Source organism: Ruditapes philippinarum, unplaced genomic scaffold (genome assembly GCF_026571515.1).
Source record: "Ruditapes philippinarum isolate M1 unplaced genomic scaffold, ASM2657151v2 ctg3345_1_1_1_1, whole genome shotgun sequence".
In the NCBI taxonomy this organism is placed as follows: domain Eukaryota; kingdom Metazoa; phylum Mollusca; class Bivalvia; order Venerida; family Veneridae; genus Ruditapes; species Ruditapes philippinarum.
The window spans coordinates 1-62292 of record NW_026855583.1 but is presented as its reverse complement, the minus strand read 5'-3'; the positions used below and the strand labels follow the sequence as shown (position 1 = coordinate 62292).

The window sequence follows — 62292 nt, the reverse complement described above, 5'->3', positions numbered from 1 at the left end:
AATAATGAATTAAAATATATCTGAAATAGTATGATTTCGCTTGGATTATTACCTTAAGTTTCATAAACATTAATAGCGACTGTTTTTTTTTTAATCATATAAATATATAAATGTATATTTCTTTCCATTAATTTATAGTATTTGTTCTGTGTAGTTAGTTATTATTTATAGTAGGATATAATTTTATGATTAGTATGATATTTTATCGTGTTATTATAAATGTTTTACTAGTCTCTTATAATTCAATGATTGAATGGTCATGTACTTTTCTGTGTTTTATGTTTGCTTATGAATTTTATTTGTGTATGTGCATGAATGAGACTTAAATAAATAGATATTATTATACATTGTAGAAATACTCAAAAAAAATGTTTAAACAGTATGACAGTCAATTTAATTAATTAATTCTAAATAAATTCATTCATTCATTCATTCATTCATTCATTCATTCATTCATTCAATTAATTATAAATATATAAATAAATAGAAAAATAAATAATTAAATAAAGAAATCAATAAATAAATAAATAGATTGATGAATTAATAAATAAATATTTTTTTTAATAAATTGATTAAATAAATAAATTAATTAATTGTATGACAGTCAACTGTACATTAAATTCGGGCGGTGTGTGATCAGTGCAGTTCTAATTAGCAACGAGATCAATTATCTTTTATTACCCTTCATGATGGGGCTTTTTCTTAACAGCATAATTATAAGAGACACACACACACACACAAAAAGAAAAAAACACGGTTTAAAAGAATAATGAAAAATAAAAAAGAAGAAAAAATGGATGTTGATCATTTGAAAATGAATAGTTCATATATAATAATGTAAGTTAACAAATTATATATACATGTACGCCGTAAATTGAATAGTTTGTAACAGAAATTAGAGTGTTTAGGATGTTTTTCGTCTGCTTCATTGATCTCTTTCTTTCTTTGTTTACAATCCAGTTGAATAATTGAATGGCTATTTGTGCTAAAAACGGCGTATTTGAAAATCGTGTAGGCACGTTCATTTAGAGCACTTAAATAACAAAAGCATTTTTGTTTACATACATATAACTTGTACAACACGCCAAATGAAACAAAACAGCATATATTTTGATGTATTAAAGAGGAAAAGAAATACACATAAGTATAACTGACATGAAGGTTAACAAAGTAATATCCCACGTCATCAATTAGAATGGCAAAAGAAATTACCGATTATTTATATTTATTTATTTATTTATTTATTTATGTATCAATAAGTTTTTTTATTAGTTCTAAATAAATAAATAAATAAATAAATAAATAAATAAATTTATTCATTCATTCATTCATTCATTCATTCAATTAATTATAAATATATAGATAGATAGAAAAATAAATAATTGAATTAATATATTGATAAATCAATAAATTGATAATCTAATAAATTAATTAACTTATAAATTAATTAAATAAATAAATTTATAAATCAATTAATATATAAATAAACCAATAAGTTAATAAATTGATTAAATAAATAAAGTAATTAATTAATTTATAAATTAATAATTTAATTCATTCATTAAAGTAACCAATGTCCAATTAGTCTGATATTGATTTAGAATAGATCTGAAATATTATGATTTCGATTGGATGATTACCGTAAGTTTCATAAACAGTATGACAGTCACCTGTACATTAAATTTGGGCGGGGTGTGGTCATTGCAGTTCTAATTACCAATGAAAACAAAGGAATTATCTTTCGGATAATAACTTGATTGGATAGCAACATAAATGACTGTCAGGTCTGATTGCCCCCCTAAAAGAATGTTGACACCACTTGAACGTGTGAAAAACATAACCATCGAAGGTCATAAATTACGTATCATATTACACATCCTTTGATTCCCACAGATCAATTAAGTTTTATTACCCTTCATGATGGGGCTTTTTCATAATAGCATAGACACACACACACAAAACACACAGAAAAAACACGGTTTAAAAGAATGATAAAAAAAGAAAGAAGAAAATGAAGATGTTGATCATTTGAAAATGAATAGTTCATATATAATAATGTATATTTACAAATTATATATACATGTACGCCGTAAATTGCATAGTTTGTAACAGAAATTAGAGCGTTTAGGATGTTTTTTGTCTGCTTCATTGATCTCTTTCTTTCTTTGTTTACAATCCAGTTGAATAATTGAATGGCTATTTGTGCTAAAAACGGCGTATTTGAAAATCGTGTAGGCACGTTCATTTAGAGCACTTGAATAACAAAAGCATTTTTGTTTACATAAATATAACTTGTACAACACGCCAAATTAAAATACATTGTACAAAATATATACATCACTTTCGTTAATAACGCATAGTTACAATATCATAGTACCCACTAATTCTTATTTCAGTACAAACAAATACCGGCAATATGTATTTGATTAAGTTACTGTGAAACAAAATCATTTCTAATACATTTCTCATGCAAATAACTTTTTTCGAAAACAACCACTTACGTTTTGATAATACATATTTATTCTAGTCTTTTGCAAGAAACTTGTTCGATGAGAGTTCTGTTTTAAGTGAGTATATTTTTATTACTCTTTTGGTTAATTCTTCTGAAGAATCATAACTTTAAATGCATACAAAAAGATAGCGCACTCATTAAACAAACGGTGTTTAAGCTTAGCCTGGGTTATTTATACCCTTTCATTTACAATGGGTCGGTGAATTTTGTCATAAAAGCAAGTTTTTGGGTCTGGGGTTTTTTAAATGAAGCAGGATTTTTTTTAATTAAAAAACAAAAAAGCCTTTTGCCATGTTGTTTCATTTGTCTATGATACTAGCTGATTTTATAATGATTAACGTTTAATACTTTTCGAAACTATTTCCATAAAATAATATTCAAAAGATAGCGAGAAATCAAATTTAATTGCTGAGTGTAATGATATGTTTCTCATGCGTGAGCGTACCAAAGAAGTATGTCAATGTTTGTTCCTAGTCTATTATGCATAAATAATGAAAACGTCGTTAGAAATAAAATCTATTTACATAACCGTAATTGGTCTTATGAAATATTCATGCAAAAAATCAATATTGCTTTCATCTTATAATATTGATTTATAACTATCAAAATGCACAGCAATCAAAACATTGTATTTCCACGGTAATAAACGAAAGTCCGGTAGGGCCATTTTAACTTCATGAATTCCAGATTTCATCTTCATGAATTCACAATTTAAATTCGTGAATTCCCGTTTTCAAAATACGGAATTCATGAATTCATGATTCAGCTTCATGAAATCACGACTTCAACTTCGTGAATTCACGATTTCAACTTCATGAATTCACGATTTCAACTTCATGAATTCACGATTTCAATTTCACGAATTCACGATTTCAACTTCACGAATTCAACTTCGTGAATTCACGAATTCAACTTCACGAATTCACGATTTCAATTTCATGAATTCACGATTTCAACTTCATGAATTTGTTTACGGAGTTGAACTACAAAGAGAGCGTCTATTTAGTTCTACATCATCATCTATTTGTCTTCTTTTACACACTGTTAATCAGTCTGAGCATAACATCTTTTCGAAGAAAATTAAGTTGAATGAGTTGTATATTTCTTGTTAGGGCGGTAATTCCGTCCTGTAATTATCACCAAAAGATTTAAAACTCATTTGAGTTATCGGCCTGTGAAAAAAAAATCAATGTAAAAATCAAATAGAAGGAAAAATAATGATAAAATTCCATTGTTTTGTTCACTTACCTTTTTCTCTTTCAGTTTATCATATATTTAGAGAAACACTTTTTCATTTTGCCCATATGTCTCTCTAAAAACTGCAACAAACACCATTAAATGAAGAAACTTACCTTGAATAATTTAATAAATTTCCATGCATTAACACAACATTTTCGAATTTAATTGTTTTTGTTTAAAAAAAAACCTTCAAACTAAATCGCTTTTTGATTGAGGCATATATTCTCTGTTCAATATCTAAAAAGTTCTGTTGCAGGTATTTCTCCTAAGCCAATGAAACAAATTTGAAAAACAAACCTTTATAGGCATTTAACCTTTAAAAGAACTACGAAGCCTTACATTGAATATAAAGACACGTTCACTAGTTTAGTACGGTTTCTAAAAATTGTTTTTTTCCGCGTTGTTGATTTTGGCATCCTGTCAACGACAGCATCGTTCCTGTTGACGGCAGTTTTGATAAATTTATCAAACATATTCATATTGTGAGACCTTTTAACTTTCTAATTTCCTTAGATTTTGACATGTCAACATGACCAACATGTCATAGGATATATATATTTATTACTTTGTACTGGCGAATGTTTATTAACCTATACTTAACCTATACTTCCAATGAAATATCCTAGATTATATCATTTTAAATACACACACATAACACACATAGCAAATTATATCAGTTTTTAAATGGTACTCTTACAGGGTGTCCCCATATGCAGTTTGTTGGTATTACAAACTCCTTTTCGTTGAATTCGATTTACTTTTTTGCCACGGGTCAAATAACCAATCATAACTCCTTACGCCTTTCTCCGCCATTATTCAAAAAAAATAGCAAAGCCATTTGTGCTATAAAATATATCTACATTTCTGTATTTTTATTCATTTATATAATTACAGGTATTAAAAGTATTTTTGTATTTATCAATATATACTCTAATGAATAATGTATGTCAGTAATTGTAATATTGTGTATTTAATTAAAATAATGACTTTTGGTATATGTACCATAAATTGCATGTTTATATAATTTCAGGATTGTATCTTTTGCTGCGTTCATTTCACTTCCAACCCCAAATTGTCCAATTGATACTGCCTACCTGGTTTTTGAATTGACCCACGACAAAAACCATTAAAATATCACGTGTTTTTTTACATGGGAACCTGACAAAGTATAATTGTATATTTTAACGACAAACTTTAGAATATGCCTATTTAAAAACACTAAAATAATTCTAACGATAATTTTAAAATTAAAATATTGAGAAATAATTACCACCTTTTTGAAACAAATAACAATTATTTGCAAAAAAACAAATTCAAAACACACATTTCCAACTGGTATAAATTATAACAATTATTAAATCAGAGAATTGTGATCAACTGTCTAGTTTTGCAAACATTTCAAAAAATATGGTCATACATTTAGTATCAAGATGGAATAAAAATAGTTTCTTTTTCTTAATATTTTTATTTTTGATTCAGAAAAAACATGAAACAATTATCACACAAAAAACAAGAGAAACCTTTAAAATTCATTAACAGATAGAAAAGTTGTCTTCTATTTTCATGAACGAAAATAGACTAATATCATACTTAAGATAAATTCCCTCTTAAGGGTTATAAAATTGTCTGTGTTTGTTTACCTAAATTTCACAATTTGTACACGAGTTTATTCAACTAGATATAATAAATATAGCGCCTTACTGTTGTTAACATGGTAATTGTACTCTTCAAATAGAATTAATGTATTTCACTTCTTCTGGCGAGCTGCATATGCAAATGTAAAACGATTACTTCAAAAACGCTTGCATTACGATTTTTTCTATAAGCTTTAGTAGAACCATGTCTGTGTAATGTAAATAATTGCATAATTGTCATTCCGGTTTGCTTTGCCTTTATAAAAATTAATCCATTTTCTTATAAAAAAAATTGTCAAAGATTTTTATAAAAATATTTTCTGTCAATAGATACAGATTGTTATTCGCAAACATATTCATTTAATACTCATCATTTTTAAAACAAACGTTAAACGGATTCAAAATAATTTTACGTGCATCCTTTGGCTTCTTTACCCGACATACTTTTCAATATGAACCCGTTATATTGAAAGCAATGTTGATATAAGTATATCACTATGTTCATAACTAGAATGTGATAAAAAACATAATTATCTGCATATAAGATGTATCAAATTTTACCTTTTGATATTCCTTTGAAATGACAATTTTTGTTACGAATTTTTCGCAAGGAAAATAAGCTTTTCGCTTTAAATTTTGTTTCTTTACTAATTAATATTATTTCACGATAATTTTCAAAATGACTCGTTTATAGTTATTTGGAACTAGAAGTATCAAAAACGAATGCTCCTGGGAAATAAAATTTGCTCGTTACATTGTTATAAATGGTGAATGCAAAATAACAAAAATGAAATTGTTATTCACACGTCCTTTATTAGTATTGTTTTAGGCACAGGAGTATCAATAAAATAAGACAAAGACCAAAGAATTAGAAAAACTATAGAAACAAGTCATTAAAATTGAGGATTAACGATTTTTATTACTTACACACATAATCAAAATTAAAAAACAATTGACATGAGATAGATATTAGAGAATATTAGAGAATATAAGTGGAATGGAAGTAGAATTTAAAGACACATTTTGCCTCAGACATGCTATCACTTATTTTATTAAAATGTTTTTAATTTTGGTTTCCATTTTCCAGAAAAAATACTTATTAATCATATATATCTCGTAGATGAACTAGATATAATTCCTTTTGTTTGCTCCAATAGAATTCGCTATAATCAAAAATTAAGTAGAATTTTTTTAGGGAAGTCAAGATACTACTTTGTTTACATTTTGATACATTTAAGACACACTTCCTTACTTTCAGTGCTTCTTTCTTCAATTGTTAATCATTTAACATTCTCTGAATCCATTATTGAAACATTATTAAAAGACTTGTTTGACATTTCTGATACATTAAAAAGATATGAATTCATAACGCATAATGTGCCTTTGAGACTGTCCACAGAATCCTTATGATATTTGACTTGTCATTCAACGCATAGTAAATATAGAAGCCTTTGCAATCTTCAGCAATGTTTTTCATTTTATAACAAGCACCATATATTCTAAATACAAAGATCACCTGATGGCATGAGGTAAAGTTTTAGAATTAAATACTGCAAAATCAGTCAAAAAATCGCACATAAAATGGAACCTTTTTACTTTTCTTAAAATCTCAGTAACTTTTTTCTGAAGCTTCTTAAACTATTTTGGTTTATTTTGGAGGCATGAACCTTTAGCTAACAAATGTATACCACTATTGTATACTCATTATTCGTTGCTTATGTAAGTTAATCTAAATTTGATATTTTCGGCTCTGTTCGGTTATTCAACCCAAAAATTACTTTTTACACTTAAAATGATTGGCTCTGTCCTAATTAAATATTAATAATTAAATACAGCAAATGTATGTTATCCAGTGTTATTAGATCATTGAATTGTATTTCTTTATTGTGTGTATTCTATTCATGATTTATGTAGATGTTTATCAAAGTCTGTTTATCATTCTGTATTCAAAGTTTTTGTAATGCGTTAGTAAATGAAAGGACGATTTTAGAGAAAATAGACATGTTTGTAATTTTATTTTATTCAATATGTTGCACATATAAATCATGAGATATTGCCCACAACTCGTAAGGAGCTCATTCATCACATCTACAAAAAACAAACACCTGGAAAACATTATTGATACTTGTAATAAGGTCATGACCACTTGCCATCACTCTGAACAAAGTATTAAATAGTCTTGATGTTTTATGCGTTATTCGTTGTATAAAAATTTTCTTTCACATCTAAATAACTACTCCTCTAACTATATTGTTATTATAATTATTATATCGAGTAATATATTATGCATATTTTTCAGAAGCGTCAATAAGTAGTTTAAAGCTTAAGTTAAGTTGTCTCTCCATCAAAGCCCTATAGATATTTGTAAATATAATAATATAGTATTATAATAAACTTAATATTATCTTCATTTAAAACAAAGTTAAAAGAAATAATTATCATCACATTATTACTAAGTGATATCATCTAGTGTTAGTTTGATGTGTTTTTATTAAAGTTATTCTGTATGTAATGGCACATTTTAACGCTCGCCATTCATTTAGGGTAATGTCACCTGCTATTGAACCAATAAGTTAAAATTGAGTTGATTTTTATCAATTCTATATGTGTCCTATGATTATAAAGCTTTTTTCAAAGATTACAAGGTAGAGACAAATGTTAAAAAAGTTAATATTATTTATACCTATATCAACGATTATTTTTCATTGCTTTATAACCATACGAAAATTCCGCTGTCCACAATGTATAGATATTTTCATACAGATTGTAAAAAAATGAGAAGCCATTGACTTTCATTATACTTATATGAAAGCGTTCTTATTTTGACTTAATTGTTATAATACACTTACTATCTTGAATATAATTCATTTTCTTATTATGTTTTACTAAAAATAAATTACAATATTACTATGAAACATTCATCATATTTACATACAAGGCAATATATACTTTAATCATTAAACTAACTTTCCACTCAAACATCAATCATATAATCGTCATGAATGGGAGTTTAGTTCCTGCACTTTTATTGTAACAAAATGCCGATATCATTCATACTTGGAGAGCATACAATTTTAATCTCAATCACACTGAAACACACTCCAATATTTTACAGCTGGTAACTGGGGAGTTTCTGCTTAACAATATTTGTTTATGCAGAGTCATATTTGCAATAATTAACGTTCATTATACCAAGAGAATTCCATTGAGACCCGACAATGTCAATTATTAAGGTTTGGACGAAGTGTTAATTCTCGTACGGTAAGAAATTTATAACAAATTTAATATTACTCCCAAAAATATTTTTAAATTAAAGATAAGGTCATTTTTCTTTATGTTAAGTTTAAAGATCCTGTAACACAATTTTTTCATGGTTTTATTCCATAAATATAATGCTCAAATTAAGATTTGTCAATATTGTAAGTTCCAATAAGCATTATTTATAAAGATATTACCGAATTAAACATTTCATGTAAATAAAGGGAGGTAATTAGAAATTTATTTTCTATAAATTGTATAAATTCTATAAATTTTCCAATAAGAAATGAATGCATATAATTTATTGATTAAATATAATGTGCACACATATTTGCAGTACACATTTTACATATTCTTATTTTTTTTAAAAATTGTTTTATTTGCATAATTATATACATATATAATTTTTTGCAAGTGTGGTACACACACAGTAACAATATCAATCACAAAACATACAGGATCTTTAAACTTCTTAATTCAAAGCTTAAAATGAAACATTTTTTTTCAGTCGTAGGATATTCGATTAAAAAATTACCGACGGATGGAAAAATAACAAAAAAAACAAACAAACAAACAAGAAAAGAAATTCTCTCTCAGTATGTATTTGGAAAGGGGATCTGTGTATTCATTGCTTTTGTCAAAATGATATGTTTGATTCTCCTTAGAATTGAATAATCCGAAAACAGTAAGCCTCTCAATTCATATCTGAATTAGCTCGACATTTATATGCCGTACTTGCAATAAGATATGTGTTAGACATTGGATTACTACTGATTATTATTTTCATATTTTATAACTGTAATTGAGCACTGTTATGGAAAAATGTCAAGGTTAATTTATTTTACCTTCTCTTTAACATCAATTAAGTAAATAAAAATTAAAGTGCCTGAAGCTGACAGAAAACCACCTTGTCTAATAATAATATGCTGCAAAATATTGTATTTTGAAATTTCTGTTATTTAAAATTTTTAAAAAAATCCTTGTTGCTGTTTTACTCTATCTTAATGGTCCTTATTTTAGAAAACAACTACATTTTAATTAAACAAACTCAAGTGAAAGACAATGGAATCAAGCCAAATATTCAAGGTTTATATTTAAGTAAAGTTTATGCAGTCATATATAAGATCATTTGTAACAGTTAGAGAAAATACCATTATCGTGTTAATCTATGATCATTTATATTGCCTGTGTTGAACATCATTGATACTTTTCGAATTATTCCAGATGTATCGGCTCATTTAGAACATGTGTTATAATCATTAACAACTAATGTAAAGACTTTATTTTAATGCATAAATTATTACATAACAAAACATTGCAATATCGTATCACTTAAGGGACCATACATCTTTGCAATTATTTCCACTCTTATTATAATACTGAACAGATTAGAATTGTAGCTGGCAAAGGATTTTACACTTAGCGTCTATTAAATTCTAAATCATCATCCATTTTTATTTTATCACACACTTTTATACTAATAAAAATCAATTTTAACATGAAATCTTCTCGAAGAAAATTAAATTGAATGATTTATTGCTCTCTCTCTTTATGGTATTTATTCTGTACAGTGATTATCACTCAAATTGATAACCAAAATATTTTATAGAGTCATGTGTGTTATCGGCCTGTGAAATAACATAGAACCAACGTAAAAATCAAATTGAGGGGGAGATCATTAAAAACTCAATTTCTTTCTTTATTATTTGTTTTTCTTTTTCTATTAATCATATTTTTATCTTTGAAAAAATTGTTCATTTTGCATTATGAATTTCTAAAAACTGCATCAAACGGCATTAGATGAAGAAATTTACCTTAAATAATATAATAAATTTACATATAAACACAACGAATTCGAATTAAATTGTTTAAATTTTCAAAAAACAAAAACAAACATTCAAACTGTATTGCTTTTTAACTGAAATATATTCTCGGTTCAATATCTAAAAATTACATTACATAAGCTCAGTTACAGCTGTTCCTCCAATTAAATGAAACACATTTGAAAAAGATCCTTTATACCTACAAAAGAGGGGCATAATAACCATTAAAATAACCAGGAAGCCGTATATTGAATATAAAGACACTGTCACTAGTTAAATATGGTTTCTGATAATTGTTGTTTTTTCGGGTTGTTGATATTAATATTCTTTCAACGACACCATCCTTTCAACGACAGTTTCCTGTCAACGACAGGTTTGATAGATTTGTCAAACATATTCATATTGTGAGACCTTAGAACTATTTAATTTCCTTAGAGTTTTACATGAAGGATGTTCAACAACATCACCAACACATTCAAATATGAAGTGGTTTTTTAACATGGGAATCTGACAAAGTATAATTATATATTTTTACGATAAAGTTTAGAATATGTTTATTTAAAAACTTTTTAATAATTCTAACGATAATTTGATCAAATGTCTATTTTTGCAAACATTTTCAAAAGTACAGTCATACATTAATATCAATATGAAATAAAAAATCCTTTTCTCTCTTACTTTTCAGAAAATTAACATGAAAATACTTTTAGAAACATTGGCTTGGACGAAAAAGAAATTAGAAATATTTAAAATTGATCAACAAACGAATGAATGTCTTCTATTTTCACTACAAAAATAGATTAATAATATATAAATTAAAATAAATTCCCTCAAAAGGGTTATCAAACTGTCTGTGTTTGTTTCCAAATTGTGTATTACCTTTATTTCACAATTCTTACACGAGTTTATTCAGCTTGAGATAATAAATATGGCGCCTAACTGTTGTTAACATGGTAATTTCGTTCCTAAAATAGAATTAATGTATTTTACTTCTTCTGGTGGTGTAAAACCATTACATCAAAACGCTTGCATTTCGATGTTTTCTATAATCTTTAGTAGAAACATGTCTGTATAATGTAAAGAAATTACACAATTATCCTTTTGGTTTGCTTTGCTTTTATAAAACTTAATCCATTTCATTATGAAAAATTGTAAGGGATTTTTTTAATATTTTCAGGGCAATAAAAACAGATTGTTATTCGCAAACATATTCATTCAATACTCTATCATTGTAATAAAAAAAGTTAAGGGATTAAAAACAATTTTTACTTGCATCATCTGACATATTTACCCACCATACTTTTCAATATGACCCGTTATAAAGAAAGCAATGTTGATATTAGTAAATTACAATGTACATAACTAGAATGTGATATAAACATAATTTATCTGCATATTAGATGTATTAAATTGTACCATTTAATATTCCTTTTAATGACACGAAAGCAAAATAAGTTAAAAGCCTTTCATATTGTTTCTTAAGCAATAAATAATCCTTCACGATAATTTTCCATTTGACTCCTATAAAGTTATTTGGAACTGAAAGTATTAAAAACCAAACTCCTGGGAAATAAAATTTGCTTGTTACATTGTTATTATAGTGAATGTAAAATAACAAAAATGAAATTAATTTACACACGTCCTTTAGACAAAGAAGTTTCAATAGAATAAGACAAAGACCAAAGATTTTTAGAAAAACTATAGAAACAAGTCATTATAATTGAGGATTAACGATTTTTATTACTTGCACACATAATCGAAGTTAAAAAGCAATTGACATGAAATAGATATAAGAGACTATTAGCGAATATAAAAGGAATTGAAGTAGAATTTAAAGACACATTTTGCCTCAGAAATGCTATCACTTGTTCACTATTAAAATGTTTTTAATTTTGGTATCTTGTAACAGTTTCCAGAAAAAATACTTATTAATCATATATATCTCGTAGATGAACTAGATATAATTCCTTTTGTTTGCTCCAATAGAATTTGCTATAATCAAAATTAAGTAGAATTTTTATGGAAGTCAAGATACTACTTTGTTTACATTTTGATACATTTAAGACACACTTCCTTACTTTCAGTGCTTCTTTCTTCAATTGTTAATCATTTAACATTCTCTTAATCCATTATTGAAACATTATTAAAGACTTGTTTGACATTTCTGATACATTAAAAAGATATGAATTCATAACGCATAATGTGCCTTTGAGACTGTCCACAGAATCCTTATGATATTTGACTTGTCATTCAACGCATAGTAAATTTAGAAGCCTTTGCAATCTTCAGCAATGTTTTTCATTTTATAACAAGCACCATATATTCTAAATACAAAGATCACCTGATGGCATGAGGTAAAGCTGTAGAAATATGGTAAAATAAATACTGCAAAATCAGTCAAAAATCGCACATAAAATGGAACCTTTTTACTTTTCTTAAAATCTCAGTAATTTTGTTTGAAGCTTCTTAAACTATTTTGGTTTATTTGGAGGCATGTACCTTTAGCTTACAAATGTATACCACTTTTGTATACTCATTATTCGTTGCTTATGTAAGTTAATCTAATATAGATATTTTCGGCTCTGTTCGGTTATTCAACCTAATAATTACTTTTTACACTTAAAATGATTGGCTCTGTCCTAATTAAATATTTAGCACACAGCAAATGTATGCTAGCAGTGTTATTAGATCATTGAATTGTATTTCTTTGTTGTGTGTATTTCTATGCATGATTTATGTAGATGTTTATCAAAGTCTGTTTATCATTCTGTATTCAAAGTTTTTGTAATGCGTTAGTAAATGAAAGGACGATTTTAGAGAAAATAGACATGTTTGTAATTTTATTTTATTCAATATGTTGCACATATAAATCATAACATATTGCCCACTTCTCGTATTAAGCTCAATCATCACATCTACAAAAACAAACACCTGGAAAACATTATGGATATTTGTAGTAAGGACATGACCCTTGCCATCACTCTGAACAAAAACTAAATAGTTTTGATGTTTTATGCTTTTATTCGTTGTATAAAAAAATTCTTTTACATTTAAATAACTACTCCTCTAACTATATTTTTATTATAATTATTATATCGAGTAATATATATGCATATTTTTCAGAAGCGTCAATAAATTGTTATAAACCTCAAATAAAATTGCCTCTCCATCAAAGCCCTTTAGATATTTGTAAATATAATAATATAGTATTATAATAAACTTAATATTATCTTCATTTAAAACAAAGTTAAAAGAAATAATTATCATCACATTATTACTAATTGATATCATCTAGTGTTATTTGATGTTTTATTTAGTTATTCTGTATGTAACGGCACATTTTAACCTGCATCATTTACGGTAATGATCACCTGCTATGAAGCCAATAGTATGTTATAAAATTGAGTTGATTTTTATCAATTCTATATGTATCCTATGATAATAAAGCTTTTTTTCAAAGATTACAAGGTAGAGACAAATGTTAAACAAGAGCCCGGTTTGAGCCGGGTGATGCTCCCCGAATAGGTTTTGGACACAGGAAAGTACACCTCTTGTAGTGTCACAGTTATGTCCCTGGAAAAAGTTCAAAGTACAATAATTCCAAAATTAGGCAAGGCAGAGTTGCTGTTCTTTGCACTGCACTTTTAATCAATGTGATCTATCAACCTACAAAGTTTCTTGATGATATCTCTTATGATTTCCGAGTTATGTCCCGGACAACTTCAAAAAGTAAAAATAAACAAAGGGCAATAACTCCAGAATTAGGCAAGGCAGAGTTATGATTCTTCTGCACTGCACATCTACCCATAGACATATATCTACCTACAAAGTTTCATGTTGATATCTCTTATAGTTTTACAGCTATGTCCTGGACAATATTTTTCTAAAAGGGGAGATAAGTCAAAAATGAGGCTTTAACAGAGTTATGGTTCTTTTGCACTGCACCTCTACTCAATAAGATCTATCTACCTACAATGTTTCATGTTGATATCTCTTATAATTTTAGAGTTATGTTCCGGACAAAATTCAAAGTGTTTAAATTAACAAAGGGCAATATCTCCAAATTAGGACAAAAAAAGTTATTGTTCTTATGCACTGCACATCTACCCAATGAGATCTGTTCACCTACAAAGTTTCATGTTGATATCTCTTATAGTTTTAAAGTTATGCTCCGGACAAGATGTTTCTATAAGGGGAGATAATTCAAAAATCGGGGAAATAGAGTTATGGTTCTTTGACACCGCATTCCCCCTCAATGCCATCTACCACTGTATGAAGTTTCAACAAATTATCTCCAAGGGTTTTCAATTTATGCTCCGGAAAAGACAACAGACGGACAGACGGACGGACGTTCTCACAGAACAGTAATGATGTGGCTACTCTAGTGTTCTCTCTATTGTTCTTTTTAGCCACACAAAAGAAAATAGCCACATAAAAGCATTACGGAATGAATGACATCAAAGAGAAAGAACAGTTACCTATTGTCCCTCTAGCCACATAATTACTCTCCTGTGAGTGCGGACAGACGGACAGACGGACAAGGCGCCAACTATATGCTCCCCCGAATTTTTTCGGGGAGCATAAAAAGTTACTATTATTTATACCTATATCAACGATTATTTTTCACTGCTTTATAATCATACGAAAATTCCGCTGTCCACAATGTATGAGATTTTCATACAGTTTGTTAAGAAAAATGAGAAACCATTGATTTTTCATTATTATACTAACACGAAAGCGTTCTTATTTTGACTTAATTGTTATAATACACTTACAACCTTGAATATAATTCATTTTCTAATTATTATGTTTTACTAAAATAAATGGTTAAACATATCTAAAAATTACAATATTACTATGAAACATTCTCCTCCTTTACATAAACATAAAGATAAACATTACAATGTACAAATATTCATTGCTCAGACATAATCCTGAGCCAAAATGTGTCTTGAAATAAAAAAATAATAGTAATAACGTAATACTATACATACATATGTATACACGTTCAGCTTACAAAATTACATGGTACTTAAAGCTATCAAAATGTATTTTTTATGTCTGGGAAAATGTTTAAACACACATCTTCAAGCTGTCATACATCTGCCTCGGTAGCGCAGTAGGTAGCGCGTCAGTCTCATAATCAGTATATCACGAGCCATCTGAAGGTCGTGAGTTCGATCCTCACCCGGGGCATACATTTTACTTATTTAAGCATGGACAGTTTGAGAAAATAACTTATCAAATTGATAGATCCCACTTCCTACTTTTTATTTGAATAACAATACTTTTTAATAACAAACATTGACTTGTGCTTTTTGTGTTGAAAATAGGTTGTGGTTAAGTTCTCAATGTATCAATTAATCTGATATTTAAAATTAGACAGGTCAAGGACCTATGCATTATAATCTTATTGTAAAAATCCAAATGATTATATTTAGTCAGCAGAATCTCTCAGATACGATAGACAGGAAGACCTGAAATCCTGAAAGTTAAATTTACATGCAAAAGAAAAGAAACAAAAGCCACAGAATGTTATCATTACAACCATGTAATCAAAATATTAACTAATTTCAGATCAGTTAATCCATTGCTTGTGTGGCATGTTTTATCGTTTTAAGTTACAAAATTATAGTATTCAATTATAATACAATGTTTTAAAATGTTTATTTCGCATCACATTTTAAATAGAACGGATTTCTAAAATAAGGGAAATGTAGTTTAGTTGTATGATACAAATGTAACTGTTACTGATCTTTGTATCTAGAATAAAATCAAGTTATTAATAATCAGTAAATTTCTGTTCAAATGGTTCAACAAAATCCAAAATAATTAATATATCGAATAGCAGTTCTCATTATCTAATGACATTTTTTATCAACAGATATTTTTATTATTATTTGCCAATGATACCGTCTTATTTTCTTATACACAGGAAGGTTTACAATTACTTCTTAACAAATTAAACCAATACTGTACTGAATGGGGACTTACTGTTAATGTTGATAAGACTGTCACAATGGTTTTCAAAACCGGCAACAGGAATGATAATGTTGAGTTCTTTTATAATAATGAAAAAAATAAGGTTGTACAAAAATTAACTTATTTAGGTGTCACATTATCAGCAAATGGAAGCTACTATCAAACTCAAAAGGTATTGTCCCATCAAGTGACAAAGGCATTGTATTCACTGAGTTCTCTTTTTGATGTAGTTAATCTTAATGTTACTGAAAAAATTAAACTTTTTGAATCAATGGTTTTACCAATATTGACATATGAATGTGAAATCTGGGGTTTTCATGATAGTCCAGACATAGAGCGCGTTTATCTTTAGTTCCTAAAACAGATTGTAGGAGTTCGTCAACAAACAGCAAATATTGCCGCTTATGGAGAATTAGGTACATTTCAATTATTAGTCATTCGTTATATCAGAATAATAAAATTTGAGTCTAGAATAAGGAAAACCCCAGGTACACTTATGCATAAAATGATGTATTTAAAAGACCAGAATGATAATTTAGTCAATGCATGGACATTAAAATTTTATGTAAAACGTTTGTTAAATTCGCTTGGTTTACAGTATTTGTGGGATCCAAACTTAGTATTAAATAATTCACAAGTAATTAGCATTATACAACGTTTTAAAGATCAAAATATGCAAAATTGGTATGCTGAACTGCGTGTATCTAGAAAATTAGAAGTTTATAAAGAAATTGAAACTGATTTTTGTTAATAAAAATATCTTAGTATCATTACAAATGATAAACATAGAAAATCCCTTTCAAGATTAAATGTTCGGCTCATAGATTAGCTATAGAGGAAGGTCGCTTCAGAAATATAGATAGAAACAATAGATTATGTGTGAAATGTAAATTAAATATGAAAGTGGTGGAAAATTAGTATCATCTGTTATTGGTATGTCCATTTTATTCTGATTTAAGGGCACTTTATTTAGCAATATACTATTATACTTGGCCAAATATAAACAAATTTAAAAGTATAATGACTTCTTCTTATAAAAACGTAATGATAAAATAAGCTAAATACGTATATTCACTTATCATTTGAAAAAAGAAATACTGTCTAGTTTTCTGTTAGATTTTTTTCTTCATTTTCAAACAATATTTATCTGAAAATCAATGTTTTTTTTTTGTTTTTCACTGTTATTTGCCTGTAATTATGTAGCTAAAGTATGTTAAATCCATCACCATACGTTTCTGTACTTATTTTATGTTTGTTTTGTGCATAAATTTATTACAAAATTTGTAATTGTATATGCAATGTTTTATGTTAAATTATAAACCGCCATTCATTAAACTTGGCGACGAACGTGTAAAATGTTTATGCCAATAAACTATTTGGCTTGACTTGACTTAAATGCCTCTGATTTCAGCAAATGCATGTTCTGTATCAAATTGCATGTATGAACATAAGACAGATTAAACAAAAAGAAGCGGTTACAAAAATATTTATCTTTATCAAATTTAGAGCGTTTTATAGCTAATACAATTTCATGTAGTTTTTTAACATTTTATTTTTCGAGTATGATTTGCTTTCAACTCAATATGCAGGTTGTGTTATGTTAGTTTATAGCGTTATTAATCAGTGTTTTTTTCACATTCTTCTTGCTAGTTTCTTAAAAAAAATTATATAGTGTTAATTTGATAAATGTGAAAATTTATAATAATTATATGCATGTACAAGTATTGTAATATTTTGAAGAAATACATGATCAATCGTGTGTTTTATTCCTGATTTAAAATGTTTAAATTGTGTTCTTACATACTCTGATATTTTTACATTATAAGCGGTACATCATAAGGTACCTGAGTAGTTAATCTCAGAGATATGTTTTATCGGAACGCAGAGGAGTCTGATTATCTTTCTTATCTTTACTATAGCATCAGACAAATCGTGATTAACTCTTTTTATTTTCTACAATTATTGTTTCCAAATGCTTTGAAGCGTTACAATATTAATATTTTGTTCCAATAAATATCACCAATTGTATAATCGTATCAATTACCAGAAACAGACGTATGAGAACGCATCAAAAACTGAAACATGTTTTAATGATAAAGACTAAGTTATAAAAGTAACATTTTTAGCTCGACTTTTTTTTTAAAGTAGAGGTATTGTTATAGTCGCGGCAGCGTTGCCGTTGCCGTTGCCGTAGCCGTTGCCGTTGCCGTCCGCAAACTTGTACCTGGATCATAACTTTTTTATCTCTTTGTGTATTGTCTTCATACTTGGCCACAGCAACCCTTGGGACAAGACTTTTCAGGAGACCACACTAACCTTGACCTCCATCCATAAATGACCTTGACTTTGAAGGTCAAATTATTGAAATTTTCATGTTTTTGGCTATTATTGACTGTTACTTTGTTATTTTTGAATGGATTGTCTTCAAACTTGAACATAATAATCTTCAAGGATAACCCTTGAAAATAGCCGACAGACCTTGACCTTCACTCATAAATGACATTGACTTTGAAGGTCAAATTATTGAAATTTCATGTTTTTGGCTATTATTGGCTGTAACTTTGTTATTTTTGAATGGATTGTCTTCAAACTTGAACATAATAATCTTCAAGGATAACCCTTAAAAATAACCCGACAGACCTTGACCTTCACTAATGAATGACCTTGACTTTGTTTTGACTGTCACTGGCTGTTACTTTGCTATTATTGAAGGGATCAAATTCATATTATAACAGAACATACTTAAAGACAAGACCTTGTTGTTTATCATGACTTCACAACGTGACTCCACCACGTGACTCCACCGCGTGACTCCACAACATACACCACCACGTGACTCCACCACGTGACTCCACCACGTGTCTCAATCACGTGACTTCACCACGTGACTCTACCACGTGACTTCCACGTGACACAACACCACGTGACTTACACCACGTGACTGCACAAAGTGACTAAACCACGTGACTCCACCACGTGACACCATCATGTGAAACAACCACGTGACTCCACCACGTGACTTCATTACGTGACTACATCACGTGACTACACCACGTGACTCTACCACGTCACACCACCGCGTGACTCTACCACGGAACTACACCACGTGACTCTACCACGTGACTCTACCACGGGACTCCACCACGTGACTACCACGTGGCACCACCATGTGACACCACCACGTGATTAATACCACGTGACTCCACCACGTGACTACACCAAATGACTCTACCACGTGACTTCATTACGTGACTACACCACGTGACACCACCACGTGACTTCCACGTGACACCACCACGTGACTTCATTTCGTGATTACACCACGTGACTCTACCACGTGACACCATCGCGTGACTCCACCACGTGACTACACCACGTGACTCCACCATGTGACTCCACCACGCGACTCCACCACAGGACTCCACCACGCAACTCCACCACGTGACTCTATCACGTGACTCCACAATGTGACACCACTATGAGACTTCACCACGTGACACCACCATGTAATTTCGAATTGGGTTTCTCTATTTATATATATATATATATATATATATATATATATATATATATATATATATATATATATATATATATATATATATATATATATATATATATATAAATTAGTATATTTATATATATAAACTATATAGACAAAACTAATGTGACAAAACAGAATGATTAATTTTATAAAAAAAGGAAAAGTTAATATTTTGTTCAAACATTTCTTTGTTTGCTTTAAGAGAAAGTAAAAAATCGAGCGTTGCCCCCGCCCGGCAATGGCTCTTGTTAAAAAATCATATCTCTTTGATTGATCGTCTTAATACATTAAAATGATAACGATAACTTTTACGATCTAATTTATGATGTGAAACTACTCGTCTTAATAAAAATTTATGTTGGCTCTATTCTTTACATTTTCTTCTATAGTACACACTAATTTATGGTACGACATCTATGTTTTGGATCGTAACATTTAGTAGTCATATTGTCCATTAATATCTTCAGAAATAATTTCCCTAATTTGATTCTACATTATCATATTAGTCTTAAAAGTAATTATATTCTTTTCTCACCATATTTGACCTTAATTACGTATAAGGTACGCGTATACGTATTTATGGTTAATACACAAAAGACTAATATCTTCTCAGGCCACTATTTTCGTGGGCAGTGGTGATAGAATTTTCAAGTTAATGACATTAAATAACATTGGAACTACAATATAGCAGATGACCAAGTGTTTTATTTCCTTGTAGGCAAAAAGGCAATTCAATAAACTTGACTCTAAATGGTATGAAGGCAGATATCAACGGTGATTGTCAAACGCTATCGTTGTGGAGAAATGAGTAATACAAGGTTTTTACTTTTTTGCAAGGAGTTAACATTAATTCTATTCTTCAAAATTCACATGCCATTCCAAATACAATCTTAATTTTCAGTAAATCAGCCTTTTGATTGTGTGTACAACTTTACATATATTTGCATTGCCAATGTTAAGCATAATTATTTTTACATATACATGTATTATAATTTTACACACTTAAGTATTGATTTTTTTGATTTCCATTATATTTGAAAATCATCAATTTACTAAGATAAGAGAAACAGGTTATCACTGATTATCATTCACCTATATTCAAAATCTATATCTATAAATATTTGTCTAATTCTAAAACAGAATAGACAGTTTATATATATCTGAAAAGCATCAAATGTATAAAATTACTCCTTTAATGTTTTGCATTGACCTCAAAAAGAAATGTTTTTTAAAGCACCATATGTTAATCGACAGACAATTCTTTAGAATTTATACACAGAATTAAACACTTCATGTCAGAACATTTGCTTGAATTCTAGAGTATTTTGTTTTACAGAAATAAAATAACATTATTTGATTCCTTAATAAAGAATTATAACAAGCGTAACACCCATCTCGTATTATTGTGCGTGCATGGATTTTGTTATTTACTTAGATAAGCATGTCGACATTCCAAACAATTTTATCATTTTGACTAAGAATCTCAAGTTTATGTAGGGAAAGGCGACTGAGAAAACCCAGAAACAGAAACATCTAGCATGCATCATTGTCCAACACCAGCAATATTTATGCTCCATCATGAAAATTAAAAAAACAAACTTATTCTTAAATGGACCAGGAAAAATACATTAAGACGAAGTTAGGAACTTACATGTAGTCACTATAATGAATAAAGAGATCGAATAAATATATACAATAATAAATTTTCTAATAAAGCTATTTTTAAACTAGCACACCTTGGGCGGCGTATTTATTAGTGCCCTGGTAATGTTTCAAATCAGCTACCGTTGCCTGCTTAATTGGGCTGGTAATGTTGTATCAATAATTCTATCAAGAAAACTTTTAGTAAAGACAAAAGTAAGATCTGACAAAAGCAAGATCTGATTTGTTTGTAAGAATATGAACATTTTTATAAGAATTTAAAGTACCTGAAACGCCAATTTCGACTAGAAAAAATGCTTTTTTATTTTTCAAATCATTTTTATGCTTTTATCCAGTTCTAAGAAAATACAAACCGGCAATATAGCTGAGCAATCTTTTCAATTTGACAATTATTAATTTAGTATTTTGTTTGGAAGTCAAAATACGACATTTTTACATTTTGCCATCTTTTTACAAATATTCAATGCTTTTCTATTAGGTGATAAGCACCTCTCAATTGTTCTAACTCCATTGTTACAACATTATTAACATATTACAACATTATAAAACACATGCTCTTCTTTTCGGTATACAAATATTCATTGCTTAGACATAATCCTGAGGCAAAACGTGTATTGAAGTAAAAAATAATAGTTATAACATAGTACTATACATACATATGCACAACGTTCAGCTTACAAAATTACATGGTACTTAAAGCTATAAAAATGTATTTTTATGTTTGTCGTAACAAAAATGACTTGGAAAGTGTTTAAACACACACCTTCAAGCTGTCAACTTCTGACTTGGTAGCGCAGTAGGTAGCGCGTCAGTGTCATAATCAGTATATCACGAGCCATCAAGAGGCTACTTATTTAAGCATGGACAGTTTGAGAAAATAACTTATCAAATTGATAGATTCTACTTCCTACTTTTTATTTGAATAACAATACTTTTTAATAACAAACATTGACTTGTGCTTTTTGTGTTAAAAATAGGTTGTGTTTAAGTTCTTTATGTATCCATTAATCTGATATTTAAAATAAGACAGGTCATGGACCTATGCATTATAATCTTATTGGAAAAATCCAAGTGATTATATTTAGTCAGCAAAATCTTTGAGATACGATAGACAGGAAGACCTGAAATCCTGAAATTTAAATTTAAATGCAAAAGAAAAGGGAAAAAAGCCACAGAATGTTATCATTACAACCATATAATCAAACTATTACTTAACTTCAGATCAGTTTATCCATTGCTTGTGTGACATGTTTTATCGTTTTAAATTACAAAATTATAGTATTCAAAAATAATACAATGTTTAAAAAATAATTATCTTTATTTCGCATCAAATTTTAAATAGAACGGATTTCTAAAATAAGGGAATAAAATGTTGTTAAGTTGTATGATAGCTGTTACTGATCTTTGAATCAAGAATAAAATCAAGTTATTGATAATCGTGTTAATTTCTGTTCAAATGGTTCAATAAAATCCAAAATAATAAATGTATCGAAAAGCAGTTCTTATTGTCTAATGATATTTTTTATCTACAGAAATTTTTGTTATTATTTGCCGATGATACCGTTTTATTTTCTTATACACAGGAAGGTTTACAATTTTTTCTTAACAAATTAGGTGAATATTGTACTGAATGGGGACTTACTGTTAATGTTGATAAGACTCTCACTATTGTTTTTAAAACCGGCAACAGGAATGATAATGGTGAGTTCTTTTATAATAATGAAAAAATTAAGGTTGTACAAAAATTTACTTGTTTAGATGTCACATTATCAGCAAAAGGAAGCTACTATCAAACTCAAAAGGTATTGTCCCATCAAGTGACACAGGCATTGTATTCACTGAGTTCTCTTTTTGATGTAGTTAATCTTGATGTTACTGAAAAAAAACAACACTTTTTGAATCAATGGTTTTACCAATATTGACAAATGGATGTGAAATCTGGGGTTTCATGATAGTCCAGACATAGAGCGCGTTTATCTTAAGTTGCTAAAACAGATTTTAGAAGTTCGTCAACAAACAGCAAATATTACCGTTTATGGAGAATTTGGAAATTTCCATTATCAGTCATTTGTAATATCAGAATAATAAAATTTGAGTCTAGAATAAGGTACACTTATGCATAAAATGATGTATTTAAAAGACCAGAATGATAATTTAGTCAATGCCTGGACATTAAATGTAAAACGTTTGTTAAATTCGCTTGGTTTACAGTATTTGTGGGATCCAAACTTAGTATTAAATAATTCACAAGTAAATAATATTATACAACGTTTTAGAGATCAAAATATGCAAAATTGGTATGCTGAACTGCGTGTATCTAGAAAATTAGAAGTTTAGAAAGAAATTTAAACTGATTTTTGTTATGAAAAATATCTTAGTATCATAACAAATGATAAACATAGCAAATCCCTTTCAAGATTTAGATGTTCGGCTCATAGATTAGCTATAGAAGAAGGTCGCTATAGAAATATAGATAGAAACAATAGATTTTGTGTGAAATGTAAATTAAATATGAAAGTGGTTGAAAATTAGTATCATCTGTTATTGGTATGTCCATTTTATTTTGATTTAAGGGCACTTTATTTAGCAAGATACTATTATACTTGGCCAAATATAATTTAAAAGTATAATGACTTCTATTTCTAAAAACGTAATGACAAATTAGCTAATTATATTCACTTATAATTTGAAAAAAGAAATACTGTCTAGTTTTCTGTTAAGAATTTTTTCTTCATTTTCAAACAATATTTATCTGAAAAAAACAATGTTTTTTTTTTTGGTTTTCACTGTTATTTGCCTGTAATTATGTAGCTATGTTGAATCCATCACCATACTTTTCTGTACTTAAATATTATGTATGTTTTGTACATAAATTTATTATAAAATTTGTAACTTAGCGATATTTATCAGTGTTTTTTTCACATTTTTAATGCAAGTTTCTTAAAAAAAATTATATCGTGCTAATTTGTTTAATGTGAAAATTTATAATAATTATATGCATGTAGAAGTATTGTAATATTTTGAAAAAATACATGATCAATTAGTGTTTTATTCCCGATTTAAATTGTTAAAATGTTTAAATTGTGTTCTTACATACACTGATATTTTTACATCATATGCGGTACATCATAAGGTACCTGAGTAGTTAATCTTAGAGATAATATTATGTTTGAGCGGAACGCAGGGAGGTCTGATTATCTTTTTTATCTTTACTATAGCATCAGACAAATCGTGATTAACTCTTTTTATTTTCTATAATTATTGTTTCCAAATTCTTTAAAGCGTTACAATATTAATATTTTGTTCCAATAAATATCACCAATTGTATAATCGTATCAATTACCAGTAACAGCCGTATGAGCACGCAGCAAAAACTGAAACATGTTTTTTAATGATAAAGACTAAGTTATAAAAGTAACATTTAAAAAAAAAATCATATCTCTTTGATAGATCGTCTTAATACATTAAAATGATAACTTTAACGATCTCATTTATGATGTGAAACTACTCGTCTAAATAAAAATTTATATTGGCTCTATTCTTTAAAGTGTATTTACTTCTACAGTACACACTAAATTATGGTATGACATCTATGTTTTGGAACATATTTAGTAGTCATATTGTCCCATTAATATCTTCAGAAATAATTTCCCTAATTTGATTCTACATTCTCATATTAGTCTTAAAAAGTAATTATATTCTTTTCTTACCAAATGTGACCTGAATTACGTATAAGGTACGCGTATACGTAATTATTGTTAATAGACAAGAGAACTAATATCTTCTCAGGCCGGCAATGGTGATAGAATTGTCAGGTACTGACAATAAATAACATAGGAACTACAATATAGCAGATGCCCGAGTGTTAAATTTCCTCGTAGGCAAAAAGGCAATTCAATAAACTTGACTCTAAATGGTATGAAGGCATTTATCAACGGTGATTGTCAAACGCCATTGTTAAAGAGAGATGAGTCATCCAAGGTTTTTACTTTTTTGCACGGAGTTAACAATTAATTTTATTCTTCAAAATTTGCATGCCATTCCAAATATAATCTTAATTTTCTGTAAATAAGCCTAATGATTATGTGTGTTCCTTTGCATATATGTGCATTGCCAATGTTAAGCATAATGTGCAATTGTCGAATAGGTATGCCTATTTTCTTTCTACGTTTAAAGCAATAACTATTGCGTTATTCACATTTTTATTTATATTAACTTTAAACAAAATGTCTTCAAGAAAATAAACTGTTAAATTTAATAAAACTTACACACATATTTCATGTATTTAACAAATGTTCTAATTACTTTGATTTTCAATATGTATAAATTATATTCTTAACCAAAACTTTAAATGTCATGATATTTTGTATAGAAAGTCAAAGTTAATTCACCGTAATATAATTTTCTTATTTTTTGTGATAATTTATTTGATTTTACAGATCTAAAATTTATTGCAATAAAAGCGTTGGGGAACTCATAAAATTGTGACAAAATGGAAAATGTGTTCACATTTTTTTCTTCCCTTTAACTAAAACAAAACTTATGCAGCATTAAAATGTACTGCATATTCAAGCAGATTCTTTGTATAAATTGAACGTACCTAACAAGTGTAATTATACAAAGCAACTTAAATTTGTTTAATATGCATACCGTTTCATGAAGAACAATAACTGTAATGTTGCGTTACAAATATTAAAATTATTTTTGACATATATTATAATTTTACACAATAAAGTATTGATTGGATTTCTATTTCATTTAAAAATCATCAATTTACTAAGTGAAACAGGTTATCACTGATTATCATTCACCTATAATCAAAATCTATAGCTGTCTAATTCCAGAACAGAATAGACATTTTATACTCGTATATACATATCTGAACAGCATCAAATATATTTATATGAATTTAAGTAACCTGAAACGCCCATTTCGACTAGAAAAATCCTATTTATGCTCTGATCCAGTAATAACGTTAAGTCATCTTTTTTAATTTGACAATTAATAATTTAATATTTTGTTTGGATGTCAAAATACCACATTTTTACATTTTGCCAACTTTTCACAAATATTCAACTTTATAATATTTTGAAGAAATACATGATCAATCGTATATTTTATTCCTGATTTGAATTGAAAAAAGGTATACATTGTGTTCTTACATACACTGATACTGGTACATCATAACTGGAACATTGTCACCGGGATATGTTGTATTGGAACGCAGGAAGCATGACCCTCTTTCTATTTTACTGTAGCATCAGCAAAATCCTTATTGGCTCTTTTATTTTCATTTTCTATTATTATTGTTTCCAAATCCTTTGAAGCGTAACAATATTATTTTGTTCCAATAAATATCACCAATTGTATGAATGATCACATCGATTACCAGTAATAACCGTATGAGAACGCAGGAAAAACTGAAACATGTAAGCTAAATGATAAAGACTGATTAACAAAAGTAATATTTTATTAGAACAATCATATTTCTTTTATAGACCGTCTAAATACATCAAAAAGCTAACTTTAACACTACACTATCAATCATGTTCTGAAACTACTCGCCTTAGCAAAAATTTATAATATTGGCTCCATTCTTCATATGTATTTTCTTCAACAGTACATATTATATCAATGCTATGACATTTCCCCTTTTGGATTAGAACATATTTAGTAGCCATATTGTCCCGTTAATATCCCGAGTATCTTCAGAAATGATTTCCCTAAATTGATACTACATTCTCATATTAGTCTTAAAAAGTACATTATATTCTTTTCCTACCATATGTGGCCTGATCACGAATGGGTTATGTGTAATCGGAAATAAAATTAAAAGAGCATGATATAAATATCTTATGAGGTTATTACTTCCGCAGCATTGGTGAATGAATTTTCAAGTTACTGACATTAAATAACGTAGGAACTATAATATGGCAGATGCCCGAGTGTTTAATTACCTAGTAGGCAAAAAGGCAATTAAACGAACTTGACTCTCAACGGTATAAAAACATTTATTAACGGTGATTTTCAAACGTCATTGTTGTAGAGATGGGAAATGCTAAGTTTTTACTCTTTATTTTTGCACAGAGTTTACATTAATTATATTCTTCAAAATTCATCTGCCATTCCAAATATAAACATAATATTCAGTAAATCAGCCTTGTGATTGTGTGAATTCCTTTGCATATATATGCATTACCAATGTTTATCAACATATGCAATTGTATGCATGCCTAATTTCTTTCTACGTTTAAAGCAATTCCCATTATGTTATTCACATGTTTTATTTACAAATGTATCTTATTTATTTATCTTTACTTACTTTATGACAGGCATTCTATTAAAAAGTATTTAATATATAATTTTTTTTCCAGAAAAGATCTTAATTGTTGCGATGATTTATTTAATTTTACGGATCTTAAATTTATTACAATAAAGGGTTGGGGAAACTCTCAGAAAGGTGTAGCTAAATTAGAATACAATTCTGTTACGTAACAAAATTGTCACAAAATGGAAAATGTTTTCACATATTTTCCTTCAGAAAAATGATTTCGCGCACGCTGAAAAAAATATCATGATGTGTGTCGTGCACACGCATTAAACACTGCATCTCGAAATCTGTGGGATTTTCAAAAATCACCCTTTAATTGAAAACAAAACTTATGCAAAATTAAAATTTACTGCAAGCAGATTCTTTGTATAAAATGAACGTACCTAACAAGTAGTAAAATTATACAAAGCAAGTTAAATTTGTTTGATATGCTTACAGTTAGAAACATTTAAATTATTTTCACATATATTATAACTTTATACACTAAAGTATTGATTAAGATTTACCTTTGGAAATCATCAAGGTAATAAGTTAAGTGAAACAGGTTATCACTGATTTATTTAAAATCTTTATCAGTCTAATTCTAGAACAGAATAGGCTCTTTATATATTTCTGAAAAGCATCAAATGTATAAAATTACTTCTATTATGATTTGCATTGATCTCAAAAAGAAATGTTTATAAAAGCACCATATGTTAATCGACAGAATATTCTTAAGTATTTGTAGACAAAATAAAACACTTCATGTCACAACATTTGCTTGAATTCTAGGGCATTACTTACAGAAATTTGATAACATTATTTGATTCCTTAATAAATAATAACAAACGTAACAATCATCTCGTATAAGTGTGCGTGCGTTGATTTTGTAATTAACTTAGATAAGGATGTCGACATTCCAGGCAATTTCATCATTTTGTCTAAGAATCTCAAGTTTATGTAGAGAAAGGTGACTTAGAAAACCCAGAAACAGAAACATCTGTCATGCACCATTGACCAACACCAGCAATATTTATGCTCCATCATGAAAATTTAAAAAAAACCTTATTATTAAGTAGACCAGGAAAAATACATTAAGACGAAGTTAGAAACTTCCATGTAGTCACTATAATGAATAAAGAGATAGAATAAATATATGCAATAACAAATTGTCTAATATAGCTATTTTCAATCTAGCACAATTTGGGCGGCGTATTTATTAGTGTCCTGGTAATGTTTCGAATCAGCACACCGTTGCCTGCTTGATTGTGCTGGTAATGTTGTATCAATAATTCTATCAAGAAGACTATAAGTAAAGACAAAAGTAAGATCTGACAAAAGCAAGATCGGATTTGTTTGAAAGTATATGAACATTTTTTTAAGAATTTAAAGTACCTGAAACGCCAATTGCGACTAGAAAAAAATGCTTTTTATTTTTCAAATCATTTTTATGCTCCTATCCAGTTCTAAGAAGATACAAACTGGCAATATAGCTGAGCCATCTTTTCAATTTGACAATTATTAATTTAATATTTTGTTTGGAAGTCAAAATACCACATTTTTACATTTTGCCAACTTTTCACAAATATTCAATGCTTTTTCTATTAGGTGATAAGCACCTCTTAATTGTTCTAAATCCATTGTTACAACATTATTAACATATAACAACATTATAAAACACATGCTCTCCTTTTCCGTATACAAATATTCATTGCAGAGACATAATCCTGAGGTAAAATGTGTCTTGAAATAAAAAATAATAGTAATAACGTAATACTATACACACATATGTATACACGTACAGCTTACAAAATTACATGGTACTTAAAGCTATAAAAATGTATTTTTTTTATGTCTGTCGTAACAAAAATGACTGGGAAAATGTTTAAACACACATCTTCAAGCTGTCATACATCTGCCTCGGTAGCGCAGTAGGTAGCGCGTCAGTCTCATAATCAGTATAGCACGGGCCATCTGAAGGTCGTGAGTTCGATCCTCACCCGGGGCATACATTTTACTTATTTAAGCATGAGCAGTTTGAGAAAATAACTTATCAAATTGATAGATCCCAATTCCTACTTTTTATTTGAATAACAATACTTTTTAATAATAAACATTGACTTGTGCTTTTTGTGTTAAAAATAGGTTGTCGTTTAGTTCTCAATGTATCCATATATCTGATATTTAAAATTAGACAGGTCAGTGACCTATGCATTGTAATCATTTTTGGAAAAATCCAAGTGATTATATTTAGTCAGCAGAATCTCTGAGATACGATAGACAGGAAGACCTGAAATCCTGAAATATGAATTTAAATGCAAAAGAAAAGGGGAAAAAAGCCACAGAATGTTATCATTACAACCATGTAATCAAAATATTAACTTATTTCAGGTCAGTTAATCCATTGCTTGTGCGACATGTTTAATCGTTTTAAGTAACAAAATTATAGTATTCATTAATAAAACAATGATTGAACATTGAATATCATTTATTTCGCAACACATTTTAAATAGAACGGATTTCTTAAATAAGGGAATAAAATGTAGTTTAGTTGTATGATAACTGTTACTGATCTTTGTATCAAGAATAAAATCAAGTTATTGATAATCGTGTAAATTTCTGTTCAAATGGTTCAACAAAATCCAAAATAATTAATGTATCGAATAGCAGTTCTCATTATCTAATGACATTTTTTATCAAAAGATATTTTTGTTATTATTTGCCGATGATACCGTGTTATGTATAGGTTAGAGTGCATATTGGGTGTTCTTCGTAAATAAGAAAGCTAAAAAGGAGCGGAGCTTGCGAAGCGACTGTAGCTTTCTTATTTACGAAGAACATCCAATATTCACTCTAACCGGCTTAGTGCTCCGCCCATTTTTTCCCGCCCAACACACTGCGTGACGTCACACGATAGCCTAAATGTGTATAACCATGTTTGGAAGATGTAGTGGTACACATTTTCGGTCATGTGTTTTGTATAGCTTATTCCCGCATTCTGTCTAGGTAAATCAGACAATATCACGGTGCATATCCATATCGGTACCCTCTTTGCGAAATATTCTCAAACGGTACCCTCTTTGAACATACACAGGTCATTCTCTGCTAAAAACAAACCAGCGATGGATAACAATGCAGTAAAAATTCATTGTAATAAGGAAAGGAGGTATGACACGTAGAAAAGATGTATACCACGGAACACTAGAATGTTTTATTTATGTGCTGATTTGTCATGTGCCCGATTTTCATGTACTGCAACTTCACAATAAGCTACAAAATGTCGACATGTCTTGCCTCGCCCGTCACCTCGACATATTTTTCGGGCTGAAATGAACCTGTAGCTTGATTATATATGCAGCATACATATTTATTATGTTCATATACATATCATCTTCGGAAAAATGGCAGTATATTGTCAAAAATAAATGTAAAATTAATAAAAACACCCTACTTTCGGTTTTGTAGCGGCACGGGCTGTAATATTTACATAAAAAGTAAGAAATATTACATACATACTTTGTTGGAATAAGTGAACTTTTTATTTGGAAATTATAAAATGATACTGGTTCCGTAAGTTATAAAACATTTTTACTGTTATTTTGCTTGTTTTCATTTCAATGAACCTCTTTTTTTTAATTCTATGCCGTAGTGACGATATACACGTGCGTCTACGGAAAAAACATGATGCATAAATATTGATTAGTAGGAGTAAACTTCAAGATCTCTGCACATGCGTATATTTCACTTTAGCGCTCTTCGAAACTTAGCTCCGCCCACTTGCGTTTTATAATATAAAACGTCCAGTTTATATAAAACCTGTTCTATTAAAATTTGAAATCTGAAAATTTGAAAAATCCTCGTCGGTGATTGGCTTAAAAAAATGGCGAGCACTAATTTCTTATACACAGGAAGATTTACAATTACTTCTTAACAAATTAAACCAATATTGTACTGAATGGTGACTTACTGTTAATATTGATAAGACTGTCACAATGATTTTTAAAAACGGCAAAAGGAATGGTAATGTTGAGTTCTTTTATAATAATGAAAACATTAAAGTTGTTCAAAAAATTACTTATTTAGGTGTCACATTATCAGCAAATGAAAGCTACTATCAAATTCAAAAGATATTGTCCGATCAAGTGACAAAGGCATTGTATTCACTGAATTCTCTTTTTGATGTAGTTAATCTTGATGTTACTGAAAAAATTAAACTTTATGAATCAATGGTTTTACCAATATTGACATATGGATGTGAAATCTGGGGTTTTCATGATAGTCCAGACATAGAGCGCGTTTATCTTAAGTTCCTAAAACAGATTTTAGGAGTTCGTCAACAAACAGCAAATATTGCCGTTTATGGAGAATTAGGTAAATTTCCATTATCAGTCATTCGTAATATCAGAATAATAAAACTTTAGTCTAGAATAAGGAAAACCCCAGGTACACTTATGTATAAAATTATGTATTTAAAAGACCAGAATGATAATTTAGTCAATGCCTGGACATTACATGTAAAACGTTTGTTAAATTCGCTTGGTTTACAGTATTTGTGTGATCCAAACTTAGTATTAAATAATTCACAAGTAAATAGTATTATACAACGTATTAAAGATCAAAATATGCAAAATTGGTATAATGAACTGCGTGTACCTAGAAAATTAGAAGTTTATAAAGAAATTAAAACTGATTTTGGTTATGAAAAAAATCTTAGTATCATCACAAATGATAAACATAGAAAACCCCTTTCAAGATTTAGATGTTCGGCTCATAGATTAGCTATTATAGATGAAGGTCGCTTCAGAAATATAGATAGAAACAATAAATTATGTGTGAAATGTAATATGAAAGTGGTTGAAAATGAGTATCATCTGTTATTGGTATGTCCATTGTATTCTGATTCTTAAGTAAATCAGCCTTATGATTGTATGTATTCCTTTGCATATATGTGCATTTCCAATGTTTAGCATAATGTGCAATTGTCGAATAGGTATGCCTATTTTCTTTCTACGTTTAAAGCAATTACTATTGCGTTATTCACATTTTTATTCATTTTAACTTTAAATAAAATTTCTTCCAGAAAGGAAGCTGTTTATTTTAATAAAACTTACATATATATTTAACAAATGTTCTAATTACTATGTATAAATTATCTTCTTAACCAAATATTTAATTGTCATGATATTTTGTATAGAAAGTAAAAGTTAATTCACCGTAATATAATTTTCTTGTTTTTTGCGATAATTTATTTAATTTTACGGATCTTATTACGATAAAGGGTTGGGGGGAACTCACAGAAAGAGTGTTGCTAATTTGGAATACAATTCTTTTACGTAACAAAATTGTCACAAAATGGAAAATGTTTTCACATGTTTTTCTTCAGAAAAATGATTACGTGCACACAGAATAATATCATGCTGTGTGTCGTGCACACGCCATTAAACACTGCATCTCGAAATTTGTGATTTTCAAATTTCATCCTTTAACTAAAAAAAAAACTTATGTAAAATTAAAATTTAATGTATATTCATGCAGATTCTTGAAGTGTAATTATACAAAGCAACTGAAATTTGTTTAATATGGCTGCATATATTTTCATTAAGAATTTAAAATGCATTGATGAGTTAAAAACAATTAAATCATTTTCACATATACATGTATTATAATTTTAAACACTAAAGTATTGATTATTTTGATTTCCATTACATTTGAAAATCATCAATGTTTTTTTTTATAGAAATTTGATTAAATTACGATAACATTATTTGATTCTTAAACGAGACAATCCTTCGTACTTCTGCGTGTTTGGATTTTGTAATTTACCTAGTTAAGCATGTCGACACTCCACACATTTTTATCATTTTGTCTAAGAATATCAAGATTAAGTTGAGAAATGTGACTGACATAAACTAGAAAGAAAAACATCTGGCATACACCAATAGACCAATACTAGCAATATCCATGCTCTGTCATCAAAATTATAAGAATCAAATTCTCCAATTGACCAGGACAAAATACTCTTAGATGAAGTTTGGAAGTTCCATGCGTTCATTAGAAAGTACCACGAATTAATGTATATTTTAAATAGCGATCTCTTTTTTCTTTCCTAATAACTATAGCAAAAAAGATCTAAAAATGTTTTCGTTGAACGGTTTCAGTGTTATTCATTCTTGCTGATGAGTGGACCTCGATGATATCATAAAATAGAGGCGGACGGTTAATTACGTTACTGAAATTTTGAAGACAATCTATATCTTTAAGAGAAAAGCATTTTTAAGGTATGGTTTGGAATATTTAATAACAAAATGGTGACGTTTACGAATCGTATCTTAAAAGGATTTATTATTATAAAATACGTAAGTTTTTGTGACTTTATAAAAAATGCCGCATCTCATTGGAAAGTGTGGTTATTTCTATTAAGAATTTACGTAGAGAAAAGCTTGCACAGAGCTTAACATTTAATAGCAGACTCCTTTAGATGTTGACTATGATTCCATAACATTGATTTACTCGGACACAGATCGGATATGTTAGAAATAGATAAATACTTACCGTCTGCCAATTGTAGTCTAATACCGACATGTATATACTAGTACGGCTGTCGACGCGTTGAACGGTTGTCTACTCATTTGATTGTACGGTGTGATATCATATGGACAAACTCCTTTATAGAAAATATTATATGATTTAGTGTTTACTATTTAACCAATAGAGTAAAGAGATATTGTAATGGCATTCGAATTCTGAAATTTATTTGCAAACATGACATAGCATGTTATACATGTAATCCAAATATTAATTTCAGATCAGTTAATTCATTGCTTGTGTGACATGTTTTAACGTTTTAAGTTGCAAAATTATAGTATTCAATAATAATACAATGGTTGATATTGAATACCATTTATTTCACTATACATTTTAAATAGAACATTTTCCTAAAATAACGGAATGAAAAATAGTTTTGTTGTATTATCACGTTTTATAAGTTTAATTGGTATTTGTATTAAATATAAAATCAAGTGATTGGTGATCGTCAACGATTAAATATGAACTAAAATAATTAATGTATCCAAAAGCAGTTCTCATTATCTACTGTTTTAAATGATCCTGATTTTGCGCAAATGCGTGTTCTGTATCAAATTGCACGTAAAGGTCAGATTTGACAAAAGAGAAGGCGATAACATGACTGTATAGAAGGGAAGCAGGAATAAAATAATTAAGTAACGAATGCATTCTGGCAGTTGAATTTACTTGAAACAAAAAATTAATATCTTTATTTCAAACCGGTGAAATTTACTATATTATAATCTTCATTGATCGGAACATTTTATGTAGTCATATTGTCCTGTTAATATCTTCAGATTTCCCTAAAATGATACTACATAGAGGATATTCAAGTTTTTTCTATAAATACATGATTTATTTTCATCGAGTGGCATGAAAATAAATATTTCATGAGTGGCGGTAGCCATGAGTGAAATATGGTAATTTTCATGCCACAAGATAAAAATAAATCATGTATTAATAGAAAAAACTTGAATTTTCTGTTTATTATATACATTTTTCTCTTTTTTGACATTAAAATTTGAAAGACTTTCGCTTAAGTTTTGTGTACAGGCAGAATTTAAAAGAAAGTAGTCCGGCAAGACACCAGTGAAAATACGGAAAATATGTTTTTTTACAGTGAAAATACGGAAAATGAAAAGACACATTTTATTTCATCAATATTTCTCAATATTTCATTTGTAAGTATATAATAAATTATCATATTAGTCTTAAAAAGTAAATTTTAGTTTTTCCTACCCTATGTGGCCTTGTCACAAATGAGCTACGCGTAAACGTAAATATAGTTATAACAAAAAGATATTAATTTATTATATACTTATAATATCTTCTAACGTATTTACTTTCGCAGCAATGGTGATAGGATGTTTAGGTTGCTGACATAAAAATACGAAGTAATTACAATCTATTTGCTTGTTTAATTGTATCTTAGGCAATAGTGCAATTCGGTTAACTTGACCCTAAATGGTTACAATGCATGTATCAACTGAGATTGTGAAACGTTATTGTTCTAGAGATTTCTTCTGGGGGGCAAGACTTTTGAACAAACTCAAGGCAAGGGTTTTATGTTGCAGTTAGGGCCGAATGCCCCCTATGTGTGACGCAGTCAAAGATCTTATTGACAATGAAAGAAATTTTATTCAAGATTTGATGCCTGAGACTCGTTACATGTAAGCCATCTTGGGTGTTTTTAAAAAAAAAAAACAACTTTCAAACGTTTTCCTTAAAAAAATCGATTTAATATAACCAACAAAAATATCGATCTGTGAGAAGATCAAACGCATGAAACACCAAATCTCGATGCTTATACGAATTTCAATATCACCCTTTCCTCGAAAGTTGTCTTTACTCTTTGAATATAGTAATTAAGTTCATGTTGCCGTGTGCCTATTATGAGGCAAATAGGGAGTGGTGCATCTTAAACTTTTGAAAAAAATTAAATCGCCAATTCACATTTATTAAGGTTTTATCAGAGATATTAGCACATTGTTAACAGTGTATATCAGAGAGACATAACATTTTTATTATCAAAACAAGTAGTCTGTGAGTTTTAATTGTTGTATTTTACTGAAAACATTTTATATAATTATCTTTCATTAGTATAATTAGTGATTATCATATTGCCCCATTTTCATTTTAAAATTGCAAAGGAAGCTTATTCTAATTTCACATTATAAAATTATTTTTAATTGATAAGGCTTAGCTGTTTCTTGTAATATTAAGAATTTGAAAACAATTGTTTAAATAAGCAAAATTTAATGTAATTTGACTGCATTTAAAAACAACATTGTTAGTATAAAATAAATGTATCACACTAGTACAATCATAAAAATTAAACACCAACTCCATCATCAAAATGATAAGAATCAAATTCTTCAATGGACCAGGAAAAATACATTAGGACTAAGCTAGGAAGTTCTTTATAGTCACCATCATGAATAAAGAGATCGATTGAATATGTCCTCAATTTTCTAATATAGCTATTTTCTAATCAGCACACCGTGACCGTATCGATTATTGTTTAGGTTGAATCCATCTTTTGATCCAGGACCAAGACTTGATGTGAACCTCAAGTTTTCGTTTTTATAATTATGTAAGGTATCTAAAAAGCCCATTCGGACTTATAAAAATGCTTTTAGTTTTACTTTTCATTTTTGTGTGTATGCACTGTTACAGTTCTAATAAGGATACAAACTGGTCATATAGGTGAGCCGTCTTTTGTTTTGTTTTGCAAAACAAATAATATATATTAAACTAATATATATTAGTTATATAGCATTTTGTTTCAAAAATAAAATACCTCTTGTTACATTTTGCTCGTTATTTTTTTCACAATTACTAACATTCAACGCTTTTTCCTTCATGTGGTAAGTGCACCACAAATAATTGGTGTCCCGCTGGGCTCCATGCCGGTGGTCCTGTATTATGGGATTCATTCATCAATGCCTCTCTTCATTGTTGATCTTGTTTTTCATATTCTCAATCTATTCTTAAAACATTATAGAACATAATAACAATTTAAAACGAAGGTGTGCATTTCTACATGAAGAAAAACAAATATTCATTGCTGACGAATAATGTGCTGTGAAATAATAAAGTTAAATTCACCTTTAGCTTACAACCATGGTGTAAAACTGCTCGCCTTAACAAAACGTTATAATATCGGTTCCATTCTTAACATGTTATAACAACTGTAGTACATATATCATGCTATCTCTCATTTGAATAGGAATATGTTCAGTAGCCATACTGTCCCGTTAATTCCTTCAGGACCGATTGCCCTAAATTGATCCCTTTTCTCACATTATTAGTCTTTAAAGTGAATTATATCTTTTTCTACCATACGTGACATGATTTGCGTGTAAGTTACGCGTATACGTAATTATGGTTAACAGAAAATTGAATTATTATTTTATCTGAGGTCTTTACTTTTGCGCCAATGGGGAAGGAGTTTTGATGAAATAATTAGGAACTCAAATATTACAGATGCAGAAGTGCCTATTCAATTTCATCGTAGACAAGATACCAATTAAGTTCATTAACTCATTTTGTTTTTATTCATTTGGGATCCAAAACAGCTTGACTTAGTTTTCTAAATATGTAATCGCAAAAGGTATTTCGTAATCATAATATAATTGGACATATAATTTATGATTGATTATTACACTATATGTAAATCTATTTTTTTAATCATTATGCTGTGAAATGTATGACAATGCTATATAAATGGCTTTCGCGTCAGCAGTAATATAGATGCATTATCTGGTAGTATAAGTCCAGATGTAAAATGACTTTTAAAGACAAAATAGTAATTCATTTGTCTTTGTTATTTCAAATACACTCATACTGATATGTCTAGTCACACTGTCAATCAAAAGGACAACCGGTCGGTCTTTACAAGCATGTTTGTTGAAGTATTTCTCGAAAATGTATATCACTGCCAACTATCCCACCTAGTTTAAACTGAATATCCACCATGTCTTGACTCTGGATACACCAAGAATGGAGTAATCATGATTATATATGTACAGCAACAAAACATTACAGTTATCCCTCATCAAAGGATGACAATACTATAATATCTTTAATGGAAATAGCGTAATCATTAAAATTAATATTATCAATTTTACAAAATTGAGTACAATGTAATAATCACATGATTTGTAGCATATTGTTGCATATTTATCTTCATAACGTTACAATTATGTGAAATGAATGAAAAATGAATGAAAAACTCACAAGGATACATTATGTGCATTATTCATGTATATCATAGCCAAGATGAATCTAAGAATTTATTTTGAGTGTAATTAAGAGATTAATTATAATTCTGCTAAACCAACTAAGATCAATTTGACTTGAAACAAAAGTTATACACACATTGAATTCACATGCAGCTAGCAAAATAACATTGTACTTTAGGCAATAAAAATGTGTTAGTGGAAACTTAAGAGGACGAACTGTCAAAACATAAATCTAAAACAGAGGTACATATCTGCCTCGGTAGCGCAGTAGGTAGCTCGTCAGTCTCATAATCAATATATCACGAGCCATCTGAAAGTCGTGAGTTCGATCCTCACCCGGGGCATACATTTTACTAATTAATTTTATCATAAAAATATGGAGAAATAACAACATCTAATATAATAAGTATTTTTTAGTAGAAATGGTTAAACGAGCAAGGTTTACTCAAGCTTTAATTAAAAGCAATAAAAAAACTTTTAATTTAAGAAAGAAAATGATAATGGAATATGAAATGTTGACATCTATGTGCAAAATATGCGACAGTATATCAAAATTACCAGTAATCAAAATATTGGGATCATGTCTAGAAATTCGGACGATGTTTGACATTTGTTGTAGTAAAAGTAACGAGATTTTAACTTTTTAATGTTGCGAAAATACATTATTCCATCAACTTGATATATCACCTACTACATATAGAACACTGGCACGTAATGGAATAACATGTACATAATGAAGAAGCAATATCAAGCAAGTAATTAAACTGGTTGGTATTCAAATTCACGTCAAACAAAGCTGTACTTTCAAACTGGTAAAACGTCCATTAAAATAATGTTATCGGTCTTTATATGGAAAGATAACTATAAATTAAGATTAAACAATTATTAAAGATTATATTCAATATTTGATTATTGTTAATCGCGCCAAACTGATTATTTCGTGTAAAAATGAAAATAAATGAAAATAAAACTATAATTCAGGACATGGCAAAATGGTTGATGATACTTTAAAGTTACATTTGACAAAAGTGCGCTCGTTTCGGACCAGCATTTCCAATGCACGTTAGTACTCTGGAAGATGGGGCTAAAGCTTTGGAAGGGTATTAACGCAAAAATTGCATCTTGCTTTCTTACGTTACATCATGCTTTTTAACTTGTACATATTGCTTTCTTTCGTTACATCTTGCTTTCTTACGTTACATCGTGCTTTCTAACTTGTACATCTTGCATTCTGACTTTTCCACGTTGCTTTCTTACATGCACATTATGCTTTCTGCTGTGTGTGTCTTGCTTAATTGTATGTTGATATCATTATTTAACGATCAATTATTAATTCAGTTGTTGATCTGGTATATTAATGCAATAACTTAAGCTGCAACTGTTTGTATTTGGGTCTATTGACGAATGACATGGTAGAATGACGCATAGCCGAAAGCCGAATGCAGCAAGCATTATACGACGCGACATCTGGTGTAATAATATGTGACACCCAAATTATGCTAACAGGTGGCGCTACAGTTATATTCTCGGTGTCAGACGTTAGTCTGTGTAGGTCCACTATTTATGGTGACTTTGTCTTATTAACAAAAGGGACTTGCTAGACAGAGTAATCAATGCTTTTCTTGTGCTTCTGTACTTCTGTGCTTCAGGACCTGCTGCACTCCTGGACTTGCTGCACTTCTAGACTTGCTGCGCTTTTAGACTTGCTGCACTTCTAGACTTGCTGCACTTGCTGTACTTCAGGACTTGCTGCACTCCTGGACTTGCTGCACTTCTAGACTTGCTGCGCTCTTGGAAAGCTGCGCTTCTATATTTGCTGCGCCTTTGGACTTGGACTTGCTGCGCTTCTAGACTTGCTGCACGTTTGAATTTGCTGCACTCCGTGACTTGCTGCGCTCCTGGAATGCTGCGCTTCTAGACTTGCTGCCTTTTTGGACTTGCTGCGCTTCTGAACTTGCTGCACTTTTTGACTTGCTTCCACTCCTTCAGCTGAAATCTCTTAGACAATAATGAAAAGTCCTTATTCGGGAACTAAATTTCTTTTTTCTGATCTTCTACTAATGAACATCAGGTTTCTCTATTTCTCTCAATATATATAGCAATGGCACAAACCTGATAGAAAACAATTGGCATGCCGTCACAATATAATCGCAGTAAAATAAAACAAAAGTGTGTTTCTTTTGACGCACTAAAATACTTATAACTTGAGTTTTAACAGACGTATCAATAGACGGATTCAGTTTACCAATATAAATATGCTTTTTTAAATTTAGCTTTGCTTTTTTAAATTTATAAAAAGCGTTTTTTCTTACAAACCTTGCATCTTTTAATCTGAAGAAACAAATAAATCTATTAGATCCTACGACTTTAATCATGAACAGAGAATTTTCTTTAGTTTAGATAGACTAACAGAACTTGTTTACAATTCAGCAATTAAAACAATCATATAACCAATACTACTACTACTACTACTACTACTACCACTACCACTACCACTACCACTACCACTACCACTACCACTACCACTACCACTACTACTACTACTACTAAAACCAAAAAAAAGAAAAACAAAACAAAAAACAAAAAAACAACAACCAAAAACGTTCAAACATCACAACTATCCTGTGTGTACTCTGTTTTGATTAATCATGCTTAATAACAATTCGAATTTATAGATTAATCATATAATTATGAATGTCCTTTAAAATAATAAATTATGAGAAGAATGCAACAATATTTTCGGTTTATTTACATTCGAATGAAAGCTCGAAACTTGAAAGAAAGTTAAATCATCGACAAGACGACAACAAAAAAGAACAAACATTGACAATACTACTTAGAAATAAAACAATATAATAGTAGACACCTCACTAAAGAGTATTTTGAGCATTTCTTTGAGGAACAACGATAATTTATCAGTCTGCAAAAAGATACATTTTCATACTTAAGCATATATTATGATTTGGAATTTCCCCTATGCTTTTTAAAGAGTTCAATTATTAATGAGCAATGGATAAATGATACGATTATATCTCATATTCACTTTAAGTTTCATTAGTAGAAGTCTCTTGTGACGAAGGGTTGCCTTTACTGGTTGAATTGTGTGATCGCACGAGGTGACTAATTTGGTTAGGCGATTTAATGGGTTCAAGTTACTGGAGTCCATTAGCACCAACAGGTAAGGTGGCTTTGGTCCCTGGTATTGCTTTAAGTCGATAACATCCGAGATTAGCTGTAAAACCGAACAAATAAAATTCGAGTAAAAATTGTTTTGCTAACTTACTTTCAGGGAGTTAATATCTTATTACAAGCGGATAAATATGACAATAGCCAAAATTTTGATGACATATTTCGAAATTAAACTACTCATTTTGCTGATTAAAAATCCCATAACGTTCTTAGAATAAGTTTTAGCTGAAAGCTTTTGCAATATAAATATGTATTTATGAAACGAACTTATTACCCAATGAATATTTTAGCCTCTCGTTTGCTTTGATGTTTTGAAACTAAATAAGTCTCAAAGTAACCTCATTGTAAATAATTTGATTATTATAACAAATTACTTTTGAATGTTAAATTATGATGTATTGTATTACATATGAAATTCCTATACAAAAGCATTTAAATGGATTCCTAAACACAGAAAGTAGTTTCAGATGGTTTTAGCATATTATACCTGAAATTATATGAGAGGCATTAGAATAACATATTCCCATTGGAAGTTCAAATGCATGAGAACGTTTTCAAAGTGTCTACATTAAATAGATCGAAACCATTAGCTTTTTTATGTGGATTGGTCTACAATAAGCACATTTTTGAATATTTCAGATATAGACCAACACAATAGTATAATCAAAACCTTACATGCCGCTAGTCATGGGAAATAAAAAAGTATTGCAGACTCTGTTTGATTTTGTCGTTTCATGCACTGCACTTCAAAAACCCCAAGCACCAGTTTAAAACAGAAATTCAACAATTTAATATATGAAGTTAGGATTATGGGGTAAATTGTAAAATTTTGATTTTCATTTGGCGATGTGGTCATGTCACCTTCAATGAGACACATTACTCGACTAAAATACATATAAAATGAATTCAAAGTATCATTAATCGGAATTATGACCAAAAGTAAAGAAATGTCTAAAAGCAGAGCATTTGTCAATAAATTCTTATCGAAAGTTCTGGACAAATTGACAGTAAAATAATGTACATTTTAGTCATTACTTTTGATGGACATATTAATGCAGATTTTTTTAAAGTCATGTCTTAGAAATGTAAAAGATAATAGCTGTAAAAATAATGACGTTTGGTGCATTGGCCTAAATGTGTGACAGATTGTGCATATATTTTATTGTTTCGTTTCTTTGCTGATAGCGTTTGTGATTTGTTTATTTGTTTATTCTAACAAGTTTATTTTGTCACTGAATAAATAAGCTATAAAAATGATTTTTTTTTATTTTAATGAAGTGTTTTGATGAATAATTGATATGAAACAAAAATCTGTGCTTAGCATACATTCATCACTAAGCCTATCGTTTAAGTAGCTTAATCTTTCTGAGGCAGTTGCAAGAATCAACAATAAATTATATACGTACAACTTGGATTCTGTATTTATCTATTTTTGGATTTTTATTGGCAAAACATTAATACAAAATACTTGTCAATTTATGTAATGTTTCCTTTTTTATGGCCTATTCATTGAAAACCAAGATTTTTATCGTAAAAGGGAATCATGCAAACAATTCAGTGTGTTTTAATAGATACATCATGTAGCTTTTATGTCAAGCGATCAAGGCTGTGTTACGCCATGTTTAGCATGTCAAGTTACATGTACAACAAAAATAGTTGACAAACTGGTTGACAAACCCTTAAAACATACATGTTAAAACACTATAATATCTGCCTCGGTAGCGCAGTAGGTAGCTCGTCAGTCTCATAATCAGTATATCACGAGCCATCTGAAGGTCGTGAGTTCGATCCTCACCCGGGGCATACATTTTTCTGTTTTATTTAATAAGTCATGAAAACTTGGTGAAATAACTGGAAATAATTTTCACAATATCAAATTATTAGAATGATCAAGAATAACAAATTTAAAAGGTAATAGCAATACTTTTGAATTAATAGATAAGTCAATAATGGGATATCAAATCAACAAAAAGAACAATGACAGTACTGCTTACATGTAGAAATAAAACCATATAATAGTAGACACCTCACAGAAGATTTCCTACGATGTGATGAAACTTGAAAAAAATTATATCATCGACAAGTCGACAACAAAAAGAACAAACATTGACAATACTACTTAGAAATACATGTAAAACCATAAAATAGTAGACACCTCACTGAAGAGTATTTTGAGCATTTCTTTGAGGAACAACGATAATTTATCAGTCTGCAAAACGATACATTTTCATACTGAAGCATATATTATGATTTGGAATTTTCCCTATGCTTTTAAAAGAGTTCAATTATTAATGAGCAATGGATAAATGATAAGATTATATCTCATATTCACTTTAAGTTACATTAGTAGAAGTCTCTTGTGGCGGAGGGTTGCCTTTACTGGTTGAAATGCAGTCACCTTTTGATCCTGTGTGATCGCACCAGGCGACTAAATTGGTTTGGCGACTTAATGGGTTCAAATTACTTGAGTCCATTAGCTCCAACAGGTAAGGTGGCTTTGGTCCCTGGTGTTGCTTTAAGTCAATAACACCCGAGATTAGCTGTAAAACAAAACAAATAAAATTCGAGGAAAAATTAGTGCATGGAGTGAATATCTTATTACAAGCGGATAATGTGATAACAGCCGAAATTGTGATGAATTATTTTGTAATTAAACTATTTGTTTTGCTGGTTTAAAATCCCATAACGTTGAACTTCTTATAATGAGTTTTAGCTGAAAGCTTTCGCAATATAAATATGTCTTTATGAAACGAACTTATTATTCAATGAATATTTTAGCCCCTCGTTTGCTTTGATGTTTTGAAACTAAATATGCCTCTCAAATTACTTCAAAGTAACCTAAATGTGAATAATTTGATTGTAACAAATTATTTTTGAATGTTAAATGATGATTTTTTGTATTACGTATGAAATTCCTATATAAAAGCATTTAAATGGATTCCTAAACACATAAAGTTCCAGATGGTGCTAGCATATTATACATGAAAGTTTATGAGAGGCATTAGATCAACTTATTCCCATGGGAATTATGTTGAAGTGCATTAGAACGTTTTCAAAGCGTCTACATTAAATAGATCGAAACTATTAGCTTTTTTTATGTGGATTGGTCTACAATAGGCACATTTTTAAATATTTCAGATATAGATCAACACAATAGTATAATCAAAATTTTACAGGGCTCTAGTCATTGGTAATAAAAAATATTGCAGGCTCGGTTTGATTTTCTCTTTTTATGCACTGCACTGCAAAACCCCCAAGCACCAGTTTCAAACAAAAATTCAACAATTCAATATATAAAGTTCGAATCATGGCGAAAATTGTAAAATATTGATTCATTTGCATATGTGGTCATGTCACCTTCAATGAGACAATGTCTTTCTTAAACAAATTTTGTTTTTTCTTTTTTTAGCGGATTACAAATTTATGTATTTTTCTATCTTTATTTTTTAGTAGAATTTGCAGTATGCAACAATATGCAGTTGTTTATATGTCAGTTCATAGCGCTATTGATAAGTATGTGTTTTTCACATTTTATTGCTAGTTTTTCCAAAGCATTACTTTTACTAATTCCAAATGATTTCAAGCGTTGAATTATTTTGTTTCAATAAATTTCCCCCATTATATGCATTATAACACTACCAGCAACAAGCATATGAGAACATGGCAGACAGCTTAATGATAATGACTCAGAAATAAAAATTACAATTCTTTAATCATATTTCTTTGATAGATCGTCTACATCCATAAAAAAGCTAACATAATGTATATCAAGCATGATGTGAAACTACTCGTCTTAATGTTATAATATTGGCCCCATTCTTCACATTATTTTTCTAATGCAGTACATATTATATTAATGGTATGACATCTTTCCTTTTGGATCGGAACATTTTAAGTAGCCATATTGTCCCGTTAATATCTTCAGAATTCATTTCCTTAAATTGATACTACAGTCTCATATTAGTCTTAAAAAGTAAATTTTATATTTTCCTACCTTATGTGGTCTGGTCACGAGACGCGTCTACGTAAATATATATAGTTTTAACAAAATGATATTGATATCTTCTGACGTATTTACTTTTGCAGCAATGATAATAGGATTTTTAGGTTGCTGACATAAAAATACTAAGTAATTACAATATATTTGCTTGTTTAATTGTAACGTAGGCAAAAGTGCAATGCGGTGAACTTGACCCTAAATAGGAAGAATGCATGTATCAACTCAGATTGTGAAACGTTATTGTTCTACAGATATCTCCTAGGGAGCAAGACTTTTGAACATACTCAAGGGTTTTATGTTGCAATTAGGGCCAAATGCCCTCTATGTGTGACCCAGTCAAAGATCTTATTGACAATGAAAAAAATTTTATTCAAGATTTGATGCCTCAGACTTGTTACATGTAAGCCATCTTGGGCGTTTTTGGAAAAAAACTTTTCAAACGTTTTTCTTCAAAAAAAAATTGATTTAATATAAGCAACAAAAATATCGACCTGTGAGAAGATCAAACGCATAAAACACCGAGTCTCGAAGCTTTTACGAATTTCATTATCATCCTTTCCTCGAAAGTTGTCATTAGTCTTTGAATATAGTAATCAGGTTCATGTTGTTCATATACGATATTGGGTAGGTATAATCCATCTTTTATTCCAGGACCAAAACTTGATGTGATCCTCAAGTTTACGTTTTTATAATCTTGTAAGGTATCTAAAAAGCCCATTGGGACTTATAAAAATGCTTTAAGTTTTATTTTTCATTTTTTGTGTGTGCACTGTTACAGTTCTTATAAGGATACAAACTGGCCATATAGGTGAGCCGTCTTTTGTTTTGTTTTGCAATTTACAAATTAGTTGATTAGTTATATAGCATTTGGTTTCAAAGATAAAATACCCTTTTTTACATTTTGCTCGTAATTTTTATCACAATTACCTAACATTCAACGCTTTTGCCTTCAGGTGGTAAGTGCACCACAAATAATTGGTGTCCCGCTGGGCTCCTTGCCGGTGATCCTGTATTGTGGGATTTATTCATCAATGCCTCTCTTCATTGTAGATCTTGTTTTTCATATTCTCAATCTATTCTTAAAACATAACAAGGTTAGCTTTTAAAAAAGCTAGTAGCGACTCGCTTCGTAATTTTATTCCAGGGGTGTATTTAAATGTAAAAATGACAGTTCTGTACCTGAAGAGACTTTGAACAGCGAACATCAAAATAAAAGTGACATATAAAGTTACGGAAGCCAGTTCTTTCAGTTTAACAGAGGAGATTATGAGTATATATGAAGATGCATGTAAACAGATAGAATGAAGTCCCTATGTCTATGCACATTTACTATATGGCCTGTTGACCTTGACCAAAAATGTTAGATAGGTAGAATTCATAAAGATGTCTCTTTATACAAAGTGAAGTTGTAATATGTTATTTAGTATTGGAATGAGTGACAGACACAAGTCCTATACAGGAATATATTACTGAAGAACTCTCTTAGGTGTGGGTAGTCCAACTAATTGTACTGCGCGACTATTTTCGTGTCTGGGCAATATCTCGCCTCTACAAAAATTTAAAGCGAGATTCTGCCCCAGAACGAAAATATCTCAGAATCAAGCTTTGGCACGTCAATATATTTTGACTAGGGTGTGGGCGAATTTAGATTCATGGGGCATAATTATTTGATTTGTACAAGTTCTCAAGTCTCGTAAATCCCGGTCAAAATAGACCGGGAGAGACCGGAAGCGACCGGACCGGAGAATAGTACCGGTATATCCTAGTAAATACATACACAAAATACCGGAAAGGATAAACTTACCGGAAAAAAAGAAAAAGAAAATATGCACAGAACCAGATGTACACTTATGTTAATTAACCAATTAATTGTTAATTATTTAACTTACTACAGAGAAAACAGGTGAAATCGCTAAATCAAAAGTCAGTGTAAATATGATTTATTGAAAAGAATTCATGAAAACAAATATTTTATCATCATTATCATCTTTGCGCTCAAAGCAATACTTGTTCCTTTTTAAAAATGGCGTGAAAATTGAAGGTTTTTTGACGCTATGTAAGATCAAATTTGATTGGCTTAATTATTTTGGATTCCAGCCCAGACAGATAAATTTTGTAGAAAGCTGGAAGCCAAGCTTAGATTAAATTTTTGGATGGATTCGGAGTTTTAGGTTGTTTCTAAGTAAAATCCTAACGTAATGGCATAACAACAATTTTAAACGAAGGTGTGCCCTTTCGTTGTAAAGAAAAACAAATATTCATTGCTGACGCATAATATGCTGCAAAAATAATAAAACGTCATACAGTCACATAGATGTATACAAAATTACAAGCCATTAAAATAGTGTAAATTTTCATATGTTTGTCATGTTCTGTTGCAACCAAACTGTTAAAAGTAACATCTTAAACAAGTCAAATATTTTTGAATGTTATATGATGATTTATTGCATTACATATGAAACTCCTGTAGAAAAGCATTTAAATGGATTCCTAAACACATAAAGATCCAGATGGTTCTAGCATATTATACATGAAATTATATGACAGGCATTAGAATAACATATTTGGAATTAAGTTCAAGTGCATGAGAACGTTTTCAAACTGTCTACATTAAGTAGATTGAAAGTATTGGATATTTAATGTGGATTGGTCTACAATAGGCACATTTTCAAATATTTCAGATATAGATACACAAAAGTATAATAAAAACCTTACAGGCCGCTAGTTATGAGAAATAAAAAAATATGGCAGGCTCGGTTTGATTTTGTCGTTTTAATGCACTGCACTGCAAAACCCCTAGGCACCAATTTAAAAAAGAAATTCAACAATTTAATATGAAGATAGAATTATGGCGTTAATTGTAAAATTAAAATCTGGTCATGTCAATGAGACATTATACGTGAATAAAATAAATAAAAAAGGAGACTATCATTAATATGAATAATAATTTGCCAAAATGATGCATGATACAAAAGTGTTCGGTTATTTATAAATATTTAACCAATTTAAAACTGTTCTCGTTAACTTCAAAAACAGTATTCTCAGCCTTGGCTACGCCACTGGTGAGAATATTGTTTTTAAGCTCAATCGGTGAAATAAGATATCATATTACACACAAACAAACAAACAAACAAACAAACAAATATCCTCTATATATTTAAATAAGCCATTTTTGTTTTTTGGTAATAGGTACATTTATACACGGGGGGGGGGGGATCACCTGACTTTGTATAGTAATACCCACGAGAAAATGGCGACTGCCGAGCCCCGGTAAGTACCTTATTATGTTAAATTAAGGTGAAAAACGTTTCTTAAATAAAAACAAAACCTAGCGTATCATATGCGCGTTTATTTTCATTTATTTTGGTACCAAATTATATAGCTTCGTGCGAATTACTATCGCCGAATGTGCAATTTTCACAAAATTCAAACAATGTTCTCAAAAACCACAAAACGTAGGATAATGCACCTTGTATTGTCATTTGAAGAAAATTAACGCGCATATGATACGCTAGGTTTTGTTTTGATTTAAGAAACGTTTGTCACCTTAATCTAACATAATAAGGTACTTACCGGGGCTCAGCAGTCGCCATTTTCTCGTGGGTATTACTATACAAAGTCACGTGATTCCCCCCGTGTTATAGTGAGTTAGTATTTTGTATGGAAGTCAAACTGAAACCTTGTTTACGTTTTTTCCTACGTTGATGTCAACTTATTTATATTTAGCACTGCTTAATTTCGTAGATAAGCATCTACTATTCTTATAATTCATTATTTTTATGCCCCCCTTCGAAGAAGAGGGGGTATATTGTTTTGCTAATGTCGGTCTGTCTGTCTGTCGGTCCGTCGGTCTGTCCGTCGGTAGACCACATGGTTTCCGCTGATTATCTTGAAAAGTATTTATCACAAAGTCTTCATATTTCACATAGTGATTGGTCATCACTAGTAGATGACCCCTATTGATTTTGGGGTCACTAGGTCAAAGGTCAAGGTCACAGGGGCCTTAAATGTCAAAATGGTTTCCGCTGATTATCTTGAAAAGTATGTATCACAAAGTCTTCATATTTCACATAGTGATTGGTCATCACTAGTAGATGACCCCTATTGATTTTGGGGTCACTAGGTCAAAGGTCAAGGTCACAGGGACCTTAAAATGTCAAAATGGTTTCCGCTGATTATCTTGAAAAGTATTCATCACAAAGTCTTCATATTTCACATAGTGATTGGTCATAACTAGTAGATGACCCCTATTGATTTTGGGGTCACTAGGTCAAAGGTCAAGGTCACAGGGGCCTTAAATGTCAAAAGGGTTTCCGCTGATTATCTTGAAAAGTATTCATCACAAAGTCTTCATATTTCACCTAGTTATTGGTCATAAGTAGTAGATGACCTCTATTGATTTAGGGGTCATTAGGTCAAAGGTCAATGTCACATGGGCCTTAAATGTCAAAATGGTTTCCGTTGATTTTTCCATAATTGAACACTTCCATGTACCCATTTTTGGCAAGTTTCTGTAATAAAATTACCAATTATGTGAGTCAATGGCTAGAAAGGGGGGTATATGTGTCGTTCGACATTCTTGTTTTTTCTTAACACATGTTTTCCACTTTTAAAGAACAAAGTTCCAGCGAAGAATTTTAAATGCTCTATAAATACATATAAGATACATTTATAAAGAAGCATTTACTGTAGGTAAATTTGAATGTACTAATTTTGCGTTTATTCTTCATACATTTTATAAAATGTCTTCAAACTAGGGACAATAAAAAGTGCTTTAATTAGGTATCGAAGGTATCTTTACTAAGCATGTATTCATTGCTATCGTTTTAGTAAAATTATATTTCTGACGCAGGAGGATCAACTATAAAGGCAATTGTATACACCTTGGGCTATTTATTGACAAAACAATTTATACAAAGTACTTGTTAATATATATTATGATTACCTTAGTTACGGCATACTCTTTCTAAATTAATTTGCATAGTTTATCATTTTTATGCAAAGGCAACAGTTGTTATAGTGAAAGGGAATCGAGCAAGCAATACAATGTGTTTTAATAGATAGCTTGTATGTCAAGTTATAAAAGCCTGTGTTACTCCATGTTTTGTATGCCAAGTTACAACCAAAATGGTTGACAAACTGTTAAAACAAACTCTTGAACCTGTGTAATATGTGCCTCGGTAGCGCAGTAGGTAGCGCGTCAGTCTCATAATCAGTATATCACGAGCCATCTGAAGGTCGTGACTTCGATCCTCACCCGGGGCATACATTTTGCTTACTCATTTAAATAAATCATGAACATTTGTAAAATAACTAGAATAAATTTTCACAATATCAAATTATTATAGAAGGAAGTTTAAAAGGCAACATTAATACTTTTGAATGAATGGAAAACGTCAAAAATAGGATAATACAATATAATAATGGCAAATATTGAATATTGCCGATACCTGTAATCAAAATATTGTGTTTGTCTATTCAGTATATATATGACATGTTCTCTTGTAAAAGTAACGAAGTTTTAATATTTTTCTATATTTACCTTTTATTTAATTAATTTTGTTACATTTTCATTAACAATATTTTAATACTATTGAATCAATAACGGAATGAAACTTATCATAAAGTTTTTATAACTGTCATCGATTGTTGAAATGTATCAACACCAATTAATACAAAATCAAACTACAAAATATCATATAATTGTCACTTCTGAAAGAATTTTGATTACTTTATAGAGATCCAATCAATTGTTTGTTTTTTGTATGATTTACGGCGCACAAAAACATTTTCAATTTTGCCGCGTTGGGCTTTCTTTATTTCTTATTTCTCTCCATTTTAGGTCATATGGCGCCAAAAGTGGAAAAGTGATTTTGGCTTATCTCGGGTGTTACAATTTTAGAAGCAACATCTTGGTGATAAACCGCCTCGCCTGCTTGAGATAAGAAATGCATAACGTACACTTATTCGAAACCATTTGGTTGCCACTTACGATCACGCAGGGATACATTCTAACGCATCATCCCTTGAAGGCAACCCCTCAGCTACAAGAGGAAAGTTCCAATAATAAATGTATCAGATGCAATTACTCATAATCTGTTGTTCTACTGTTATATACAGGTATGTATCTGATTTAGTGCAAATCTTTTGCCTAACTGTCTATATAAGCTTCTGCTATTAGAATATTAACACGGATTGGAAAAACATGTACACAATGAAATCAAAACATCATCAATCACGTAATAAAAACAGGTTGTTATTCAAATTGACGCCAAACAAAATTGTACTTTCAAACTTGTTCAATATTAAAACAATTTTGTTTAAAGGCAAAAAATAGTTTAAAATATCAATTCTAACACTATCGGATTTTTTTCTATATAAACAAAGAAGGCACGAAGCGTGCATTATTCTACAACAATGCACTCGCCGTTCTTATTATCTCCCTGTCTGTTTTCACATTGAGGGCGCCATTTTGTTAAAAAAATCTGATAAATAAAAACATTTTTTGTCGAGTTTTGTTATGAAAGCTATCTAGAATTAAAGAAAATGGTCTAACTAAGAAAATGAATCCGAACACCAATATCTTTAATTCAGTCGTTAACGCTGTACAGACGTTTAAAGTGTTGTTTACGTGACGTCACAATGTAGCGCCAAACAGCACGTGCAAAACAATCAAATCAAGTACGCTTTTTTAATGTCGCAAACGAGTTAAGTTTTACATTTATTTCACTTTTAATGATTTGTATTTCGCTTGAAAAATTATAGAGTGCAATAAAATAAACAAACAAAGTTTTACCAACGTTTTCAAAATTCGTTATTCTCAAAATGTTTCTATACCCGGTAGATTTAACGACAGTTTTTTCAACCCACTGGAACAGCCTTTAAAGAACGTTTCTATGACGAAACAAATTTAACCGCCAAACATAAAGTCCAACTTTGTAATAATAATTATATTTTTTCTTGACGTGTTAGAATTGAAATAGATATTAATCCTTCGTGCATCATTGTATAATAATGCACGTTTTTCGTTCAAATGCTTTGTAATTAATCACTCAGGCCTATCGGCATTCGTGATTATATTATTACGCATTTGAACTCAAACCGTGCATTATTCTACAACAATGCACTCAAAATTGATATCTATTTCCTAATTATACAATTATATAAGATAATATTCTCAACTCAACTCAAATAATTTTATTGCGTTAAACATACAATATATGTTTATAGCACATACAACATAATTATAGGCAGAAGACATGGATTTTTCAAGGAGCACAAAAATACAATGTAAAACATATGAATTCATAATTGTGACGTGTTTGAGGTTCTGTAAAACTATTTTCTAATCAAATTTGCATAATATAAATATTTAGAAAGATCTCTTACAATTATTTTAGATTCAGACAATAATAAATTAGTAAATTTCTGCAATGTAGGCCATGTATAATAGTAGCGTCTGAGATATTTTTTGCGAAGGTCAGCATATTGTGAGCATGTAAACAAAAAGTGAAATTCGTTTTCAATTTGTCTCGAAGAACAATTATTGCATATTCTTTCCAGTCTAGGTACGTTTGTATATCTTCCCTTTTCAATAAACAAGTCGTGAGATGATGTGCGAAATTTTGTAAGCGCAACTCGAAATCTTTTGTCCTTAATATAATCAAGATAACTTTCAAATTCAAATTTATATTTTATAGAACTGTATGTATCTAGACGACTAGAATTATTGATAGAACAATACCAACTTTGATAATAAATATCTAATATGCGTCGTTCAATAATATTGTAGTCAATTAACATGCTATATTCAGTATTTGGTTTATTGTTTACATGTATCACACATAACTGAGTTATTCATGTGTTTATGTATACAACATAGAATGAAAATAAATATAAGTAGAATATTCAAGACGTTGTTGATAATAGTTGATCAAAAGTGTGATTATTTTCTGACCAGCATGTCCAATGCACGGTATTACTCTGGAAGATGTATATCATGTTATGCTACTACATACGGCTATACACAACAGTAAATGCGAGTGTATAAAAAATTTTGATCAAATATCTGATTTTGCCTTAGTCACAACATCAGCAAATTCCTAAGGAGCTGTTAAATTTTCCCTTCTCCAGAGGCTTTTGATAATAATATACTCTAGATGAAAACAAATCATCTCAAAACAGAATTTAGTGTTGATGAATACCCGTACGTAAACAATTGTAACCTCATAATGATTTTAACGATATATGTTTACGGTTATATTGAATTTTGATAAGAATTGTTTATCAGTCGGGGTATATTTAAAGGTGGAACTATAACTTCGTTATTGTTTATGTGTATAATTATTCAAAATAAAATTCCTCATTCTGAATTATCATAATGTTTCTAAAAGATGTGTTTAAATTATATATGATCACATTCATTCGAAGTTACAACTATGGAAAAATGGTTCTGCCAACTTAAAATATACCACCGGGTTAATATGACAACATGAATTATGAATGAAATTGGACTACTTTACTCTCTGGTTCAAAATCCCTTAGCGTTTTTAAATTATTTTTTTTAGCTAAAAGTTCTTGCAATATAAATATTCTGTAAGAAACCAACTCATTATTAAATTTTAATAAGTGTTTTATTCAGGTTTAATTTGCTTTGATGTCTTGATTATTATATCTCTCAAATATGTTCAAAGTGGTCCTGGTTTTAAAAACTCTTTAAATATGTATAATTTGATTGTAATTAAATATCTTTGAATACAGTCTGATGATTTATTGCATTCCGCATGAAATTCCTCCCAAAAAGCTTTTCTAAAGTGTATTTTAATACATAATTTATCATTCGATTCGATCATATTCTACATGTTAGTTACAAGTATATACACATATATTGTGAATTATATTTTTTTTTATACAATTTATCTACTAAATAAAAGTAGGTTATGACGTATATCATGCATCTCCTGTAAAACCAACATATAATTCTTTTATGGGTTTGCTGTTTGATACTGAATGCTTTCAGCATGATAATTTATGACATAAAAGACCTTCCATTATAAACCATTTCCCAAAACGTTAAAAACTAATTAAACGTTAAAGAACACTCGAGTCAGTTTTGTTAACGTGTCCGTATTTTAGATTATCTATTGAACTGTTAGATGTTTTATGTATTTTATCACTTCTACAGCTACTAATAATAATAAAGAGATCTTGGCGATCGATGACAGACAGAAATACGTTGTATATCATCAGTTATATTTTTGTAAATTTATCTTGAATTAAATTGCCCTTGAATTTTGAAAACAACGTTTCACAGTTTTAAAACATTGTAATAAACGAAATTCTATAGCCCTTTTTATCAATCAATGTCTAGAACATATTTTCTCCTACACTCTACTGTGCTAGGCTCTACATATTTCTTTTTTTCAGTCTGTTATTCTTCCTTCATCATACCGATTCAGATTGTTTTGATTGATTTTGAACCCAACCAAAGGACAAACTTAATCAGAAGTTCGACAATTAACTGAGAAAACTTGTATTTAATGATTTAATGTAGATCTTTGAAATATCCTTTTGATATTCTTATGGCTGTGGGTTTGTAACCCTCAATAAGACAATTAAATCGGCTAAAATAAATCTTAAATAAAATCGACCTAAATCGGAACATTAAACCTGAAAACGGACATAATTGAGATCTTATTCGTAAAGTTGTTGCATAATGTATAGCAGCTAGAGTTTCTTCAATTGTTGCAATATAAAACTTGCTTCATTTTTGTGATAATACAATGATGCAAGAGTTTTATTGCCACCTGATGCAGTATTAAAATGATTGGCATATTATCCAATTAAGCATATTTATAGTATCAGAAAGACATTTAACAAAGGCGAGGCTTTCCTTACTCCTATCGATACAACTTTAGTCATACATATAGTCTTATAAAATTCACTCTACTATCGACACGGATACCCAAAGCTTATATCGCAAACTCAACTTCAGGGGTAATTGGAGCTTTACCTGAAAAATTATTTTAATGATTTATAAATGTTAACATTAAGTTTCTTTCATACTCTTATGATAATAATAAAGATAATGAGCGATAATAATTCATGATCAATTCTCGAAGATTTGTAATATAAAATGATTGACAATGTGTTATTTAGCACGCATTAAAGCTGTATCAAACAGGGTAAAAATGCAGATTTTGACAATACATATAAGGTGCATATAAAACTAGTCTATTAAGTATTATATTGCTTTGAGTACTTAATAAAGTAGTGTCCATCGACTTGCCCCTTACCGCTGTGGGTTAGAATCTAGCCAAGGACTCGGGATTATTTCCTGTGAGAAATACCCATCTAGCTTACGGAACGTTGGTGGTTTCTACTCAAGCTCCCGTTCATGTACGGTGGAGCACCAAGGGTATCCTGGAAAATCGCAATATACCCTTACTGTGTTGGTGTGACTTTTAATGTCTAAAAAGTAATTTGGATTTTACATTTCATAATTAGAAGTTTTAAAACTTATAAGGAGAAATAAAATTCTTATTTGTCTTTGTTTAAAAACCTAATTACACGGTACAAAGTTCAAATTTGATATTATTTTTCATCGAGACTCCTAATAAAAAAATTATTTCTCAGCTCCTTATTATATTTGTATTTCCTAATTATACTTAGTTTTAATTAATAATTTAGTTTTGATAGTTAACAAAATGTTATTAATTTTCTCTTATAAGTAATCCTGTTTAGTTGGAACTGTTAGTAACAAATTGTAATAATGTTTATTTATCTTTCCTATCTAGGAGATTCAAAGTCCTAATAGATCTGTCTTAATTAATAGTGAAAATTTCTAATTATGCTTTAAAAACTACAAAGTCCTAATTAGGCTTTTAAAACTCCTTTTTAGGATTTTAAAGTTTTAACGCCAGACAGTTCCGTACCAGAGCACCTTTAAAAAAGGTGTCATTATAATGAGAGATTTTCGACCACGCGACCACATACATGCATCGAGAACATTTTATAAGGAAAGTGACCGTGCGACCACATACACGCATCACAGCATTTCCCTTCTCTTACAAGAAAGGGACAAAGAATTGTCGGTCCTTTTATTAAAGGGCAGATTAAAATTATGCCATTTTTTATTAATAAAATAAGGAGGCAAATTTTTAGAGAAATGTCTTGAACCGGTTTATATACGACAACAGTAATGCAAACAAACCCGGGGTATCAGGTATCACACCCTTTTAAATCCGCTATGAAATATTTAAAATATCATCTATTTTCAACTTTTCCTTCTTTGTATAATAATATATAATTATTATATATATATAATTATATATATATATATATATATATATATATATATATATATATATTACATAATTATTATAATTTGGAAAATACGAACGTTTCAAATAGTACGTTTTTACATGCATTAAATATTGGGTATATTTCACATTTCGTTTTCAAATATTAACCTTGGGGTATTTTGCCAAACTACGCAATTAATTTCTATATTCGACTTATTCTACTTGTAATGAGAAAAGTGTAATGTGATTGGCTGCTTGAAAAAATAGATAAAACTTGAGCAGCCCGGTAAGACTGTATATATTTTCAATCATAGTCTTAACTTGCTGAACTTTTCAAGCTTCCATTATTTGAGAACCGTCTATCAATCTGAGAATAATCATAATTATAAATATATAGAAATTTCCAATGTTAGTCAGCCATAACTTCAGAGCCGTTTCAGTTTGCACAGATGTGCAGCCTGGCATACATGTATCTCTATACTTGTAAAATCATTTCGGTTCCAGCAGTGTAAATGTGCCGTGTTGTTAACAGTAGTCATATGTACACAATTGCTTTTGATCTAAGATCATTCAAAGTTTACACACATTCTATTATACAGTTTTCAATCTGCCTTCATGTCTATGTAACTGTAGAAAGAATACGTTTGAATACATTAAGATTCCTTTTGCTATACAGTAGTAGCTAAATTAAGCATTATTTATATTCCCAATTGAATGCCCTGCGTTTTGTCAATAACAACATACACCTTATTAGCTTGACTATACGAAGTATATGGAGAGCTGTCCTACTCGCACCGGCGTCGACGTCCAGATTTCAGATTAAAGTTTTGGTGCAGTAAAATATTTTTCAGTATAACTTTTTCATTTCTTATGGTATCAACCTCAAACTTCAAATATATGTTCCTTATCATAAACCACATCTTATGTGACATGGTTCATAACTATAGCACCAATATTTTTAGATTTAACTCCCCTTGAAATTTTGCTTAAAAATATTATCTTTTACTACAACTTTTTTCATTTCTTAAGGTATCAACTTAAAACTTCAAATATATGTTCTTTATCATGAACATCATCTTATGTGACAAGGTTCATAACTCTAGCACCAATATTTTCAGATTTATCTTCCCATTAACTAAAATTTATTTACTTGAAAAATGTTATTTTTTACTATTACTTCTTTAGTTTTAAATTTATCTACCTCAAACTTCAAATACACATTCCTTATCCTCAACCTGGTCTCATGTGACAAGGTTCATAACTTTTGAAGCAATATTTTCAGATTTATCACCCTTAAACATAGTTTTTGTTTTAACGAAATATTATAACGTTTTTATCTTTTAAGGTATCTTCTTCAAACTTCAAATTTATATTTCTTATCATTACACACATGTTGTGTGACAAGGTCAATAACTCTAGTGACTATTTCCAGAATTATTCCCCCTTTAACTTGGAATTTATGTTAACAACTTTAACTTCTTGTCATAAGAAGACATATATTTACATCATTAATATTTTTTCTTTCATAGTTTTGTCTTCCTTACTGCGTCCAGTATTTAATTAGTCGAGCTTTGCTGTCTCCTGTGTTAGCTCTTGTTTTATACCTTCTCAGCTTATACATAATATTGTCATTTTTTATGTATGTATTTGCTTTAGAATGTCTTGGCATGTATCATGTGCTTGAGTGTCCTCATGGACCGTTTGTTAAAATGGAAAATTGAAAATAAAACATCGTTTGTGATTCTATTAATTCCAATCCATAAATTTAACTCCTTTACCTAGTATAATACAAAAATGCCATGAAATGATAAAAATGTATGCCCCGGGTGAGGATCGAACTCACGACCTTCAGATGGCTCGTGATATATACTGATTATGAGATGACGCCTACCTACTGCCGCTACCGAGGCAGATATTGTAACATATTTAAGATGTATGTTTTAAACAGTTCGTTCAAATTGAATCCATTGTTTGTTGCATCTTGGGGAACATGCCAAACATGTGGAAACAACAACCCTTGTATTGCTTAAACATAACACGGTAATCAATTTTGTAACACATTGTTTGCATTATGTTGTCCTCGTCACATGACGGCGCTTAACCTTTTACTTTGCGCTACCAAGTTTCAAGTCCAAAGTCCAAGTCAAATTTCCTTTATTACACACATTTCATGTTAACATGAATAAATCTGGTTAGCAATAAAAACAATGTTTTAGTAGTGGCTCTTTAAACATTTGTACAATGTATATATAATTTGAGTGGTAAAATAATTCGTAAAAAGAGTATTTGTTCATATCATTTGCTGAACTGGCAGTACGTTCAATTAACAATGTGTCAAAACCACAAATTGTAAATAGTAAATATGTTACCACAAAAAAACCGTGGAGAGTCACGTAATTTAGACACTCTCTAAGGGTATAATTTCGTTTTATATATTACCTTTCTTTTTATTTATCGACAAACGATGAGAATAGTTACAAAAAGAAAAAGGGAAAAAATAATAATATAAACAACTGACAAGTGATGTACAATTAATGTACGACATAATATTTTAAAACCTTTACAATGACATTTCTAGATTCATACTTAAAAGCTAAATGAAAAAAAGTGTCATACTATTTAGACAAATATTATAACAAACAAACACTTTACTATGGGTAATAAAAGATTAATCTGTGAAATATTCGTGTAATAGTCTTGGTATGTAAGTAATTCTTGGAATGTAAGTAATCACATAAGAGGTGAATACTAATTTAATTCTCTTAAAATTATTGTTTTAACAAATTTACATAATTTCAAATATTCGCTCTTATTTTTTGTATTAATTAGTTGTTCTTGTTTGAACGTATTTGCACGTCTGTAATAAAAGGGTTTTCAAAAAATGTCTTTCTTTCATCATTTAGGGCAAAAACATTCAATAAGTAATGAAAATTCATCGCCTATTTTATTGTTACAGAGGTACATGTTCTTTTGATTGATTGGTATTCGGGCCAATTTCCGGTTTCTATTGGTTATCTATGGTTACGTGTACGAAATTTTTTATCATGTTAAAGAAGACAAGGTTTAGGAGTTAATAAAAGGGTATTTTTCGAAATTTAAATTATTTTTTGAATATTCTGTAAAATGTACTTTTGCTAGAGTTTTAAATAACGGAATACCAACCATTTAGAAAATCATCTTTTAGTTTCTGTATAATTGCTAATTTCAACCACTTCTCGTTTTCCAAAATTTGTGTGTATCCCATATATTACATAAACCGCAATTTATAAAAAAATTTGCAAAATCCAAGGAAATTTTTTTCTCAAATTATTTCACTTAAGTTTTTTGAAAGATTATATGTAATATTGTATAATGAAGACGACAATTTCTTTTGATGATTATTTACATCGTGCTTTTTTAATCTAGCCCAAAACATGATTATTCTTTCGTTTATATCAATAGATAGCGGCAGGCAGGCTGTTTCTCCGTACACCATATAATTTTGGGGTGGATCTTTTCATATTTAAAATATACTTTAAAAATTTTAATTGGACTCGTTCAATCACTTCTATATATACCATATCCCCATATTTCCCCCATAAAGAAGAATATGTTTTTATTGTTTTATTTGTTATGTATGCAACATATTACATGTATATTAGATTATATCTGACCAGTTGGTATTTCCAATATTGTCATTGTTCTATTTTTAGAACATAAACTACATGTATGTACTAGAACGTTCTTAACTGTTGTGGAAAACTCATGCATTATATTTAGATAGAAATTTCTGGAATGATCTTTATTGTTGAAGTTGCTAGATTATGATTACTGTAGTAAATGGAAGACTATTCTAGAAACTTCTTAGTTAATATATATAAGGAGACATTTTTCATTACTCTATATCTTTAAGTCATCAGTTACCTTTTTAGTAATCAGTGATCTTTTTAAGTCATCAATATATTTGGAGTATTATTCAACTTGGAAATTAAGTGATTTATTGGAGCTTGGATTATTAATTATTCTTGTGGATTTTATTGTGGGAATTTATTCTAAAGTGTTCTTGGATTTAACTGTGCTATTGAAAAAGGATCATTCCAGGATCAGACTAAACATTTGTAATTTTTATTTGGACTTCAGGTATTTGTAAAGATAATTTGTTATTTTTATTTTTCTTTAATAATTTTTCTGTAATAAATTTGTTATTGTTACAAGTTTGTTGCTGGCTTTTCTTTCTCGTTACGCCTGGCTCGTAACAGAAATTGGGGGCTTTGAATATTCTTTTTGGCTACATTATTGGAAATTATTACCATTTATTTTACATTTTATTATTACCGTATTTACTCATTTGGGTTTGATATCATAGTTGTTCTATTAAGTGTGCCTTTCAATTCTGAATTTTTTTTTTAAAACACTTTTAAAACCAGCAGCAAGCAGTTGTCTTTTGATTTAGAAAAGTTTGTAGCTGAGCCTTCCTAGGAGTTATTAGATTTGGCTAAGAAAACTGATTTGCTTGATCTTTGCAAAAAAGTATAATTTATTAGAAAATTAAATCTTCAATGCGTAAACAAGAAATTAAAAATCTTCTTGATTCATTATTTTGTGGATGAAGATATTTTTGGACAAGATGCACTTTCTCTGATTGTTGAAACAAACCCAGAAATTAAGATAAAAGAGCTTGAACTTCAATTTAAATTTGAACTAGAAAAAATGAAATTAGAAAAAGAAAGGGAAGAAAGGCAGTTACAGTTAGAAAAAGAAAGGGAAGAAAGGCAGTTACAGTTAGAAAAAGAAAGGGAAGAAAGGCAGTTACAGTTAGAAAAAGAAAGGGAAGAAAGGCAGTTACAGTTAGAAAAAGAAAGGGAAGAAAAAGAAAGGAAAGGCAGTTTGAAAAAGAAAGAGAAGAGAGAGAATTTCAGTTAAAAATGAGAGAATTAGAAATCAAAAGAGAGAGCAAATCAGTTTGAAAACATAGAATAAATTCAAAATTTGATAGTCACTAAAATATTAGGCTTGTTCCACCTTTCCAAGAAAAAGAAGTTGATAAAT

The 62292-nt window shown here is 29.6% G+C and overlaps 5 non-coding genes across 5 annotated transcripts; all 5 read left to right on the top strand.

Annotated features, from left to right (window-relative positions):
* The first annotated feature begins 15571 nt into the window (after positions 1 to 15571).
* Trnam-cau (transfer RNA methionine (anticodon CAU)) lies at positions 15572 to 15662 on the top strand. The gene is given in 2 exon segments: positions 15572 to 15608; positions 15627 to 15662. It is a non-coding gene; the product is annotated as a tRNA-Met (tRNA).
* A 14219-nt stretch (positions 15663 to 29881) lies between these two features.
* On the top strand, positions 29882 to 29972 carry Trnam-cau (transfer RNA methionine (anticodon CAU)). Its single transcript is given in 2 exon segments — positions 29882 to 29918; positions 29937 to 29972. It is a non-coding gene; the product is annotated as a tRNA-Met (tRNA).
* A 9053-nt stretch (positions 29973 to 39025) lies between these two features.
* Positions 39026 to 39116, top strand: Trnam-cau (transfer RNA methionine (anticodon CAU)). The gene is given in 2 exon segments: positions 39026 to 39062; positions 39081 to 39116. It is a non-coding gene; the product is annotated as a tRNA-Met (tRNA).
* Positions 39117 to 43673: 4557 nt separating this feature from the next.
* On the top strand, positions 43674 to 43764 carry Trnam-cau (transfer RNA methionine (anticodon CAU)). The gene is given in 2 exon segments: positions 43674 to 43710; positions 43729 to 43764. It is a non-coding gene; the product is annotated as a tRNA-Met (tRNA).
* Positions 43765 to 51135: 7371 nt separating this feature from the next.
* On the top strand, positions 51136 to 51226 carry Trnam-cau (transfer RNA methionine (anticodon CAU)). The gene is given in 2 exon segments: positions 51136 to 51172; positions 51191 to 51226. It is a non-coding gene; the product is annotated as a tRNA-Met (tRNA).
* Positions 51227 to 62292: the final 11066 nt, after the last annotated feature.